The sequence below is a fragment of the Symsagittifera roscoffensis genome, chromosome 2 (genome assembly GCF_963678635.1).
Source record: "Symsagittifera roscoffensis chromosome 2, txSymRosc1.1, whole genome shotgun sequence".
In the NCBI taxonomy this organism is placed as follows: domain Eukaryota; kingdom Metazoa; phylum Xenacoelomorpha; order Acoela; family Convolutidae; genus Symsagittifera; species Symsagittifera roscoffensis.
The window spans coordinates 79,130,220-79,202,308 of record NC_087063.1 but is presented as its reverse complement, the minus strand read 5'-3'; the positions used below and the strand labels follow the sequence as shown (position 1 = coordinate 79,202,308).

Genomic DNA, 72,089 nt, shown 5'->3' with positions numbered 1-72,089 from the left:
TACCTCAATTTGATAGTTTTAGTCTTCATCAAACTTTACGATAGATTAGTCTTATTTGAGATAACGTTTACTAATTTGCGCTAGCAAGATCAGTTGAAATTCTTTGAGATCATGGCATTTGATAGCACGTGCTTTATTCGCTTTAGTACGAACATTCTTGTTTTTCAAACTAAGTCGCTATTGGGGGCACTTTGAATCGGTAGGGCGCTGTAGCAGTATAATAGCATAGGTGATTTGAAATTTGATGACTAAAAATTTAACACAATTGATGCATTTTTAATTCATCAATCAACCGAAAAGAAAGTATTTCGGCTCTTTTTCCTTTTCCCCCCCACCTGCAAATTTTTCAATTTGAACTTACTGTTCGCTTTGTCCGATTGCCATGAAAATTGACAGGCAGACTGATTAGGCCATAACAAACATATTTGGTCTTCATAATTAACCTTGTAAAACTACTCGTTAGACTATAAAATTCATGTTTGTGTGAGGTGGGGGGGGGGGGGGGGGAAGGAAAAAGAGCCAGTATTTCAAACAGCAGTAAAATGATGAAAAGCTCGGTTCAGAAGTTTTCCAACTCAACACATCTTGCAATTTGTTTTTTTGAAATGCATAATTTATACATAACTTGGCGTTATGCTTCCGAATTAATTACATGCAAAATTGTGTCTTTTTGTATAGTTAATGCCAAATTGTTGGTAATATCCGATTCCGTCAACAAATCCGAACTACTTAATTAACCTAAAACTGCTCTTTTCGACGTCAGATTTTTTTTTTCACTGCGTACCTGACGCAAACGCCGTGTTTAAAAAAACTAATTAACTTAAAAGTGCAATAGTTTTTGACCGATTAAATTTTTCAAGGTCACCAATTTTGCCAACAAGTTGGCTTTAACTATATTTGATGCTACTTTTGCTGCAGCGAATTGGCAATTTGTTAGGATATGAAACTTTGTTATTGGTGGCTAGTTTTTGAGAAATTTAACAATTCGTGGCTGAGTGGTTAGTGCTTGAGACTCATAGTCTCTAGTACACAGATTGGAATGCGACACAAGACCGAGTTTTTCGAGGCTTATTTCTGTGTTTTTTTTCTTATTTCACTTGATAGAGCTGCTTTTTGGTCGTTTTCTCGCGCTTCACCTCTGTGTAATTTTAGTAAAATATGCTCTAATAAGTGACAATGAACGAATAAAAGATCTATTTAGGTTATTGTTGTTTATACTTCAAATTCGAGCAAGAGTAAATTTTCTCTGTTTGACTGGGCCTTTTCAGTTCAATTTAATCTAATTTGCTAAAAGGCAGGCAGAGCACGCTCTTCAATGACAAAAAAACGCAAAGAAGTTAAATTATTTATAGTTTTAAAATAGGAATTTAATTTAAGCTTTGGATTGATTCTTGAAATTTAGAGAGCTTCTACGTGCTGTATTTTTTTTGGAATTCAAAAGTTGAAAAATCGTCAAAAATTGATTGTTGTTTTGTTTTCTGAGTTAATTGACCCTTCTCCAGCTGTCGATGGCTTTTTCATAAGATCTTCGGCTGAGTGATCTACTGTCTGCCTATAACTTTCGACCTATGAAGTGGCAGACGGTAGTTTCAATCCTCCGCTGTTGCAAGCTATTTTGCCGATCTAAATTTTTGTACTGATTTTTTCTCTTTTTTTAAAATTATTTCGGAGAGCTGCGGAATTGAGTTGCAATTTTTTTTTCACAGGAGCAAGTTGCATATTTTTGTTTTCAACCTATGAAATGAGTTTTTTTAAGGTTTTTTTTAGATTTTCTCTAACTTCTCGATATTTATATTTGAAATTCTTAAATCTGATGGATAAATCTATTTAAAAGGATATGATCGGCTCAAAAGTAGCAGCATTAAGAAACTTGTTTAAGAGCATTGGTTAGTCATTTGTTCGAAGCTCGTCAAAGAGGTGTTCAACTTTTATGCGCTCAATTTTTGTGTTCACAGGCTGTTAGGACAATTTTACCTGACAAAAAGACGAGTGCGTCATAATTCTGAGTGCCACGGCTCGATTCAAGTAATCGGCTGATTGTTTTTCCTTTCTGAAGTATTTTATGAATATTCTTGCTAATTTTAATTCAATTTTTGTTTTTTTTACTAGGTTTTCGAATTGCAATTTTTTTGTGAAAACTTAAATTTAAAATTTACAAGAATTGATTAACAGTTTTGAAGCGTTTTTTATATCAGTTTGAGCATATTTTGATATCTGAATTTTGTATTAAGCTTTTTGTATGTAGTGGAAATACGTTGGCACTTTCAACCGTGGAAGTGGGTTTTTTGCTTAAATTTGAGAAATTTTTTGCTGCATGTTTTGACGGACTTTTTTCCCTTAAAATTGAAGAATATCGAACCGAAAATTTTTAAAACAGAATTTTAAGAAAAATTTCGCTTTGGTAGTTTCCCGAAGTAATCCTTGTAATACAAAAAAAGTCGGATAAAATTCTGAGATGTTTAATTTGAAAATCATTTGCGATGTTGTTTTAGCTGCAAAAAACTTCCGGAACTAAGTTTGAACAAGGGTGATATAAATTTGAAATTGAAATTCTTCAGTTTTTTTAGTATAACAATTTTTTGCAAGCCACGCTTAATTTTTGGCCCGGAAAAAGTGTTTAAGTGTGACGCCCTCCAAAATCACCAAATTTTTGTCACCAAGAACTTTTTTGTTAACGTGACTAGGTACTACTATGATAGAGTGGTCCCTCGAAAAAAATATTATGATAGACAGATCCCGCATGCATTTCGCATGTAATAATTTGAAACTTCATTTGTGTTTAAATTATTCATTTCAAAAATCTCGCAAAATATGTTGAGTCAGAAACTTTTAAGATTAAAAATTGTAATTACTATAGTGTTTGTATCAATAAATATGCTCGCTTTACCTTATTTTATGATTTAACAACCATAATTGGGCTTACTTATTTGTCATCAAAACTTAATTTTGGAGGTATTTTCAATTTTAAGCTTAAAATGGTGAGGGGGAAGTTGTACGAAAAACGAACAAAAAAAACTTGTTTGATATTATGCTGCGAAATCTATCTGAATGGCTAAACCATAATTATTAAAGAATTTTAGGCCTCTAGATGTCTTATTCGCAAGGAACCTAGTTATTTTCAAGGAACCATTCTATCATAGTAGTACCAGTGACTGTTCCGAGCTATTTGTCTGGCGCATAAGTCTGGCCCCATTTGTGGCTTATACCGTGGTAGAAGGTTTGTGTTTTGAACAAAAATTTCCACTAATATTGTGTCTGCTTTCTTCATATGTCCTAATCCCTTCGTAATTGAATTCTTGAAATTTTTCCTGTAACTTGAGTACGTCCACTTTTTTGAGTTTGTGTGACAATGAAAGCAGAGGTTAATCTTTTTTGGTGTTGTAGTTTTTGTTTTTAAGGAAAAAATTGAAAAGTTTTTTAAGGCTAAATTTTTCGTTGATTGAATTTTAAATTGTGCTTCAAATCTGATTCATTTGTTAAATGAAAGAACTTTGTTGAATGATTCATTTGTTAAATGAATGCAGATTCAACACATGCTTATCGCGCAAAAAACGTGAGAAAAAAGTACTTTCATTAGCAAAAATTGCAGCAAAACGAAGAAAATTACCTTAAGAATCAGTTGTTTGGCTGAGGTAAAATTCTGAAAGAAAATCATGAAAAAATTTTGAAAGTGTAAAGTATTTAAAGTGATTGTTTCTTCCAAATCCGAAATTTGAAGTTCCAAATATTATCTGTTCTCATTTTCCCTGTTCAACGACTGCCTGTTGTTTGCAATAGTCTTCTCCAAAATTTTCCGTTTAATTTGAAAATAGCAAACTGCGTTTAGCAAACGCTTATGTTACATAACGAGTTTAATTTTTTCCAGCCAATGCAGTACATTTTTATGTTCAGTTTCTGTGTTCAGTTTTTTAACAGTACCTAATCCAGCACTAAATAACAGTAGAGGCTAAGGATAACAAGACTGATCATGCAAAAATGGTCGTATGAATATTCCGTTAAGGTATATGAAGCAGTGTTTGCCTTAAAAAAATGATGAGTTTCAAAAACAAATCGGGATTTTTTATCATTATCCCACACGCAAAATTATATATAATTATATTTTGATCATAATATGTATAAAAACTTATAGAAAGTGAAAATCATTCAGTATAAAATAAATGATCGCTGTGCTTTGAAACTAGACCTTGGTCATTCAAGAAAAAAAATTAAAACATCATTTTTCGAAGAAATTTTGGTTGTTATAAAAGCCATAGCATTAAATGCAAGCTCTTATTTCTTTTCAATTATCTGACTGGTAAGTATGAAAATCTTTCTTTCGAATCATTGATAAAATTATTTCTTTGTTTTTTTAAAATTTTTTGTCCGCTGGAAAAAACGATCAAAGAAGAAAAGTCTATAAAAGATAATATAAAAGATGTACTTCAAAACCAGCAGAAAATTTATTGCATTATAAAAAATCGAGTGCCCAAGTTATCCGCCATAGCAGCCAGAGCAAAAGAGGGTACTACGACAAAAATTACATAGCTGTTGTAATTCCAAATCACTGTTCTCTGCTTTTAACGAATTTTGCGGGAAAAGAAAAGCAAAAACTTTTTCAAACGGTTTGAAAAAATTTAACCAGTTTTTTTGCTGATATTGGGGAAGAACTGGCTAACATACAAGATAATTAGAGCAGTAGTTTTTTTTTTAGAAATAATCAGAACGACTTTTCTCTACCCCTTATAACATGATGAAGTACAGAAAGTTATTAAATCTCTTGAAAACAAATAATCTAGGGTCATGATTACAAATAATAAATTATCAAATAATGGGTTGAGGTAACTAGCAATCCAATAGCTTATTTTTTCAATCAAATGTTATTTCACAGAAAACTTCCAGATGCGAGCAGAATAGCCAGTTCTACATTTTCAAAAGAACAGTTATTACGAGGACCCAACTAATTTAAGACCAGAAAGGCTGATCTTATTGATAAAAAACAATCGGGAAACGCTTTTCACAAGTTTTTGAAATTTGATTTAAAGTTTAAACTTTTTGCAGCAGAACAAATTGGATTCAGGAAACACTGTCACTACGCTACGATTACCGCTACGATTATCACGCAAACATTCGAAAAAAAACCTAGAAATTGCTTTTTTAAAGAATTTTCCAAAGGCGTTTGACACCATCGATAAAAGAATTCTGGAGAAAAAGCTAGACGAATATGACTTGCATGCAATATGTTACAATCTAAAACAATCATATTCAATCAATCCTTGTCAATACGTATCTTGAAATGGAAAGAGTTCGAAGTTTCTACAGATAAATCAAGGTGTTCCTCAAGGCTCCGTACTTGGATCGCTGCTTTTTCTACTATATATGAATGATATTTCTATGAAAAAAGGAAAAGAGAAAAAAGTGTGTCTGTTCGCCGATGACAAATTGTATTTTTGTACAAACAAAAATTTAAAAGCAGTGTAAGACTTCAATAAAAAACGATAAGTAGACTAGTGGTATAAAAAAAATAAAACAAGAATTAGCACAAAAATAGTTTTTAGTCGGAAACAAAAAATGCAAATTACCTCTCGGGGGCGAAAAATGGCATAAGTCGGTCATTTCATTTATTTGGGCGTCGTAATAGACAATCACCCGACTTTTGAACAGCATATTGATGTTATTCACAAAAAATTTAGCCCGTTTCAATGGCTTAAATATCAAGCAAGGAAAGTTTTTTTCTCGAAAACTCTTCCTGAGATCTTATAATGCTTATGCCAAGCCAGTGATTTCATATGGTTTATTAGCAAATAGCTGTTTGTCAAAAAATGTTATGAACTATGAGCGGATAATAAAAACTAAATTTTTGAAAAAAAAATCAAAACTGTTAAGCCAATTTCCCAAAAATACAAAAGTTAAACCGTCTTCAATATTTTTCTTTATTCATTACATGAAGAACTTATTAATCAGTTGAGTATGCAATTTGTACTCGTTTTCTAAACGAAGATCTTTTTCACAAAAGAGATGCAGGAGAGCTCGCGAATCAAAAATTGTTAATTTACAACTAGTAAAAACAAGTTCAGCCAGAGTATAAAAAAAGTCATCCTAAAAAAACTGCTACCTGACAATTTAAAAAAAACAACAAGTAAACAAAATCATATCAAATTTAGATATCTAAAAAAAATTGTTTCCAGAGAAATAGTTCCGATTTAGATGCAATCAGTTTTTTATAAAAGTTTTAGTATCTTAATCCTTCTGTATTTTGGTTTCAAGGTTTTGCCTTTGTGAACGTCAGAGCTCGTGTGCGACCCTTGTGAGTTAAATACTGTAAACGTATATTTTTCCACTAAAAAATTCAAAACAAGGTAAAATTGACATTTTTCTTCGGTTGAACTTCGAATAATAAAAACATATAAAAGCCTTACCTCAAGTGGGGGAAAATAATCACTCAAAACGCCTTCAAGGGCTCCAAAAACATCAAAGTGCCGAAAATATCTTAATTTTTGGGAGCATGCAATAATAAAGCAGTTACAACAAAAACTAATTTTGATACACTCTGCTGAAAAATAAACAAGAATTCTGCCGAAAAAAAAACACAAAAACAGAACAAAAGTTCAGAAAACAATGCGATCGAATGGGAAAATGTGGTTCAAATTGATAGCCCCAGATCACTGACAAGAAATTTCTATTCATGACTACGCTTAGTTTCAAAACTTGCATAGTTTGAAAGTTAAAAAATCTGTTTTATATACTCGAAAAAACGTTAACGAAGTAAAAATTTTTAAACGCCACAGAGAAGTTCTTTTTTCGGCCATGCGCTAAAAGACATATTTGTATTTTTTTTGTTATATAGAAAGGTCATTTAAGAATGGTAGAAATAGCAGCGGTATAAGCACAGAGCCCTGTGGAACACCGTATTTTTCTGTAGAACATTGGAATTTTTTCAACTTGAAGATACTTATTGATAACGATTAGTTAAATATGATTGTATTAGATTGTAGAAACTGATAAGGCAGCTGGAATGAATTTTTTTTTCATCTTTTTATCCTCAAACAAAGTGTCACCTGACAATATACAATAAATAAAAGTAAACGAGAGTATTGAATACAGATATATAATTAAGAACTGTTTTCTGATAAATAACTCCAATTTACATGCATTTAACTTTTCATAAATACAAGTACCTTGATCCTTTTTCTTATTTTCCTGGGTCACGCATGAATTAGCCTCAGGGCTCGCGCGCAAAATTTGTGATTTAAATACTATATTTTTTTATTTAATTAATTCAAACCAGGTTGCGTTAAAACTGTTGGATTTTTCTTTTTTTCGAACTTCAACTAAAAAAAAAATCAACATCACCTCAAGTCAGAAAAAAAAATCACTCAAAACGCCTCACAAAAATCTACAATCTAATACGGTTAGATTCAACTAATTGTTATCAAAACGTATGTTCAAATTGAAAGAAAGTTGAAACTTTAGACTTGTGATGCCAAACCGATTAAAAACAATTAACATAAAAAAGTCAGGTAATTAATGCGGATGAGGAAAATGGAATTATGTAGGTCATTTAAAATATTTGGGCGTCGTAAAAGACAATAATTTGACTTACTTTTCATCAGCCAGTTGATACTGTTTGGAGAAAAAATAGCCCGTTTTAATGGTTTTTTATATCAAGGAAAGAAGGTTTTTTTTTCTCGAAAAAGCTCTCTGAGATTTTATCTTTTTTTTTCAAGCCTATAATTTCATATCGCTTACTAGCATAAGGCTGTTGTTCTACAAAGAATTTTATTACGGATAAATCATGAATACAAAATTGAAACCGTCATCGAAATTTTTCTTGCACAATTACATCAAAAAACTTTTGATTTGTTGATTATGATATCTCTGCTAGGTTCCTAAACAAAGAACATTTTTCACTTGTTACAAATAGTAAGAGAAAATTCAGCCAGAGCATAAACATTTTTACCAATTCATCCTCAAAAAAACAGCTACCTGACAATTTACAACACAGAATTAAACGACACTAGTAAACACAGATAAATAATTAAGAACTGTTTTCTAATAAATATTTTCAATTTACATGCAATCCTTTTTTCGTAAGTGTTAGCATCTTGATTCTCGCGTTTTTTGGTTTTCCAAGGTCTCGCCTCTCTGAGTCGCAGGGCTTGTGTGGGATCCTTGTGAATTAATTACTGCATACTTAGTTTTTCTCACTACTAATTAATATCTAGTTGCTTTTTCCATTGTTCGAACTTCAGTTATGAAAAAAAACATGAACATAAATGAGGAAAAAAACAATCACTCAAAACGCCTTGTAAGTCTCCGAAAACACCAAAGTGCCAAAACTATCTTATTTTATTGAAAGCATGCAAAACAAAAGCAGTTTCAACAAAAAACAACATTTGAAATACTCTGCTGAAAAATAAACTAGGAACAGTACAGGAACTCAGAAACAAATGCGGTCGATTAGAAAAATGTGACTCAGTGAGAGATCTCGAGATCACTGGAAAAATTTTTTCATTTAAAACTACGGGTTGTTTCAAAATATGCCTAACTTTAGAGCCAAAAGTGCTGCTTAGAAAAGTTAACGGAGAAACAGTTTTTAAACGTCACAGAGAAGTTCCTTTTAACAGATCAGTAGGAAAAACACGTTTTGTTAAATAAAAAGTTTCAAATTGAAACAAGATTTGGGACAGCTTTTCACTAGTATGTAATGGAACCAGATCTAAACTAGTATTTATCATTGGTTATTATTATGATATTTTATCTCTATAAAATATTAAATGCTAACCAATCAAACTAACAACCCACTTATTTATAAGTGTTGAAACTACTTGTAGTTTCAACACCAGAACAATTTGAATTAAACTTAGAATACAGTTGTTCTCATTGTAGAACTAACTCGCGCAAACCGCTGTACACTAGATCTGTTGAGACTAGGAGATATAAGAGTAAGATTCAGATTGGTATTCACTATTTTCCCATTTTCAGCAACCCTGTTTTTTGCTAAGAAAAGTAAGCTATCCGAGAAACAAACCGCCAACTATTGGCTTCGGGTAGCCCCAGTTACTTTGCTAAGAAAAAAATTGGAGTTCCGAGTATCAATCGCCAAATTTCGGCTTCGGGCACCTCAGTTACTTTGCTATGAAAACAAAAATCGTTCTGCCCGAGTATCGAAACGACGAAATTCGGCTTGCTCAACCAGTTAAATTGCTATGAAAAAAATTGGCCTGTGCGAGAATCGAACTGCCAACATTCGGATAAGGGCTCCCCAGTTACACTGCTATGAAAAAGATAGGTCTGTCCGACGATCGAACTGCCAACATTCGGCTTCGAGCTCCATAGTTACTTTGCTAAGAAAAAATAACATGGTAAGTCCGAGTATGAATCCGGCGACATAATCAGGTTGGGAACCCTAGTTACTTTGCTATGAAAAAACTCGGCCTGTCAAAAATCGAACCACCAACATTCGGATTAGGGCACCTAAGTTAAATTTCTTTGACAAATTTTGGTCTGTCCAAAGCTCGAACCGCCAAGCGTTTGCTTCGCGCAACTTAGTTATTTTGCTATGAAAAAAAAAATGGTCTGTCCGAGGATCGAACCGGCAACATTTAGCTTCGGAGACCCCAATTACTTTGCTAAAAAAATCACTGCCTGTGCGAGTATCGAACTGCCAACATATTCACTTCGGGCAAATCAGTCTGCCCTAGTATCGAAACGGCAACAACCGGCTTGATCAACCAGTTTATTTGCAAATGAAAAAATTTGGCCGGTCCGAGAATCCAATTACAATGCTATGACGGAAATTGGTCTGTCCGACAATGATACCGCCTACGTTCGGCTTCGAGCTCCGTAGTTTCTTTGCTAAGAAACAGTATCACGGTATTTCAGAGTATCAAAAGGGCAACATATTCAAATTGGGCACCATAGTTACTTTGCTATGATAAAACTCGGCTTGTCCGAGAATCGATCCGTTTAAATTCGGGATAGGGCATCTAAATTAAATTTCTATGACAAGAATTGGTCTGTCTGAGGCTCGATCTGCCAAAATTCGGCTTCAGACTACCCAATTACTTTGCTATGAAAAAATTGATCTCTCCAATGATCGAACTGGCATTATATTATTAGGCTTTGGAGACCTCAAGTTTTGTGCATTGAAAAAAATCGGCCTGTCCGCCTGTCTGCCTGAGAATTTAACTGCCAACATTCAGATTAGTGCACCTCAGTTGCATTTCTTTGACAAAAATTAGTCTGCCCGACTTTTTTGCCAAGTTTTTCAATGTTAATTTAATATTATCTTTCAGTTATTTGTGCTTGCCTATTTTTCTCTTCAATTTTGTCTAATGAACTTTTGAAGTGAGCTAAGAAGATCATCATAACAAGCGTGCTGATTCTTAATGAGTTCTCAGCCGATTCAGTACAACGTTTGTGCCAAATTATTCTGCTCAATGAGCGAATCGTTTTTTTCCTCTTGTAACGTCATGTTTCACAGATTGTAAATACAATTATAGGTCTCTTGACCACTACGAACATGGCCACTGCATCAAAATGATCTGGCACAAATTGATAAATTCAGACCAGATGCCCATCGATATGAAATCATCTCGTTGGAGCCCTTGTTCGGTCTGAACCTTTTCCTGCCAGTTTCGAGTAGCACTTCTGAGAATGATTTTATAATGAAAATTTTATTTTCAAGCACAAAACTTATAACGATAAGTTCTTTGAAATTGTAAGTATTCCTTAAAATTGTACGTACAATTTAGTTCGGCTTAGGAGAATACCAAAAGGGCAGAATTCAAAAATTTTATTTTTTGACCGTTTTTTGTTAAAGTTTTTTTACTTTTCTCGAGAAAATGCTCTCAAGTCTGAGAATTCGGGTTTGATCGAAATTACTGTTTGCTTGAATCCCTTTTGCGCTGCCCTATTATTTCACACAAAAAACTATGATTCTCGGAAATGTCAAAATTTTGATTTGTTGACATTTTTTTGGAGTTTTCTTGCTAACTGTCATGCCAAAACCGATATCATAGGTTTAATCGAAGCAACAGGTTGTTGAAATCATTCTTTTAAAATTGGCTATGCCCAGTTTATTTGGGAAAACAGTTATGGCCTTCAAATAAGTCAATGTTTTGAATCTTTGATTTTTTCGGAAAATTGACAACTACCGTGCCAATTCGCCGGTTGTGTTCAATTGAGAAACTGTTCTCTGCTTATGCGGACACAATCTGCTTTTTAAATTTACACAATCAAATCTGAAATGAAAAAGTTCAATTGAAAAAACTGCTTGCGATAATTTTTCCTGCAGAAGCGGCGACTCCTTACTTGCCTGTAAGAGAAATGTTATCTCCTTGCGAAAGTTGAATACTTCAAAGTTTTTTACTCTTCTATCTTATTTTAGTAGAGAAACAGCTGGGGTTTTGGGCTAAGTCCAACTTTTGAAATCTTATTTTTGGTGATGCATTAGTATAGCAAAATCATTTAATATCAAAAACATATACCCGGCTTTAGCTGGGCCCCTACTTGTTTTTTATCGAGACATACAAAAATTTTGGTTCACGTAGTTTTTTTAAACAATTAAATTTTTTTTCAAATTATGTTTTTATGTTTGTGTTGTATCGCAAGTGGTGCGAAGGGGGGAAGGGGGGGTGGGGGGGGGGGGGAAGGGGTGCATGGCGGACCCCATGTGTTAAGATACGTTATAGATTTCCGGTCCGCCATGCTATGTATTAAGATTGGGTATAGAGTCTTCAATGTATTAAGATAGGGAATACCGATGGTAAGGTTTCAGTGTGATTGTAAGAGAAAGAAAAACGATTTTTTTTTTATTTTTGTCTATTTTGTTTGCAAAAATCTCGGCGCGCGTTATCTAATTGGGAACAATTAATTGATAATTACGTGTAGAATTAAGGTTTTGTATTTAGTTTTTTTGGTGCATGGTAAGTCAATGGTAAGAGTTTTTGTGCAAAAACTTGGAATTTTTATCAAAAAAATTGTTTCGAAAAAGTTCAAAACACGATAAGATTAGCTATTATTTAACCTAATTTATTAGATAATATTTTTTCTATCTACTTGAAAAAATGCTGAAAACTAATGAAGTTTCGAAAAAGTTCAATGTTTTTGAGAAAAAAATGCAAAAATTTCAAGTATTTGGAAAAAATTGCAAAAATTTCAAGTTTTTGGAAAAATTTGCAGACATCTCATAATTTTGGCTAATGTATTGTTGCTTTTGATCTAATTTTATACATACTCTAACGTATAGATTTTAAAAATAAGCTAAGACTGTATTTTAATTGGCACTATGTTGAGACAATGATACAAAATTTTGAATAAAAAAATCACTTTTTCCACAGTTTTTTCTCAAAATATTGAAATACAATGAAGTTTACCTTAATTTGAGCTAAGTATTTGGTTATACAATGCTCTAAACACTGAAAAATAGCAGAATCAATATTGAAACTTCCGGAAAACAGTGAAATTAGTCGTAATTTTCGAGAAGGTAAAATGAAAATTAATCAAATTTACATGAAATTTTCCATTTCGAACCACTTATTTTGGTTTTTAACTGTTTTGTTTGTCCAGTTCAGGGATTATTTTTAGGAATCTCAATTCAAATGAACATTAAGGGCAATATTCTATGAAATTTCTAAATCAAACTCCATGATTCAACTCCTCCTCATTTTTTTTCTCATTGAATTACCCAAATTTTTACAAAAATTACAACTTGTGAGAAATTAGAAATTTCAGATTATTGATAAAAATGAACAGTTTATTGCTAAAATTGTTTAAAATAGGATAAATGTTTCTTAAAAATTTTTTCGATTTTGGCTCAAATTCAACAAAAACTTCTTCATAACTGATGATTATCTCTCTGTTGCTTCTGCAACATAACTTTCAAGATTTTCCGTAGAGTTTTTCCATGTTTTAAAGTTATTCTTGCTTTCTGTTTAATACATGTTTTCGCTATTGAACACACTTTACCAGAAAATTTAGTCAAAACTGGAGAATTTAGAAGGACAATAGTATCAATTGAACGAACAATTTGCTGGCAGAGATGAAATTAGAACTGATACCGTATGATTATTACAAAAAAAAATGTTAATATCTTCCTCAAGGTTCCCCTGTTCAGTTGCTATTGTAAACTAATTAAGCAAAAATACACATTTTGGGATCAATAACTATCATTTTTCTTGCAAAATAGTTATTAACTCGCTTTTTTTTATTAATATATGACGGAAATTTTCTCAAAAATATCCAAGTGAGAAAAAATTGGTGCTAGTTAAAGCATTCAAAAAGATATGTGCAAAATGAGAATATAAAGTTGTATTTTTACGATCTAAGAACAAATTAGGAGCAGCTCTATTAGTTATGATCTGAAAATCTCCGGACATGCGCAAGAGAACCTAGTTCCTAACATCTACAATATAAAAACTTCTGAAAGAGCGATAAAAATTGATTTAGCTAAGCAAATCAAGGTGCAAACTGGAATAATTGTGTTATTTTCCTTTTTTTTTAAGAAAAAAAACTCTACGTATTAAAAATGTAGTATTGTATTGTATATAGTGTTGTGTATTCTATGTAGTATTGTGTATGTATGTAGTTTTGTGTATTGTATATAACAAGGAAATGCAGATCTTGAGAGCAAGTTTTTGATTGATGCTTTATATATCTTCTTCCAAAAGATGTCGAATTGGGTTTGCTTCACAAAAACTATCCTCAAAACATTTGATCTTTCATATAAAAAACCTTATATATCAAATGATAACAATTGTTTCTAACGAATTACGCATAAATATAAGACTTTGAAAATTTTTAGATCGGATTTTTTCTCAAGATATACTTTTTAAGCTAAATTTTAGTAAAATTGTCTCAAAACTCCTAAGGAATAAATTGAGTTTCTATCACATTTTAGCAATTTCTCAGTTTCTGTTTCATGTACTATCTACCAAATGAATCCAATTTGGCAAAGTTTTACTTGAAAGTTGAATTTTAGATGGGAAAATGTATCGTTTCAACAAACGTTCAATAATCCGAAGCTGAATTAACACCATAAAGGATTTTCTCAACCTCATAACTGTATAATGATGTTTTAAATCTGAATTTCTCTTTTAGACTAAATTATTAGTTCGAATGATGTAAATCATTATCTTGAAACTTTCAAAGTTTAGCAAAATATACATTTTTTCCAGGTCATTTATCATTTTCTTTTCTGAAATCATCAAAAACAAACAACAGAAAACATAATTCTTAATAATTTAAACCAATTTATCTGCATGATTTTTTCTCCATGAACACTTTTACAAGCACTAAACAAGGAAAACTTTAAAATAGTAACTACAAAAAACCTTTCAATTGGTTGATGTTTTCCAAATATCCAAGTTTTTTAATTTTTAGGCGCATACCTAAATACTCATTAGCAAATGTTATGCACTCTACTACAAATTTATCACAACAAAGTCTCCGCAAGCTTGCAACCAAGGGAGTTTTTACTGTTGATTAAAAGTTTTCGGATCGATTTCCATGGAAACCTTCACGACGATTTGAACTCGACTTTTGCTGTCCTTAACATCAATCAAAACCTTTGAATAGAAAAATAAATGACAAATCAGGTAATTTAATGAAAACACTATAATTTTTGACTAGATTTGTTACAATTGCTGATACCTTTCAAAATCAGTAAAAACTAATAATCATAGTGATTTCTATGTTTTTAAAAAAAATTATTAATTTCACCTTCTCTTGAAGTGATTTTGGAGAATGCTGAGCACATAATTTAACATTATCTTGATAATGCTTCTTCTTGAAATGATTAGCGAGTTCCTCGCTGCTATAAGTATAAAAATTACAGTTAGAACACTTCAAAACACCACATGTTCTGCGATGTCGTGATGCATCTTTGTGAGTTTTTTCCCTGCCACATTCAAGACATGCACCTCTTTCGTTTCTATTGAGTGACGACATCTCAATACTAATGAAAAATTAAATGGGAGATTTGAAATGTACCAAGTTTTTAGATAAGGTGAGTTGAATAGCCTCAAAAAAAGAATAAAAGTAAATAAAAACAGCAAACTTATTAACCAATTGTTTTTAACGAGAAAGAAAATCAGAATGGATATGCTATTTAGCCTAGCCGAAATAAAAATCATCCAATCTAACCAAGGAGTTTTTAAAAGTATCAACCAATCAGAATCGAGCATTAATTACAAGGAAACTTTTATATTTTCTGATATCAACCAATCAGAATCGAGCTTCAATAGTCATTATTTTTTCTAAAAATTCAATATCCACCAATCAGAATTGAGCTTCAAAAGTCATGTAATTTTCTGCAAATTCAATGTCAACCTATCAGAATTGAGCTTTAAAATTCATAAAGATTTCAAGAAATTTAATGTCAACCAATCAGAATGAGCTCTTCTTCTCATGAATTTTTAACAACTTCTTTAAAATTTGTAGATTTTGAGGATACTTTCACAGACATTATTTGTGTTAATAACCAATCATAATGAAGTAATCACAGATTTTTATAAACTTTGTAGATCAGAACCAGACTATGTTTATGAAACTTCTTAATCAATAAATATTATCAAATTTATCCAACATAACCAAGATTTGACGTTTGATACCCTAGTGGGATAAATGAGATTTCTTGTCTAGTTTATATTGTTTTTTTTCGATATTCAATTCAAATTTTAAAATTTTGATCAAAATTTTTTCGATTTTTGCTATTTCTAACCAGTGAAAAAAGAAATTACCAAAATATACGTTTTTATCGTTTTCTTTTTGGTATATTGTAGTATAAACAACCGGAAGTCTATTAAATTTGGATAAACGATCAAAAAATATTCTGACGAATCTGGATTTTGTATTTGTATCAAATTCAAAACAGTAATCGAATTGATGTTCCTTATCTCCAATTTTTGTTTCATAGGCTCTTCCATTGTTTTGTTTTTTACTGATCGACCACTCAATCTGAGTTAACTCTTCTAAATAAAAACATTGTTGATAAATCTGGCAGTACTCTTCTTTTTTGTAATCTTCTCTCCATCTTTTTAACAAAACTAATGAATTTTCTGTGTTTCTATACAAGTTAAATCTAATACAATCTCCATCAACTTCATCTGTCGACCACTCTTGTAGTTTTTTATAGTACTTCAAATTGAAAATCTGATAAATGTTCAATTCAGACATTGAAAACGCTTTTGATGGAAACATTTTTCTTACTGAAATATATGAAGAAACTTAAAAAACTCGAATTGTTTTTATCATTTTTAAAGTATTTTGTAGTAAAAATCACCGTAAATAATTTTTAGTTATTTAGAGTCTAATTAGTTTCAAAGAAATTCATGTAGCCAATAAAAAAGTGACGTCACGCCCTACGCAATTTTCCTTTTATGGTAATGACGTCATTCTATATTTAGAAGTGACGTATCACCAATGCAAATTTTTTTTTGGTAATGACGTCATTCTATGAATAGAAGTGACGTGAACACCCACGCATTTTTCCTTTTATGATAATGACGTCATTCCTTTGAAAGTTCTAGATATTTCCAGAAAAGTTTTCAACCAATCACAACTAAGCAGTTTCATCACTAATGGTGAAGAAGAGTGTGGCTCACTGAAGTTCCAGGTTTTTGTGGCTGAGCATGGAGCACTGAATTGCCCGCAAACTGGAATGGAGGTGACTAATGATCAATTTCATTCAGGATATTTTGTAGAAAATCCCAGGCAAAGCAAGAATTCACTGTGCCTAATACTCCTCAACAGAATGGTTTATTAGAGAGCTAGAACACAGTGATCACCGAGATGACCCGATGTCTGCTAGCTAAAGCAAAGCTACCGAAGATGTTCTGGTTGCAAGCAATGTCAACAGTTGTGAGAAATTGCAACTTGTGACTCACATCCACCAATGAGAAACGCTTTTCATCGACGGAGATGCAATTTGGAAAACTAGCTATTTACGTGTTTTCGGTTGCCTGGATTGAGGCAACAGGGGCAAAATTGGATCCGAAGGGTAAGAAAAGCACGTTCATCGGCTACGATGATGAGAGCAAATTCTACTTGCTGATGGATCTAGAGAAAAGACGACGTACCCAAGCATGAAATGTGACTTTTAATGAGGACGCCATTCCAGATGACTTGATGGTTGATAGTGAGCCCTTGCAAGCCCTGGAACTATCAATTCAGTAATGCATTGATAATGAGCAACCAAGCACCAACGAAGCACCAGGCACACCAATTGAAGGTGATACTGCTGATTCAGTGTGGGCTACTGAAAAATATCAGTTCGAGGAGGAAGCAATAGTTTCACATTCTACTGAACATCCCGTGCAGAGGTCAATTAGGACGAAGAACTCACCCATTTGATACAGACTGGCTTATAACCATGGCTCAGTGACTGGATTCCAAGCGCCCTGGGTCTGATCAGAAGCAATGCCTGAACCCGAAAAGGAGGAGTGGCTGGAAGCCATGACTTTAGAGCTAATTTCTTTAGAAGTAATGGGCACTTTGACACTGGTCGATAGACCACGATTTCACAAGGTTATTTTTGGACAATGGGTCCTTGCTGTTAAGCAAGATGCAATGGGTCAGGTGGAGCGGTTCAAAGCCCGATATGTAGTGAAAAGGTTCATGCAAGTGGAAGGAGTTGGCTTCATTGAGACGTTTGCTGCGACCTGTTAACCCGAAACAAAGAGGATACTACTGGCTTTGGGGGCACAAAAAGATCTTGTACTTCATCAAAATCAAATGGATGTGAAGTCAGCCTTCCGAAAATTTCCTCTAACAAAAACAGTGCGCACGGAGCAGCTGGAGAGGTTCAGCGTCGGTGGCAACCAGGTGTGTCTGCTACAACGAAGTTGATATGGGCTGCGACAGGCAGAAAGAGACTGGTACCAGAGGCTGAGCTTTTTCCTACTGGAGGAAAAGTTTTATAGAAGCAGCAACGACTTGTTTCTTACAATGAGGGGGAAAAACGATACAATGATGCATGTGCTGTTTTGGGTAGACGGCATCATTATTGCGTGCAGACTCTAAAACGAAGTTGACGAGATGAGGGTTCGTTTCTCTGAACAATACAAGATTGATGACACAGGCTCATTGTCCTGGCTACTGGGAATTCAGGTCAAACAGTCATCTGGGTTCGTAACTGTTATTCAATTACGCTACATTAGTGACTGCTTGGAGCGCTTTGTCCCTGATAACTGCGAACCAAAGGGTACACCAGCGGACATCAGCGCAGAACTGTCGAAAAAGCACTGCCCTGAAGCAGGGTCAGCAGAGGCAGTGTTCATGAAGATTGAGGTATGAGGCATTGTGTGATCATTTTTGTCCTAGAGAAACCGACAAGGGTGCTTTGGGTTGGTGCAAAGAGAATTCCTCGTTACCTGAGAGGAACCAGAGATCAGGAGCTGTGCTAAACCAAGGACGCTTATGGTATATAATTCTTTGAATCCACAGATGCTGGGTGTTTTGGAGATGTGGATGATAGAAAGTTAACGACTTGATACAGTTTTCACTTGCAGAGTTCAGGGGCAGCAATCAGTTGGAACACCAGGAAGCAACCAAAGTCAGCCATTTCTACCACTGAATACCACGCAATGGCAGCAGCGGTTCAAGAGACTCTATTCCTGGAATCACTTCTTGATGATATGGACGTGGTGATTGACGGACCAACAGTCATCAAGGAGACAACCAGAGCAAGAATCAAGATGTGCAAGAACCCGGGTTGACGTCCATAGAAGAAAAATGCTTATCATACAATTTCATATATGAAGTCTCTAGAAAAAATGTTTATCATACAATTTTCATGTATGAAAATTATAAAATAATCATTTCGTTATAGAAGAAATAAAATTTCCAAAAATCTCCAAAAAATATGATAGAGGGCATATTGACAATCAAACAAATAATTTAATTTTGGTCACAAAAATGCTTGTCATAAAGTTTTCAAATATGAAAATTGTATAATATGCAATTTTTTCATAAGCAAAATAAAAAATTTGAGGTAAAAAAATTTTAATTCCTTTTTTGGCTGCTAATTTGCATTTTTGCCAAAATAATAATTTCACGAAAAAAAAAAATTGCATGCCAAATTTGCTGTTTTTGTGTTTATAACGTAGTCCAGGATGAGTTTCTCACCCAAAAAAACCCAAAAACTACATGAAAAAGTTTTTTTTTTGTAAACACGATTATTATCTTTTGTTTCATTTGCTAAGATAAAAATAAATTTGTAGAAAAACAGGCCTTTTTTCTCAACCAATATAATTCTCAAGTTAAAAATTATCTAGCCATATTCAAAAAGTTACTTTTTTGGTATATATTTCCATGTGAAAATGTTAAAATGAACTTTTATGGCTAAAACCACCAAATGCAGTGTATCTGCGTGGAAACTACCAGTTACACTCTGGGTTTTCTCATGACAAAAAATCCTTGGTTAGTGTTTGGGTTGAGACACGAAATTTCAAAACACAAATTTTTTGAACTTTCAAGTTTGGAAAAAATGCTCATCATACAATTTCAAAGTATGGAAAAAATTCTTATTACACAATTTCATATATCTGGAGCGGAGAGCGTTTGAAACGGAACGATAACTCAAAGCAGCGTGCGCCAAATCTCGTTCAGAAAATGTCAAATAACTATCTACTTCTAGAGGTATTTTCTCAGGTGTTTGCTTATTTATTGCTTTATTAAATTAGTCCAAGGCATAATTCAGCTGTTGTAAGCCTGCTCTCTCGCTTAATGCAAATGAGCACTTTATTTGTTTTAAGCCACTCGTTTATTAATTTTTTTTGTGGTTGAAAGACTTAACAAAGATAGTTTAAACTTTTTGTAATAAAGTCTTTTGACTCGCCACAAAAGTCCATAAACGTGTGGTTTAATAACAGCAAATAAAGCACTCTATGGAGTTGTACTAAGTTAATAAAGCAACAAGCAAACACTCGAACTTTGAAAAACGTGACGATTTTCATTTGTTTTCTACAACGCACGCTAAATTGATTACATCTGATGTACAAAAAAAACCACAGTATATGAAGCTTTGTTCTGCACTAAAAGAATCATGGCGAATCGATTCAGCATGTTCTCTAGAACACAAATGAAAATCGTCACGGTTGTTCAAAACTTGATCAGTTTTTTCACATTTTTAATAAACTACTGTTGTTATGAGAATGTTGTGTCATATATATACATATTTTAGCACATGCAGTTTGAAAAAGTGATCTGAATTTAGTTGTCTTATATATTTACAGCGTCTATTTATCTTATATTTTTACGTGTATCTATCTACTGAAACCAGAAAATCGACCTGAACCCACAGGTTAGGAATAACTGTTTGCGTGTTTTCTTATTATAGTTGGATTTGTTTTAAAACGTGGAGTACCGGGAACTCACTTGAGAATCATGAGATGCTGATTCTAAGCAAGACCTCCGTACTCCGTTTTTATCAAGCAAGTACACTTTTATCCAAAACTCAGGTACTCGTTTAGAAGTATGGTCCCGTTAAAAACCTCGTTTAGAAGTATGGTCCCATTAAACACCTCGTATAGAAGTATGGTCCCGTTAAAAACCTCGTTTAGAAGTATGGTCCCGTTAAAAACCTCGTTTAGAAGTATGGTCCCGTAAAAACTTCGTTTAGAACTATGGTCCCGTTAAAAACCTCGTTTAGAGGTATGGTCCCTTTGAAAACCTCGTTTAGAAGTATGGTCCCGTTAAAAACCTCGTTTAGAAATATGGTCCCGTTAAAAACCGCGTTTAGAAGTATGGTCCCGTAAAAACCGCGTTTAGAAGTATGGTCCCGTTAAACACCTCGTTTAGAAGTATGGTCCCGTTAAAAACCTCGTTTAGAAGTATGTTCCCTTTAAAAACCTCGTTTAGAAGTATGGTCCCGTTAAAAACCTCGTTTAGAAGTATGGTCCCGTTAAAAACCTCGTTTAGAAGTATGGACCTGTTAAAAACCTCGTTTAGAAGTCTGGTCCCGTTAAAAACCTCGTTTAGAAGTATGGTCCCGTTAAAAACCTCGTTTAGAAGTATGGTCCCGTTAAAAACCTCGTTTAGAAGTATGGTCCCGTTAAAAACCTCGTTTAGAACTATGGTCCTGTTAAACACCTCGTTTAGAAGTATGGTCCCGTTAAAAACCGCGTTTAGAAGTATGGTCCCGTTAAAAAACTCGCTTAGAAGTATGGTCCCGTTAAAAACCTCGTTTAGAAGTATGGTCCCGTTAAAAACCTCGTTTAGAAGTATGTTCCCTTTAAAAACCTCGTTTAGAAGTATGGTCCCGTTAAAAACCTCGTTTAGAAGTATGGTCCCGTTAAAAACCTCGTTTAGAAGTATGGACCTGTTAAAAACCTCGTTTAGAAGTCTGGTCCCGTTAAAAACCTCGTTTAGAAGTATGGTCTCGTTAGAAACCTAGTTTAGAAGTATGGTCCCGTTGAAAACCTCGTTTAGAACTATGGTCCCGTTAAACACCTCGTTTAGAAGTATGGTCCCGTTAAAAACCTCCTTTAGAACTATGGTCCCGTTAAACACCTCGTTTAGTAGTATGGTCGCGTTAAAAACCTCGTTTAGAAGTATGGTCCCGTTAAAAACCGCGTTTAGAAGTATGGTCCCGTAAAAACCGCGTTTAGAAGTATGGTCCCGTTAAACACCTCGTTTAGAAGTATGTTCCCTTTAAAAACCTCGTTTAGAAGTATGGTCCCGTTAAACACCTCGTTTAGAAGTATGGTCCCGTTAAAAACCTCGTTTAGAACTATGGTCCCGTTAAACACCTCGTTTAGAAGTATGGTCCCGTTAAAAACCTCGTTTAGAAGTATGGTCCCGTTAAAAACCTCGTTTAGAAGTATGGTCCCGTTAAAAACCTCGTTTAGAAGTATGGTCCCGTTAAAAACCTCGTTTAGAAGTATGGTCCCGTTAAAAACCTCGTTCAGAAAAATGGTCCCGTTAAAAACCTCGTTTAGAAATATGGTCCCGTTAAAAACCTCGTTTAGAAGTATGGTCCCGTTAAAAACCTCGTTTAGAAGTATGGTCCCGTTAAAAACCTCGTTTAGAAGTATGGTCCCGTTAAACACCTCGTTTAGAAGTATGGTCCCGTAAATCTACCACTGGTCCCATATAAATGTCAGACAAAAAAAAAAGATTTTACAGGTAGTTTCTAAGTTTTGGCAGTGAATTAATACTTTTGATAATTCCATTTTAAAGAAAACGTCAGTGGCAAATCTAACGAAGAATTGATAACAAGTTTTCTTTTATTTTCATCCACTTGAAGTACTTTTAGTATATTTCAAGTGGTCTGGCGGGACCACACTTCTCAACGAGCTTTTAAACGAGACTCATCAAAAACGGCGGGACCATACTTCTAAACGAGAACCAAAACTCCATATTGCGTAAGGTTTAGTAGATATTGCAGCACTTCCAATTCGCCAGCGGGACAATAATCACCTTTTGTTTAAATCAGGCGTGAGAGGGATGACATGACAACTGTCAAGATGGGTGAAAGCAGTTCTGTTAAAATGGTTCTGGAGATTGACATTGATTTGAGTGAATATGGCGAAGCAAATGTCAAGTCAACAGACAAACTAGGTGAATCAATCTTGTCTTGTGCCTCCCAACATTTTTTTAATTCTAATTATTTAAATAATATATTAAATAAAATGTGAAACTGGCTTATCTGGACTTCATTTAGGTCAGGATCGATAGGAAAAAAGGATTTTGTGTATTGCTGACACAGTACCGGCGCTTACATCTGTAGTTTTAGTTGCTTTCAAGTAAAACATATAACAAAGGATCACAACGTCACCTTCATTGCAACATTTTTGTTTAGAACTGGTCAGGCAGTTGGACAAACACAATGGCGAAATTGGAAACAGTTCAATTTTTGACAACATTTTCCCAAAAGTACTTCCAGTCTTTACAAATGACATCCACTACCGAAACAGTTTCTTCCATCCGACACTCAGAAGATTCTGTTCGAGTTCATATGGACAGAAAACCCAGCCACAAGGAAACTCCGCAGCCCCAGAAGAACGATGGGCCATATTCCCGAATTGGGATTTCCGCTCTATCTTGAAACTCTTCGAACCAGCAGGTTAGTGCGTGGTGCATCAAGTAACTGCTGAATAAATTGCTCACGTGCGTTTTAAATACCAACTTTACTGGCCGCCAGTGAGTTGTAATGCTTTCTAAATGTTTCATGGTGAATAAATTCAACTTATTGTTATGCTTCGAACACAAAAAAAACTTAATGGACAATTTCACGCAACATTAGATAGAACAAAGTTGAAAACACTCGAACCACTTGAATAAATAAGTCTTCAACATTTTAAAACATTGATGTAAATTACTTAGCAAGCGTTATCAAACTGGAATATAGACTTTTTTTAGTTAACAACTTGTTTAACAGAATCACTTGAATCACTTATGTCTTGGTTCATAGCGAAAAAGGCGCTAAGGTTTTGGACAATGTCTAATTTTTGAAATTAGCTTACCTAATAATTTTTACCAAATACTTACCTCCAGCTTTAGCTGAGACCTATTTCTCCTTCATCGAGAGATACGAAAATTTTGGTTCACCTACTTTTTCAGCATGTTTCATCTTTTTTTGACTCATTTTTGCTTCTTTTATGATTCAATTGTATCACAAATGGTGCAATGCTCCACTTCGCTTCTGTGTATAAATTGCAGCTACTTAATATTATTCACCCAATAATCTGCAGCTTGTCTTTTGTACACAGCATTCACATCCCGTATCCAAGTCTAAGCGTAAGTAATTAATTATAACGGATTATTATATTCTTATGGTGCTTAGGTGTTTAAAGGATTTTTAATCGATTATAAATGTGATATTTTCCTAGAGATTATAATCTTTTACAATCGATTATAGTTGATTATAATGGATTAAAGCTCATACAAAAAATTCCTCAAATCAATTATAATCGATTATTTATTGAGAATTATCTCTTATTTTGCCAAAATTTTGTCACACCCAAAGTATATTTTAATTTTTTATTTTCCTGATGATAAAAAGTCTCTAAAGGCGAGATGCTTTGTCACACTTTAGTTTATCTGAGCAGTAGGAGTTACCAGAAAACAAAAGTTTCATAGAGGCCCGTTAATATTAGTTCTCGCGGTAGGTTCAAAATAATTATAATAATTTGTAAAGCTAAGTCCAATCAATTCTGATATTATTCATAACGGACGTAACAAATTATCATAAGAACTAATGTAGTTTGAAAAGTAGTATTTTGAAGTGTATTGAGTTTTCACGTTTTTGTAGGGTGTTCAATATTGAATACTGTCACAAAATCCTTGGCCTCCATTGACTAAAGCGTTCATGGGGTTCCATTCTCAAAACAGTCGTTCCAGTCGTTATTATGTAACAGTCCTTATTATGTAGGAATTTTTTTTGCTTCTTCGGTACCCGGACAATGGAAGAGAATATGCAGTATTGCTAGGAATATGTGCAGAATATCAGCCGGTGGAAATCATTTTTTTTCAAAAGGTAAAAACATGGATTTCTAACAAAGGTTTGAAAAAAGGTAACAACAAAGGCTTACAACGTTTTCTTGCAATATTCTGTAAAGTTGGCAATTTAGAATAGTAGATGTTATCTTGAAAATTAATTTTTTTAATTAACGTTTCCGGGGAACTTTGAGTTGATTAGAGTTTCGTATATTCGCCTTAAACATTGCACATTAACACATTAACTTACATGGCTAATGTCACCAAATTCAGTTTATCTGCGTGGTAACTGCCAGCTAGACTCTGGTTTTCTTATGGCAGAAAATCTATGGTTAGTGTGTTTCGGATTTGTGTAGAACAAAATTTAGTGTTTTTTCTTTCATGGAAAAAATGTCTATCCTACAATTTCAATGTATGAAAAAAAATTCAAACAGGGGCTGATTAAAAGGGGGGTGGTGGGTCGGAGCGGATGCCTCTTCTTGAGAGATTTTACCCCCTCGAAAACCAAAGGGTCCCGACCAACCCTAAAGATTTTCTAGAGGCACTTTAGGCGTTAATGTATACTAATTTTGAAAGGGAGCGCGCGCCAAGAAAACGCAATTTTTAGGTCAAATTTTCCAAAAAAAAGCCCAAAAACGGCATTTTTGACCTGTTTTTTTAGATTGTCTGCGGAAACTGGGAGGGCTCAGAAAATTGGTTTGACCAACCTAATAAAAGGTCAACCAATTTTTCAAAGAAAAGTTTGAAAATCCGCCATCCCCTCGAGAAAATCCTGGATTCGCCTCTGATTTCATAGAATGTTTGATAAAAAATATAACAACGAGCTTGTTATTAAATTCTAGAATGTGGCAAAAATTGCTTATTATAAATTTTCGTAAGTATGAAAAAAATGCTTATTTTGCTATTTTCATGCAATTGCTTTTGGTCTATGAAATTGTATGAAATATTATGATTAGCACCTTTTTAATGTATGAATATTGTATGATAAGCATTTTCTGTCAACCCGGGTGGTACTATAATCATAATATAATCGATTATTACGCTTAAAACTGGGTGCGGGATCATACGTCATCTGCGCCAATTGCGCAGTTTCTGAAACAGCATGATTGACTATACTACGTGTAAAAGTATAATTGAGTGAAAGTGTATTTCCAGATATTACCGAAAGATTTCCATCAGGCATTTTTCGATCCAGTTATCAGCTTCTGGTTGACGTTCAGAGTAGTCAAGCGTTTCTGATATTAATAGTCACACAGTCAGACAAGGCAATTAATTTTTCACCCTTCATCGAACTTCACAGACTACTCGGGCAAGTGGCACCGTTCAACATGATTACTCCAGTAGTATTATTGCCAAAGGGAGTAAATCAAGAAAGCATTCAAACCCTGCCTTGCAACCTTCGAATAGTATCTGAGAATGATGGTATATCTAGTTTGGTACCAAGGCCACACCACGAGGCACATGGTGATGATGGATTCAAGTATCTCGTCGCCTTGCTTGTTTTCTTGGCACCAAGATTCAACAGTTTAACCTTGTGCACGAAAGAGTTAAAGCCTCCTAATCCAGCAGATTGCGACAGATCATTCAAGCTAAATGTAAGATCAGCTGTTCGCAGTGTACAAATTTAACGCATATTTGAAGTATCTGTATTTTGAAGTGATGTGTAAGTTTCTTCTCTTCAGGACGTTGAACAAGTTTCACATCTCGCTGACTATTATTTCCAAAATCTAAACGGACCAGTTCAGTCAGTTCCAAGAATCGACGAAATCCCAGGTATTCAACAAACCAATCTGCATAGAAAGAACTTGATTGCATAGACCAGTTGACTGCAAATCGTTGTGTTTTATAGGAGGTGTATTGTACGGCCACTGTGATAAAGAAGGAAACCCTTGTATCCCAGATGGTGATACTTATAAAGAGTCGGCTTATAAAGGTTTGAATCTTCACATTTGAACTTGTTATGTGTGACACACTTTTCTGTTTGGACAATTTTCTTTTCTACATGTTATAGACATTTAACCACATCACCACTTCACAATCACTTTTTAGTTATCAGAAAACTAGACTGTCCCAAGCCCAGCATTCTTTGCGATCTTTGACAAATCTAGAAGATTTTTTGAAAAATCTTCAAGAAAAACCTTTGAAAACTAGGTAAGATTGTGTCAAGAGTCTTGAAGATCGGTATTGATTTTTCAGAAAACTCCAAGAATCTTGAAGACAAAAAACAAAGATATCAAAGAATCTTGAAAAGTTTACAAAGGTTTTTTTGAAATCCAGGGTTGCGAGTGCTTTAAAAACAAATTCTAAGAGATGTAAAAATTGTTTGAATTGATAGTTATGAGCTATAAAATGAAGCATTGCGACCATGAGCTAACATAATCATCAGTGGAAAACTCAATTTTTGACTCGAATTTTTAAAAAAACTTGTTGATATTTTTTTGATGATTTTCAGTTCCAAAGCAAATTCAGGCAAAAAAAATGAAGCAATAGCAAATCAATTGACTCTACTGTCATATACATTGAAGTGAAGCATTGCGTCAAATAATTAACAAAAAAATCATCAGTACAATATCTAGTTTTTGCTAAAAACAAAACCACCAGTATTTAGCACAGAGGAGAAGCAGAGCCTCGGGCCACTTGCGATACAACTTAAAAATAGCAGAGCACGCTAGGAGAAAAGAAAGAGAGCCGCTAAGTCCATAAAAATAAAGAAAAAACACTGCAGAAAATCAACTTTTAAAATTCAAAATTTTGCCTGGAATCTTGTTCTATTTGCAGAAAACGCGTCCAGAAACACGGCAATTAATTGAAACCCAAAAAAATTAACAAGCGGCAACTGAGCCGACGAAATTTGAATACTTTTCCGTAAAAAAAAGAAAACATAATTGTCGTCATGAAAAACTTTTAACTATAAATTTGACTAGAATCTAAAGAATTTTAGTATATTGCGCAATCTGGGATAAAGCTTAACACTCATGCTTGTTTTGAAATGAACCCTAAATAGGTCACTAAACCGACAAAAAATCAGCTGAAATCATTAAAGCCGAATAAAGCTTTCAAGCAAAAAAAGTCCCGTACCCGATTGCAATTACCTTGCGTATTGCAAGGGTTACAACAAACAGACCAGCATTTAATGAACCAAGGAGATTCACCTAAAATTATCCATAGATCGACTAAAATAATTGAAGCAAAAATGCCAAAACTGTCTTTAAAAGTGTCTCTTTCAAAAACGTCGTTTTTTCAAAATTTTTATCAAGATTTTCCATTAAAAAATGAGCACTTTGAAAAACAAATACAAAGAAGCTTAGCCGCTTCGCTTGTGGAAACAGTGGTAAATTATTGTGACAAAAGTTTACTTTCTTCTGCATATTTCAAAGATAATATTTTACATATGAAACTCATAACTGGTTAGAAAGTCTATGTCAATTCGGCAGCCAAAAACAAAAGCCAAAACAATTCAGGCTGAACAAAATTGAAACCAAAAACAAAAGCTGAACACTAATCAGGCCGAATAAAGTTGTAAACCGAAAACAAAAAACAAAAAAATTCAAGGAAAATAAAAAACGTCAGGGCTTTTATTTTTTTAATTACCGGATTAAAATGAAAAAGCTTGCATCTACGATGCACTTTGCTGTCAGCCCATAATTCCCAATTTTGCAATAGAACAGACAAAAAATTAGCAGTCAAACAATAGACCACCGATTCCATTTCCCCCGGAAAAAAGTATTTCATTTTGTTATATGCTGCAATAAATTATATTTCAATTTCGCATATATGGAAAAAAGTGTTGTTCCTGATTACAAGACACTTGCTCACTAGTTGTTAGAGAAACATGCCCCGACAAAAAAATGCAAAATCAGCACCAGGCTAAAAGTTAAAAACGATAACACAGTCGAAAAACCTTAGCAGAAACTCATGCATACCTAATACAATTTTAAAAAATTCTAAATAAAATTTCAAAAATTTAAGTCCTCCTTCCCCTCAGAACACAAAACCTACACTAAAGCTTTTTTTTTTCATGAAAAGACACAATAAGAAGCTACTAAGCCCCTATAAGCAAAGCCAATAAACACTTCAAAAAAATTCCGATCAGTGTCATAAATAAAACTTCTAAACGATTTCTTATTTCAAGTTACATTTTTTGTGTGCGCGGTGTGATGAAAAAAAAAATTAAACGAAAGTGTGGTTTGCTGATATTAATGTAAAACAAGAAACATCAGGCGATAGCTATCTTCAAAAAATGACTCGAAAAATTGTTTTTTTTTTCCTAAAAATTGTTCTATTTTTCTTCTCTTTTAGTTTTTTGAAGTTTTTTATTCGCAAGATGCCGCTTAAACAAATATAGCCAACAGACATTTGAAAAAGAGTCATTAAACGCAAGTAAACAGAAAAGCAAGACTTGTTTTTTGAAAAATTTCAACATTCGAGTTTCTACGAAAAAGTTAGATCGCTTTGCAGCCCTTTGAATTTCTAGAAAAGAATATGGCTTACGATTTTTTGAAAACTCAATTTGAGAAAACTGGTTCAATAAGAAAGATTCATTTTTCGTTGAAAAGTTTGAAAAAATTGGCCTTTCGAAACTAGAAGTCACTCCTGTTTTTGTTACATTTGCAATTTTGCTTTTCGATAGTTGAAATTGTTTTCCTTTTAACAAAGGTATTGAATTGAGAATAAAAATTCAAACCACGAAATACATAAATTGAACTTTTTTTGACAAAGAAAAAAAAAGTCACCAAGACTTGAGCAAGAGTACTCACTCAGTTCATTACTTTTAATAAAAAATTACAATTAAGCCTCGAATGATTAAAACTTTTATTGTAACGAATTCCAAACTGTAGCCTGGAGATTGGGAGTTTAACGACCTCGAAGCTGTCCCACGAGCCATTGAAATTTATATAAAATCAGCCACAAAAAGAGCAGCCTAAAGAAATTGCGCATTAGTTTCCTTTTAATTTGGATTTTTCAAAAAATAGCAGGACCCATCTTTTATACTTTTCCTGGAATTCAACAGTCATACTTGTACCAAAAAAACAGCGCGACCTATGTAAGAGTCTGAACTACGTTCTAAGTCTAAAAAAAATTCTTTCTATCGAGCGTTACTCGATCGCTTTACTCGATCGAAACTAGGGACAAAATTTTGATTGCTTTCTAATGGCTTTCGAAACACGACCGGAAGAGCTTCAATAGAACATAACACTCAACCCATTCCGATGATTATTTGAGGTGCCTAAGTTTGCGTGGGAAAAAAGAAAAAATCTTGAACACACCCGAATACAGAACTCATCATTATCAATCGTCGGAGCAATAAACTAGTTCCAAAGCGCAATCAACGCAATAATCATAATCGGTGAAATTGAAAATAAATCACAAGTCAAACCGCGAAAAAGCAAATTTGAGCTTGCATATCCAAAAAACAAAACAAAAAACGAATCATCACGACCTAAATAAGAGTCGGAACTACGTTCATTGACTCTCAAATTCAAAAAATGTAATTTTGCTCCAAAAATTGAGTGAAGAAACTGCAAATCAAAATTAATCAGCGAAAATTATCAGATAAAATTGAGTCTACAAGTATTTATAGCACAGAGGCTAAACGGAGTTCACATCACTTGCGATTTGAGGAAACCGTAAAATTGCACGCCAGCGAACAGAAAATGAAACCAAAACAATAAAATAGAGATAAAAGTGAACCAATTTTTCGGAATAAATGCAACAACACAATTACCAAAAACTGTAGAAAAACACAAATATCAGCATAAATTAAGCGTTTAGTATTTAGCGAGCGGCCAATAAGCCAAAGATACGGGGGCAGACGCCAATTGAGCCCAAAACCAAAAAAAAATCAATAAAAATTATTGGCATGAAAATTATCAGCGACTGAGTTTCAAAACTTTCTGCGTTGTTCTCTATTTGATTAAGTACCCAACCTTCTGATAACCTTATTATCAGAATTTTTTTTTACAGACATGAAGCTGAGCTAGATCTAAAACACTAGATGTATCCAAACAAACGAGGCTAAATTTTAAACCAAAACATGCCAAGATTATAGAGAGTAAAGTAGGCCTTGATAGAAAACTAATTGAGCTGCAACAAAGCCGAAAATAAGTTTAGGCTGAAAAAAATTTAACAAGACTTTTAAAAGTTTATTAGATCCCCCTCACCCTCAACCACACACATACACAAATTTAGTTTTAGGCATCAAATGAAAGAGTCCACTATGCCGATATAACTTAGGCAACAACTTTTTGCTCCGGAAAAAAATTAATATATGAAAAAGCAGAAAAAAAATCCAAATTTAGGACAAAGAAAAAATTTTTAAGTCGCTCTCACCATCAAAACACTCACGCACATCAAACAAGTTTTCGCTCGTCGAACGATGTAACGCATTCTGAGGCCACTAAAGGTTGTATTATAGGCCGAAACATATCAAATTCAAAATATAGGAAAGAGAAAAAAACTTTAAAAAAAAAGATATTTTAACAAATCGAGTTGGTGAAATTACAACCAACATAGAAAGAAAGTTTTGAAGGACAGATATTTATAACGCTAAGATGCACAGTGATTATCTGTCGCGGTAAACTTTTTGTTAACAGAGGCTCTGAGTCCAGATTCTCGTGAACGAAGTTAATTATGGGAAAAAAACTAGTATCCGATTGCAAAACCCTTGCTTAACGCAAGGGTTAAACAAACAGACCAGCTTTTTCATGAACCAAAAATTTATAGCTAATTTTATCCATAAATCGATTTAAATAAAGGAAGCAGAATTGCAAAAAAATCGTTTAAAAATGTCGTATTTACAAAAAATCTCTGGCGAGTTTCATTGAAAAATTAAACTACGAAAAATATAGACAAAGAAAAATTAAACTATGAAAAACAAATACAATGAAACTTGGCCACTTCGCTTGTAAAAAGATAGAAAAAAAATAAATTTCTCTGGTCACTCATAACATGAATTGAGCAATTGCATGTTAGTATTTTTTAAAATGAGGCTCGGAGAGGATAGACAACGGGGCCATATGGCCCACAAACTCCTACCCTAGCTATTTATGTTTCTTTCACTATCAGAAAAAGATTTTTCAAGAATTGATTTGTCTTACAAATTCGTGAAACCATCCCTATCTCCTAACTATGAGCTTCTGAACAGTCAAATGTTGGCATTCTAATCGAAATTTCAAACGGTACCTTTGTTAGCAGGCAACCGCCTGTAACAAAAAAACTCAAATTAAAATAAATTTAAAATCTTTCAAAAATCGTACAATCATTCGTATTTCCTAAGCTAATCGTAAAATTGTCCGCATCTGCTAAATTAATTCTGGATCATTAAGTTTTGGCGTTAATCCTAAAATAAACCCCCGTTAGCATGCAATCACACGTTCATTATTTTTTCTTCTTCTAATTTGAAAACTGTGATCGGTAAATTCTTCATTTTGCAGTAAAAAAAACAGTTTCAAAAGTATGATAAAATTTTACTAGTTATATTAGCAAAAATTTTTCATTATCCTTGGGATAAATTTTTGCGCTGAAAAAAGGTTGAAAAATTTGGTATCGCGATATCCAAAGGAAAATCGGTCGATATCGCGCTACCAAGTTTTTCTTCGATGAATTTTTTACTGGGTTCTGCTAACAGTTTTTTTTCAACAGTCTTGTCTCACTTTCAAACAAAACTAGATCGTCTCACTTTCAAACAAAACTAGATCGTTGAAAAAAATCGAAAGAAACGTTTGGTGACTGCGTGAAGCACGAGTTTGAGTAGTTCGTGAACATGAATTGATGAGAATTTTTTCTCTGGAAAATTACCACGAAAACCAACGCTACGCTTTTGAAAATAGATGAATTTATTTTTTTTGTTGCAAAAAAATACGTTTAAGTGAACTGTAGCTACAACGACCGTATATGAGAATCACATACCGAATGATTGGAAACACATAACTGCTATAGTGTTCAAGCAGTTAATATCGTGGCGCTTAATGTCTTAGTTTCGAAATAATCCCGCATTGTTTTCCTAGTCTTTTTTTTCAGAGAGTCAATATGGCTTTGCAATGATAATTTAGAGTCAGATTATCAGGCTAGATGCTTACAAACAGGTTCAAAAAAATCACTTCTGAGAAAAGAAAGCAAATTTGAATTGCTTATAATTTTTTTTGTTCAATCGTACAATGTTATATTGGTGTCATTTTTGTTATATTGTTGTCATTTGCAAAAAAAACACTTCTGCTGTTTTATACAAGTCACGGGCAAACCTTTAATTTATATTAAAAACAGCAACGGACCTTAAAATGATCCTCATGGGATGCCGCTTTTTTTCCAATCTGAAGAAAAAACGTTTATTTAAACTCGTTCTTAATAATTGTTGAGGCAGGACTTTAACCTTTTTAAGCAATTGCATCTATCTACCTTTACATCAAATTTCATAAGAATTATTTCATGATTGAGAGTATCAAAAGTTTTCTTAAATCAAAGAAGAAACTATGAGCCTGCTTAAACTAGTTTTCAAGTCTTGTTTTTTGATTTAGTTCAACAACATCTACTATGGTCTTTTGTTTTGATGTGAACCCAAACTGTTTTCTATATAACAAAGCTAATTCTTCCGTGTATGCTTAGATTCGATTATACATTGTTCTTTCGTATAGCTTGCTCCATACAATAAGTTAAGAGATTGTATTTTTTTTCATCAAATCGAGATCTGTTTTTTAAACAGGAAACAATTTTGCTTTCTGGAAATAGTTTTCCGGTAGGAACGGTAGAAATGGGGCCTTAACGTTTTTAGACTTTCACTACTTGATTGGTAATGTAGTCATCTCCGGATGTCGAACAGTCGTCCAACTGACATTTGTATTTGTTGATCCCCAATGGCGTTGGTCTTTCAAGAAACTTTATTTAGGTACCGAAGTGGAGATACACTTGTATCATCTGTTTTCAAGTTTTCATCAATTAATCAAAAATTCATTGAATTTTTTGCAACATCTCTAATAGTGGATTATTAATGAACCTTTGGAATGATTCAGGAATGGGCACTTTCAAACGAGTTGAAGATTTGCCATTTAGCTTATTAAGTAGTTTATATGTTTGTCTTGAGTCAGCAATACAATTCACGAACTCATTCAGATAAAAATTTCGTTTATTCATTGCTTTTGCTTGCTTTTTTTTAAAATTATTTAAGTTATTTTATAATGTACTGTTTTCTATTTTTTCAATATTTTGTGTGCTTTGTTCCTCTTTTTTTGAAAGTTTTAATCGCATCGTTGAACCAAGGAAGATGTGGTTTCTTGCTAGGTTTTTTCTTGATTAGGGCAAATCGGCTCATAAATTTTGTGCAGATAGATTGAAAATTTTTAAAAGCTTGTCCAGGATTTTCTATTAGAAGAACCTCATTTTCTTTCGCTTCGAACGATTATTTCAAGTCTTTGAGAAAAATACTCAGCCTTGATTTGAGTTTTAGAAAAGTAGTATCCCTAAAATATATATAGAATCTGAAAATAGTTGTTTTGTTGGCCATATGATTAGGATCGGCAATGTTTTCGTACTGCTTGACTTTATTTCTAGCATTCGATAAACTCTTATATAGAAAGTGATCGTTACAGGAAGATTATGTTGATACGCGAGTCGGTTCTACAACAAAAATTAGAAATGATGATTATTAGGTAGCTATTAGAAAACTGATTCTCCTCTAGCGTTTTGATATTATAATCTCCGCATATAAGGATCTTTTCAGTGTTGAACTATTCAACTCCGAGAAATCTTTAAAATTGCAATTTATTTGCTTTTGATGTGTTTTCAACAACACCTTTTTTCAACCCAACACTGTTTTTCTTGACCTAAGTGAAGATCGAATCTTCAAATGGACATTACAGTTGCCTGAGCTTCTTCACGTTTTCCTTATGTTAGTTTATGACCCCTCCTCCCCTATATTAGTCCGGTTTTTACTAAAAAAAATCAAACTATCCATTAAAGATAATCTGTATAGCTATCATTATCAGTAAGCCCAACTTCACTTAACCAAATTATATCTGTCGGTTACTTAAGACTTATTATAAATGCTTTCAGTTTTTCGAAAAGTGTTTTTAGTGACATAATGCTTCGAGGCAGAACTGAAAAACTGTTATTACAGTCAGATAAATTGGATAATACAGATTTATGGCAAGGTACCAGTCGACTGTTTAACACGAGGGGCACCTCCTGAAGTTTTGCCTGGTGCTTTTAAACATTATAACGATTTGCTGGTGCAATTGGTTTCAGTATTGTAACGATAAGAGGAACAATTGCGTTACAATTTCACCTGCAATAGACTGAGTTTCTTCCTGCTCATCAAAGTTAGAAAAACTTATTTTTTGCTTTTTTACGGATCGTCACATAGGATTATTCGCTTGTGTCTTGCTTTGGAGGGGACGTTTTGGTGATTCCATAACACCTTCGTTTCAGCTCAGTAATTAGGAACCTTTCGGTTTTCTCGTTTTAGTAGATGTTCCAGTTTTTGCATGCAATTCAGCTTTGGTGTTTTCTTTTACGGTGTTAGGCTACGGATTGTTAGGGTTATTGGCATAAACAACTTGTTTGTGAGTATATTATAGGATACGGTTGGCTATCACTTCTGATCCAATTGTTACGTCGCGAAGAGATAAGCACTGTTCAAAAACAATGGTTGTCTTTTATTGTTCAGGAGTTTTTTCAGCCATCATCTGCGCCTCCAAACAACGTCACGATCCGCATAATACATGACATTCACAATCACAGGTGCAATTGTTTCAAGTTTCAGAGGATAAAAAGCGGCAATATTATGTTGTCTGGGAATGTTAATCGACATGATGTTATTCGTTATTTGCAGGATATCGTCCATTGTCTGCTGTAATATCAATATTGGAGAAATTCAGGCATAAATTACGAGAGTAACTCTCAAGATCTACAATTCTTTCGGATACAGTATAAATTTATTTCTAACTCTATTATCAAATTTCGGTTAAGCCGCGCTCAGTTTTTGATCTCTTTGCTTTGCTTGACTACTATGCTGACCATTTTTGTAAATACTACGAGAAATTTTGGATCTCCCAATAGTCCTTGTAATTTCCCCAAATATTCGTTTGTTTCATCTCATTCGCAAATGTCAACTTGGCCAAAAAAAATGACCATCATTGAATATAGGTTGGCTATCATTCTTCATCTCAAACTATTCAAAAAGATTATCACAACAATTAGGCTATGTGTAAACAGTGACAAACTATAATGACAAAGGTTTAAATTTTTCCGCATAATTCAAAGATAGCTTTTGAAACTTAGAACTGGTTGGAAACTCTAAGTCACCTCGTCAGAGCAACCGGATGCTCGTGGTAACACTAATAAAAACAGATTCCAAGCGGAGACAACAAAAAAACAAGCAGTAAAAAAATTTTGAGAAAAAAAAACTAGGTGAACCAAAATTTTCTTGTCTCTCGATAAAAGACAACTAATGGCCCAAAAAGTAGATCGTGGCCACTATAGCAGAAAAGATTCCTAATAAGGGGTTTCTTGATTTAACACGGTCTCTTTTTCGATAAAATTCAAAAAGTTTTCAATAAACCTCAAACATGTATAACTTTGGCTAGTTTGAAGGCCATAACATTTTTTAAAGAATTTTGTAGTGGCCATTTTTGCTGGTAGGCTTTCAACAATCTGTTGTTTTGGTCAAACCTATGATATCAGATCTGGCACTTTATCGAGAAGAGTCCAAACAAAAGGGTCAACAAAAAATTTGACATCTCCGAGAATCATAGTTCTCTCGTTAAACAGTTTGGGCGTAGCCGCTGACATAGAGGATATTCATGCAACTTGTGATTTCGGTTAAACCCAAAATCTCTGTTAAGCCAAGATATCGCTTAAACCCAGATACGGTAAGTTAGTTTTCGAGAAAAGTCAGAAACAGTCAAAAAACTGAAAAAGTGTCTATTTCGATGGGCATAATTTTATGTGCGCATTCAATTTTCTATTTTCTTCTGTTCATGAAAAACAAAATCTCAGATTTGATAGGATAGTTTTTGAGAAAACATAAAAAGTATGGGTCAAATGTTCCCCTCACAGACTTTATCGGACTTTTTCAGGTAAAAGGAAAAAGATACTGGGAAAGTGTGCAAGCACACAGGCAAAGAGGCGGTCTTTCCGTCGGAAGACTTTTTTTTGAAAACTGTTACAATTGTTTCGAGAAAACTAAACCAGAAAAAATCCAAAGCGTCCGAGCAAAACAATATTGAAAAATTCGATCCAGAAAACTTTCATAATATCTGTTTTTATCAAACGGAAACTATCAATTGGAATAAACATGCTGGTGAAGACAATTAAATTGTGATCATATGGATCAAAACCTATGAATTGGAAAAAAAATCGACAACCTTTGAGCAGAAAGCAGTTGAGCCGAAAAAGATTGAAAATATGATCTACAATGAATAACACTGGTAACTAAAACGATACTTGCTTACATCATAAGACAAATAACTGACATGGCAACTAAGCCAACCAAAGTTGAGCAGATAAACTAAAATTCGATTAATCATTTTGGTTTGGAAATTTTTTTCATTTTGTATGCAAAATTTAAAAAAAAAACAAGATTCAACCAGGAATCGAAACCCGATTCTTAGGGTACAAAAGCGACGGCGTTATCTCTAGGTCAATTGTCAATAAAGCTGCAATTTGCAATGATTCAATAAAAAATTAAGATGCAAATGTGTAAGAAAATTTATTTACGGAAAAAACTAGCTCGCGATCAGAAGACACCTGCTTACGCAAGTTCAACCATAGAAAACATTGGATCACATTTAAAACTTGACTACTTATACGTTTTTTTCTGAACCCTGTTGACTGTTAAAAACCTTCATCTATCTCAACTATGAATACTCAAAATGCCAAAATAAGCAGCTAGAAGCGAAAAACTCTATGATAAAAACGTATAAAAGTACGGGAACTTTTACTTGAAATGGAAAAACATGGACACAGAAACAAGCATCTTGTAGGTCTTAAGTTCCAAGAAATTACAATGCAGCCTGAAGGCAAACTCTGAATTGAAAATTATCTAGGAGATTCAAATCACGATCGATTCAATAAAGTCACTTGCCTTACCACCTAACCTTTATCAAAAACACAAGCAGCAATCAATACGCTTTACTTGAACGGATTTTCCAATTGATGTTTGAGTAAAAAGAAAATTCTTTGTTAGAAAAAACACCTCTCTGTACAGAAGTTTTTTAAATAACACAAAACGGCAAAAAAAAACGCTAGGTCGGCTTCAACCACAAATTTTCTTAAACATCTGCAAGCCTTTCAAATTATTTTTTTTGTTTGACCTCGACGTTCGAGCAGCCCATTTTTGAGCTTTTTCATAGTATTCTTCAACTAAAATACAAGTTTCTTGATAAAAAATGGCAAAAAAATTCTCAAAAACTTTGAGCAGACAGCAGTTGAGCCAAAAAATTTTTAAAAAAGTTTCAAGTCCATCTTAGACTACAATGAACAACACTTGTAACTACTATGATAATTACTTACATTACAAGAAAAATCCCTGATATGGTATATAAGCCGACAAAAGTTGAGCAGTCAAGCGCAAGTCCGGTAAATCAATTCTTACTGGAACAAAACAAGATCCCACCGGATTTCAAATCACAAACCTCAGGGTGACGGCGTTACCTCTAGGCCGAGTGCAAAGTTGCTATGATTCAATAGAACAGCAAGCTGAAAATGTGTAAGATAAAACGTTTAGGGAAAAACATCTAGTTCTCGATTACAAGACATTTGCTTTCGCAAGTGTAATAAAAAAAATCTTTAAGCAAAATAAAAACCTGATTCTTGATACGTTTTTTCTGAAAACTATGCCTTGTTGAAAATCATAATCCATCTCAACTGTGACTCCTCAATTTGCCAAAACACGCAGCTGGAATGGGGAAACTTTATGATAATTAACGTTTAAAAAAGTACGGGATCTAGTATTTGAAAAAATCCTCGGAAAAACATATGGAAGCCTATTCTACGTAGAGGCGTCCAGTACTGCACTGCAGTACTGCACTGTAGAGACAGGCATCACTGCAGGCGAAATGGGAAAAACAAGCGTCATGTAGTTCTTAAGTTGCAAGAAACTACAAAGCAGCCTGAAAAGGAAATCAACATTGCAAATAAAACATCTAGGAAATTCAAACCCCCAATCTTATCATTGAAGACAGACACCTGACTCATCAAATACTCCTTGCCATAAGCACAAGCAGTAATTAATACGCTTTACCCAAGCAGATTTTTGAAAGGATGTTTGAAGAAAAAAAAACTTTTCTCAGTACAGAATTTTTTTTCAATGACACAAAACGACAAAAATGACATATCGAAATGCTAAGACAGCCTCAGCCGTAAAAACTCTAACAACATTTGCAAGACTTTTATATTTTGCTTTTAACCTCGAATTTCGAGTAGTCAATCCATAAATAACTAAGCGTTCTAAGCTTCGTTAAAATAATCGACCGCTCAAATTGACTTTTCTCTATAAAAAACGCCAAAACAATTCTCAAAAACTCTTCAAATCAAGCAAAATGGGGTACTGAGAGCAATTAAAATGCAAAACTGACCGAATGGTATTACTTTTAGAAAACCGTTTCTAATCAACGACATGCATTACGAAGCCAAACTGTAAACTGGATACGAGCAGAATTTTGTTTCTGTATGTTCCTGGATTCCCCAGACAAGTCTTAAAAAATGTTCCAAAATGAAAGTGGATTCCACAAACAAATTTTCAGTGGATTCCGCATACATATACCTGTAACGCAAATTTTGTCGGCGCCTATGTTTTCTCGCGGATTCCGCAACTGTAAGTGGATTCCGGAAAATGTACGCGGAATCAGCAAATGTAAGTGGATTCCGCAAACTTTAAGTGACTCCGAAATTTGTTCAAGACTGAACTTGCATATGAGCAATTAAAAGCTGAGCTGGAGTTCTTATCTCTAACAATGCGGAACTTAAAAGCAATGACTTAACCATTGTCAGCGGAATTCACGAGCAAATTTAAAACATTGATTACCTAAATCGGTGGATATCATCTTTTAGTATTTTGGAAACACAACACCAAACAATTTCAACATTTGAAGTCATAGAGTTGAGAGTGTATGGTACACACACCATATCGACAAATTAGGTCAGTATTTGGGATTGATGAAATCCCAAAAACTGGAATGATGTGAAATAAATATGGAAAATATCCATTATTTGGAGTCATTAGGTTGAGAGTGATTAGAAACTCAACGCATAGCAAATTGTCGAATTAATTTAGTATTTGAGATTTCATCGATCCCAAATACTGGTCAGTAATTGGGATTCCACTAATCCCAAACACTGATCTATTTTAGCAAATTTCTATTCTAGTAAATTTCTATTCTAGTGAAGTCAAATGATGTGTTTAAAAGATATCATTTTAAAGGCTACTACACATATAAATATATGTAAAGGGAATCTGCAAACAAAATGTGGATTCCACTTACAGTTTGCGGATTCCATTTACAGTTGCGGATTCCGCAACAACTCAATTTAACAATACAAATGTTTTATTATTTGCTTTTGGATTCTAGAAACTGTTCTGGATTCCGCAAATACAGTTGCGGATTCCGCAAATTCGCCTATATTTCGAGCGATTTTGAGCGGTACAATGATTTAGGTATTTGTTTGTGGAAACCGAAACAGCATAGAATATCAAAGAAAAGAAGCAATAATGCGGATCCGCGACAAATCTGATTTTGGCCTGTTGCGGATTCCACTTACAATGCAGAGAATGCACGGTTTGGCCTCGTAATGTGTTTTTAACAAAAAAACACAAAAATGTTGATTAAAAATTGCACCATAAAGCGACAAACTAACAGCAGTTGCAAAGATTGAAAGAAACATAATCATCCAGCGACACAATTTCTTCAATTTGATCAAAATGTTGATTTAATACTGACCTTACACAATTTTTGTCAACACTCCCCTTTTGCTAGAGATTTGTTTAAAAATTAAATTGCTTCGAGTTGGAATGCAACAAAAGCCCCTACCCAAAGAGGAAGAAAAACAAAAAAAAAAGAAAATTAAATCGAATTTATTTCATCAGCAGCTCAACTAGAGTTTTTTAAATTGCCCATATTGAATTTTTTTTGGTCTTACACAATGACAAACAAACCAGAAATCTGTTTCAAATATTCAATTACATTCATAAAAATAATTTCGGGTATCAACCACAAAAACAGCAATTCGACCATTGAAAGGTTACAAAATTGATGAACTATAGATTTTTTGACCAATTTCTGTAAACATTACTTCAATTCTTGTTAGTGATACCTCTTTTATGCTACAAATCTTTTTTCTCCTTAAAATTTGAAAAAATGATCGTGAAAATTTTAAAATAATTTTCTTAGATATCGGTAAAGATCTTGAAAAACCTTCAAAAAATCTTGAAGAATTTTGAAGAATCTTGTCTTGAAGATTTTTCCAAGATTTCAAGAAAAATTAAAATTCGCTTAGTGGGCCGAAAATCCAACATGCAAGTTTCTGGAATTGTTTTCATGATTTTTGGCCAGTTAAAAATCTTATAAAACACATAAAAGTTTTCGAAAAGTTTTTGCTATCTTCTCAAGGTGACTAGATCTGGCGTCTCTTTCGCGATTACTATGCAGCCTTCTTCACTATTATAGGCGAATTTCTTGAATTCTGGGATGAGTGTGTTGCAAACATTGATGAAGCAGCGGGATTGTTTCTACACAGTTTTAATGGCTCAAATTCGATCAGAGTGTTTTCAAATGCATCTTACACTGACAAGTGAGTGGTTTTTGTTTTAATTTTTGAAGAAAAAGACAGAATTTTTGTGCTCGGGGTCAGCGCGTTTTTTGTGCTCGGGTTAAAACTTGATTGTTCGACGGTAAAAAGTCTTATAAAACACATAACTTTTTAAAAAATTACTTTGCTATCATCGTCTTTGCAGCTTTGAGATAGATTGGCTCTACGTCAACAACCACCAACTTGTGGCGATAGAAGTTGGTCGCTCTTGTGGCAAGACACCTGCAAAAATCATCAAAGAGAAAATTGAACAGATGCTTACAAGGACTGTTCCGAGAATTCAACACATGCTGATGAGTATCATCAAGACATATACAACTCACCAGGTGAGCAATCTTACTGCGGCGATTGATTAAGTTTGCCTACTCAGTTTGATTCATAGAGTGTTCTTCGGAGAACTGGCTACTAAACTTTGACACATTCCCCTCGCATTTCGCCTTCAAACACTAATAATGATTTTTACCTTGTTGAGAAGAACCTAAATCACAAATGTATATTTAGGAACAAACCCATGAACAACATAATACTGTCAGAGCTTATCTCGGTGAGAACGTTTTCTTCATTATTGCACTCACCAATGTTCAATTGGAAGACATTCGTAAATATATCAGCGGCCGAATCAGTGATAATAAAAGAAAACGAAAGACTGGCGAAGAAGACAGAAAACGAGCGGCTGGCAAAAAAGTTGTTAATGACATTGATTGTTCATCCAGTGACATTCTTAATCAAGTTTGGTTCATTACAAAGGAAACGGTAAAATCACCCCCAGAGAAGAAATTTATTTATCGATTCAGCGGGCTGATGGGACAATCATCATGTTGCGAGCAAACTTTGTGGACAGATATCTTGGCATTTAACAATAATCAAGCGGAATGTCAGAAAACAAGGTTACATCATTACATAGCTGGTATAATTTATCTATCGTACAGTTTTCAACAACCTTTGAGCGTCCATGACCGGTTTCAAGAGCAGCATAATGATTATATCGAATCTCGATATGGAAACAAATCTGCGGCGTCAGATGTCAAATATGATGACAGAAAGGTGTTCCAGTTCCAGTTCCAGTTATCTGACATTATTCTAAGTCCACAGCAGCTCTCAATTCTGAGAAGTGGCATTAGAAACCTTGTTGTTTACGGAGAGGCTGGATCCGGAAAGTCATCTTTGCTACTCGCGCTTGCATTAGAAAAATGCGGGAAACAAGTTTCTTCACCAGAACACGTGTATTACTTCACACCTGACCGGAAAAGTTCTTTCCATGAAGATTTAGAAACGTTTGGGCAGAAATATTGTCAAGAAAGATATTTCCATGTCACTTATCTCAGCAAGTTCAAAGATATCATTAAGAACACCCTGAGCAAAGCCACGTTACTGATTGACGAAGTATACCATAATGACTTTGGAGAAGTCCTTACGTACGCTCACAGCCCTGTTTTTCTTAACACATGGGTAGCTTGTGTTATTGGTGGTCAAGAGAATGTCCCTGACGACCGCCGGTACGTGGGCGGATTCAAAACGCGTTATCTCACGGTACTATACAGAAGTTCCGCGCATATATCTGGACTATCGACATACATTCTGAATAAAAAGATATTAAAAGAACTCGGTGCTTCGTCTGCTGTTCTCTTCAAATGCTTCACATCGGGGAACAAAAAGTCGTTCCAGTTGAAACGAGTTTGGCCATCAAACCTAGACCCGCAACATGTCATGCATGAAATGGTTCGTTTTTTTTTTGTATTTTTTCCATTCATTTGTTGATCAAAATTTCGACAGTTTTAAATGGTCAATATGCATAATTCTTGTTTAATGTTACAGAACTCAAACTCAGTTGTATTCTCAGTGTATACAACACTCAGTCAAAATACGATACAACAAAAAGCGAAGCTAATTAATGTTAACATGGAAAGTGTGTCTAAAATAGAAGATTTGGAATTCACTGGGGCAGAATGGGATCACGTTTGCATTTTTATCGGGAATGGACATCACGATCTTCTTCTCTCAGTTGTTTACAGCATGATAACACGAGCTGTGAAAAGCGTCATCATATACACGGAAAATTCAACAGTGTGTAAAGTGATTGATGATTATCAAAGTCATGTCGGCGACAAACTTGTTCTGCAAATTCGCAGTGGCGATTTTCCCAAGATAACCGATATAAAGCAACATTTGATAGATGATACTAAGCTTGTATCCTCTCTTTTAGAAGTATTGTTCCTGAAAGGAGACTCCGAGAAACCACATGTATTTCATCTCATTAAATACATTATCCAACAACATACAGAACTTGCTTACAGTTCTAGCGAAGTTTGGCTGCCAGCGTTTTTCAAAACTCCCAATTGTGGAAGTTTTCTGAAACAATGCAAGGAGCTACCCACAATTGCTGAAGTCATAAAGCGAACGAATTTGTCGGATCTGGAAAATTTGCTATCGTTTTGTTGTCACAAACCAACATTATTGCATATCATAGTCGACATACTGGACAGTTCTCAACGACAAACGTTTCTGAGAGACAATTGTTACAACTTGTTTTCAAAATCGTGTTTCAACGAGTGCGAAGACACAGTTCAGTGTCTGCTGGAACAGAACGCTTCTCTAGTGGTATATAAAAATGGAATTAGAGAAACGACATTACACACAGCTGCACAAGTCGGAAATTTACGAATTGCCCGAATGATTCTGGAAGTCATTCCCGATGAAGAACGAAAATCCTTTATAGAGCAAGCAGACGATGATGGGTACTCACCATTTTTCTGTGCTGTTGATTCTGGTCATTTGAAGCTGCTGCAATATTTCCGCGATCAGCACAAATCGGAGGGGACCAGTCAGCGAGAACTGCACACTATCGTCAATAAAGATGGATGGACGCCTCTTGCGGCTGCTGTGTGGTATAATCAACTTGACGTTGTTAGATGGCTTGTCAGAATTGATCCGGAAGGTATGAAGACACGAAGCAAAGTCAAGAGAAGTGTGCTCCATTACGCTGCTCTGAACGGCAATATTGAAATAGCTTCTGTTTTCTTGGAATTGTTGGAACCATCGGACAAATGTGCATTAATTATATCACTAGACAAATATGGCGCTATATCTCTGCACAACTCGTGTTGCGATGGTCATCTTGAGTTCAGCCAATGGTTGATTGATGAATACGAGAAATGCAAATCAGAATCCGATCCTCCATTACCCACAATTCAAGATAAAGATGGATGGACGCCTCTTGCGTATGCTGTGGAGAATAATCAACTTGACGTTGTTAGATGGCTTGTCAGAATTGATCCGGAAGGTATGAAGACACGAAACAAAATCAAGAGAAGTGTGCTCCATCACGCTGCTCTGAACGGCAGTATTGTAATTGCTTCTGTTTTCTTGGAATTTTTGGAACCATCGGACAAATGTGCATTAATTATATCACCAGACAAAGATGGCGCTATATCTCTGCACAACTCGTGTTCGAATGGTCATCTTGAGTTCAGTCAATGGTTGATTGACGAATACGAGAAATGCAAATCAGAATCCGATCCTCCATTACCCACAATTCACGACAAAGATGAACACACGCCTCTTGCGGCTGCTGTGCAGATTAATCGACTTGACGTTGTTAGATGGCTTGCCAGCATTGATCCGCAAGGTATGAAGACACGAAACAAAGTCAAGAGAAGTGTGCTCCATCACGCTGCTCTAAACGGCAATATTGAAATAGCTTCTGTTTTCTTGGAATTGTTGGAACCATCGGACAAATGTGCATTATTTATATCACCAGACAAATATGGCGCTATATCTCTGCACGACTCGTGTTGGGATGGTCATCTTGAGTTCAGCCAATGGTTGATTGATGAATACGAGAAATGCAAATCAGAATCCGATCCTCCATTACCCACAATTCAAGATAAAGATGGATGGACGCCTCTTGCGTATGCTGTGCAGAATAATCAACTTGACGTTGTTAGATGGCTTGTCAGAATTGATCCGGAAGGTATGAAGACACGAAACAAAATCAAGAGAAGTGTGCTCCATCACGCTGCTCTAAACGGCAATATTGAAATAGCTTCTGTTTTCTTGGAATTGTTGGAACCATCGGACAAATGTGCATTATTTATATCACCAGACAAATATGGCGCTATATCTCTGCACGACTCGTGTTGGGATGGTCATCTTGAGTTCAGCCAATGGTTGATTGATGAATACGAGAAATGCAAATCAGAATCCGATCCTCCATTACCCACAATTCAAGATAAAGATGGATGGACGCCTCTTGCGTATGCTGTGCAGAATAATCAACTTGACGTTGTTAGATGGCTTGTCAGAATTGATCCGGAAGGTATGAAGACACGAAACAAAATCAAGAGAAGTGTGCTCCATCACGCTGCTCTAAACGGCAATATTGAAATAGCTTCTGTTTTCTTGGAATTGTTGGAACCATCGGACAAATGTGCATTATTTATATCACCAGACAAATATGGCGCTATATCTCTGCACGACTCGTGTTGGGATGGTCATCTTGAGTTCAGCCAATGGTTGATTGATGAATACGAGAAATGCAAATCAGAATCCGATCCTCCATTACCCACAATTCAAGATAAAGATGGATGGACGCCTCTTGCGTATGCTGTGCAGAATAATCAACTTGACGTTGTTAGATGGCTTGCCAGCATTGATCCGCAAGGTATGAAGACACGAAACAAAGTCAAGAGAAGTGTGCTCCATCACACTGCTCTAAACGGCAATATTGAAATTGCTTCTGTTTTGTTGGAATTGTTGGAACCATCGGACAAATGTGCATTAATTATATCACCAGACAAAGATGGCGCTATATCTCTGCACAACTCGTGTTCGAAGGGTCATCTTGAGTTCAGCCAATGGTTGATTGACGAATACGAGAAATGCAAATCAGAATCCGATCCTCCATTAATCACAATTCACGATAAAGACGAAGACACGCCTCTTGCGGCTGCTGTATGGTATAATCAACTTGACGTTGTTAGATGGCTTGCCAGCATTGATCCGGAGGGTATGAAGACACGAAACAAAGCCAAGAGAAGTGTGCTCCATCACGCTGCTGTAGACGGCAATATTGAAATAGCTTCTGTTTTCTTGGAATTGTTGGAACCATCGGACAAATGTGCATTAATTATATCACCAGACAAATATGGCGCTATATCTCTGCACGACTCGTGTTCGAATGGTCATCTTGAGTTCAGCCAATGGTTGATTGACGAATACGAGAAATACAAAACAGAATCCGATCCTCCATTCATCACAATTCACGATAAATATGAAGACACGCCTCTTGCGTATGCTGTGCTGAATAATCAATTTGACGTTGTTAGATGGCTTGCCAGAATTGATCCAGAGGGTATGAAGACACGAAACAAAGCCAAGAGAAGTGTGCTCCATCACGCTGCTGTAGACGGCCATATTGAAATTGCTTCTGTTTTCTTGGAATTGTTGGAACCATCGGACAAATGTGCATTAATTATATCACCAGACAAATATGGCGCTATATCTCTGCACGACTCGTGTTCGAATGGTCATCTTGAGTTCAGCCAATGGTTGATTGACGAATACGAGAAATGCAAATCAGAATCCGATCCTCCATTACCCACAATTCACGACAAAAATGAACACACGCCTCTTGCAGTTGCTGTGCAGATTAATCACTTTGACGTTGTTAGATGGCTTGTCAGAATTGATCCGGAAGGTATGAAGACACGAGACATAGACAAGAGGAGTGTGCTCCATCACGCTGCTCTAAACGGCAATATTGAAATTGCTTCTGTTTTCTTGGAATTGTTGGAACCATCGGACAAATGTGGATTAATTATATCACCAGACAAATATGGCTCTATATCTCTGCTATACTCGTGTTTCAAGGGTCATCTTGAGTTCAGCCAATGGTTGATTGACGAATACGAGAAATGCAAATCAGAATCCGATCCTCCATTACCCACAATTCACGATAAAGATGAAGAAACGCCTCTTGCGGCTGCTGTAAAGAATAATCAAATTGACGTTGTTAGATGGCTCGCCAGCATTGATCCGCAAGGTTTGAAGACATAAAATAAAGGCAGGAGTGGTGTGCTTCATCACGCTGCTGCAAACGGCAATATTGAAATTGCTTCTGTTTTCTTGGAATTGTTGGAACTATCGGACAAATGTTCATTAATTATATCACCAGACAAAGATGGCGCTATATCTCTGCACTTCTCGTGTTCGAAAGGTCATCTTGAGTTCAGCCAATGGTTGATTGACGAATACGAGAAATGCAAATCAGAATCCGATCCTCCATTACCCACAATTCACGACAAAGATGAACACACGCCTCTTGCGGCTGCTGTGCAGATTAATCGACTTGACGTTGTTAGATGGCTTGCCAGCATTGATCCGCAAGGTATGAAGACACGAAACAAAGTCAAGAGAAGTGTGCTCCATCACGCTGCTCTGAACGGCAGTATTGTAATTGCTTCTGTTTTCTTGGAATTTTTGGAACCATCGGACAAATGTGCATTAATTATATCACCAGACAAAGATGGCGCTATATCTCTGCACAACTCGTGTTCGAATGGTCATCTTGAGTTCAGTCAATGGTTGATTGACGAATACGAGAAATGCAAATCAGAATCCGATCCTCCATTACCCACAATTCACGACAAAGATGAACACACGCCTCTTGCGGCTGCTGTGCAGATTAATCGACTTGACGTTGTTAGATGGCTTGCCAGCATTGATCCGCAAGGTATGAAGACACGAAACAAAGTCAAGAGAAGTGTGCTCCATCACGCTGCTCTAAACGGCAATATTGAAATAGCTTCTGTTTTCTTGGAATTGTTGGAACCATCGGACAAATGTGCATTAATTATATCACCAGACAAATATGGCGCTATATCTCTGCACGACTCGTGTTCGAATGGTCATCTTGAGTTCAGCCAATGGTTGATTGACGAATACGAGAAATGCAAATCAGAATCCGATCCTCCATTAATCACAATTCACGATAAATATGAAGACACGCCTCTTGCGGCTGCTGTGCAGATTAATCGACTTGACGTTGTTAGATGGCTTGCCAGCATTGATCCGCAAGGTATGAAGACACGAAACAAAGTCAAGAGAAGTGTGCTCCATCACGCTGCTCTAAACGGCAATATTGAAATAGCTTCTGTTTTCTTGGAATTGTTGGAACCATCGGACAAATGTGCATTAATTATATCACCAGACAAATATGGCGCTATATCTCTGCACGACTCGTGTTCGAATGGTCATCTTGAGTTCAGCCAATGGTTGATTGACGAATACGAGAAATGCAAATCAGAATCCGATCCTCCATTAATCACAATTCACGATAAATATGAAGACACGCCTCTTGCGGCTGCTGTGTGGTATAATCAACTTGACGTTGTTAGATGGCTTGTCAGAATTGATCCGGAAGGTATGAAGACACGAAACAAAGTCAAGAGAAGTGTGCTGCATTACGCTGCTCTAAACGGCAATATTGAAATTGCTTCTGTTTTCTTGGAATTGTTGGAACCATCGGACAAATGTGGATTAATTATATCACCAGACAAATATGGCTCTATATCTCTGCTATACTCGTGTTTTAAGGGTCATCTTGAGTTCAGCCAATGGTTGATTGACGAATACGAGAAATACAAATGAGAATCCGATCCTCCATTACCCACAATTCACGATAAAGATGAAGAAACGCCTCTTGCGGCTGCTGTGCAGAATAATCAACTTGACGTTGTTAGATGGCTTGCCAGCATTGATCCGCAAGGTTTGAAGACACAAAATAAAGGCAGGAGTGGTGTGCTTCATCACGCTGCTGCAAACGGCAATATTGAAATTGCTTCTGTTTTCTTGGAATTGTTGGAACCATCGGACAAATGTTCATTAATTATATCACCAGACAAAGATGGCGCTATATCTCTGCACTACTCGTGTTCGAAAGGTCATCTTGAGTTCAGCCAATGGTTGATCGACGAATACGAGAATTGCAAATCAGAGTCCGATCCTCCATTACCCACAATTCACGATAAAGATGAAGACACGCCTCTTGCGACTGCTGTGGCGAATAATCAACTTGACGTTGTTAGATGGCTTGTCAGAATTGATCCGGAAGGTATGTAGACACGAAACAAATTCAAGAGAAGTGTGCTCCATCACGCTGATGTAGACGGCAATATTGAAATTGCTTCTGTTTTCTTGGAATTGTTGGAACCATCGGACAAATGTGCATTAATTATACCACCAGACAAAAATGGCTTTATATCTCTGCACTACTCGTGTTCGAATGTAATCTTGAGTTCAGCCAATGGTTGATTGATGAATACGAGAAATGCAAATCAGATTCCGATCCTCCCTTACCCACAATTCACGATAAAGATGGATGGACGCCTCTTGCGGCTGCTGTAGCGTATAATCAACTTGACTTTGTTAGATGGCTTGTCAGAATTGATCCGGAAGGTATGAAGACACGAAACAAAGTCAAGAGAGGTGTGCTTCATCACGCTGCTCTAAACCGCAATATTGAAATTGCTTCTGTTTTCTTGGAATTGTTGGAACCATCGGACAAATGTGCATTAATTATATCACCAGACAAAGATGGCGCTATATCTCTGCACAACTCGTGTTCGAAGGGTCATCTTGAGTTCAGCCAATGGTTGATTGACGAATACGAGAAATGCAAATCAGAATCCGATCCTCCATTACCCACAATTCAAAATAAAGATGAATGCACGCCTCTTGCGGCTGCTGTAGCGTATAATCAACTTGACGTTGTTAGATGGCTTGTCAGAATTGATCCGGAAGGTTTGAAGACACAAAATAAAGTCAAGAGAAGTGTGCTCCATTACGCTGCTCTGAACGGCAGTATTGTAATTGCTTCTGTTTTCTTGGAATTTTTGGAACCATCGGACAAATGTGCATTAATTATATCACCAGACAAAGATGGCGCTATATCTCTGCACAACTCGTGTTCGAATGGTCATCTTGAGTTCAGCCAATGGTTGATTGACGAATACGAGAAATGCAAATCAGAATCCGATCCTCCGTTACCCACAATTCACGACAAAGATGAACACACGCCTCTTGCGGCTGCTGTGCAGATTAATCGATTTGATGTTGTTAGATGGCTTGCCAGCATTGATCCGCAAGGTATGAAGACAAGAAACAAAGTCAAGAGAAGTGTGCTCCATTACGCTGCTCTAAACGGCAATATTGAAATTGCTTCTGTTTTCTTGGAATTGTTGGAAACATCGGACAAATGTGCATTAATTATATCACCAGACAAAGATGGCGCTATATCTCTGCACAACTCGTGTTCGAAGGGTCATCTTGAGTTCAGCCAATGGTTGATTGACGAATACGAGAAATGTGAATCAGAATCCGATCCTCCATTACCCACAATTCAAAATAAAGATGAATGCACGCCTCTTGCGGCTGCTGTAGCGTATAACCAACTTGACGTTGTTAGATGGCTTGTCAGAATTGATCCGGTAGGTTGAAGACACGAAACAAAGCCAAGAGAAGTGTGCTTCATCACGCTGCTCTAAACGGCAATATTGAAATTGCTTCTGTTTTCTTGGAATTGTTGGAACCATCGGACAAATGTGCATTAATTATACCACCAGACAAAGATGGCGCTATATCTCTGCACAACTCGTGTTCGAATGGTCATCTTGAGTTCAGCCAATGGTTGATTGACGAATACGAGAAATGCAAATCAGAATCCGATCCTCCGTTAGCACAATTCACGTCAAAGATGAACACACGCCTCTTGCGGCTGCTGTGCAGATTAATCAACTTGAGGTTGTTAGATGGCTCGCCAGAATTGATCCAGAAGGTATGAAGACACGAAACAAAGTTAAGAGTAATGTGCTTCATCACGCTGCTGTAGACGGCAATATTGAAATTGCTTCTGTTTTCTTGGAATTGTTGGAACCATCGGACAAATCTGCAATAATTATATCACCAGACAAAGATGGCGCTATATCTCTGCACTACTCGTGTTCGAAGTGTCATCTTGAGTTCAGCCAATGGTTGATTGACCAATACGAGAAATGCAAATCAGAATCCGATCCTTCATTACCCACAATTCACGACAAAGATGAACACACGCCTCTTGCAGCTGCTGTGCAGATTAATCAACTTGACGTTGTTAGATGGCTCGCCAGAATTGATCCAGAAGGTATGAAGACACGAAACAAAGTCAAGAGTAATGTGCTTCATCACGGTGCTGTAGACGGCAATATTGAAATTGCTTCTGTTTTCTTGGAATTGTTGGAACTATCGGACAAATCTGCAATAATTATATCACCAGACAAAGATGGCGCTATATCTCTGCACTACTCGTGTTCGAAGTGTCATCTTGAGTTCAGCCAATGGTTGATTGACGAATACGAGAAATGCAAATCAGAATCCGATCCTCCATTGCCCACAATTCAAGATAAAGATGAACACACGCCTCTTGCGACTGCAGTGCAGAATAATCAACTTGACGTTGTTAGATGGCTTGCGAGAATTGATCCGGAAGGTATGAAGACACGAAACAAAGTCAAGAGTAGTGTGCTTCATCACGCTGCTGTAGACGGCAATATTTAAATTGCTTCTGTTTTCTTGGAATTGTTGGAACCATCGGACAAATGTGCATTAATTATATCACCAGACAAACATGGCGCTATATCTCTGCAATACTCGTGTTTGAAGGGTCATCTTGAGTTCAGCCAATGGTTGATTGACGAATACGAGAAATGCAAATCAGAATCCGATTCTCCATTACCCACAACTCAAGATGAAGATGAACACACGCCTCTTGCGGCTGCTGCGCAAAATAATCAAATTAACGTTGTTAGTTGGCTTGCCAGCATTGATCCGCAAGGTTTGAAGACACAAAATAAAGACAGGAGTGGTGTGCTTCATCACGCTGCTGCAAACGGCAATATTGAAATTGCTTCTGTTTTCTTGGAATTGTTGAAACCATCGGACAAATGTGCATTAATTATATCACCAGACAAAGATGGCGCTATATCTCTGCACTACTCGTGTTCGAAGGGTCATCTTGAGTTCAGCCAATGATTGATTGACGAATACGAGAAATGCATATCAGAATCCGATCCTCCATTACCCACAATTCAAGATAAAGATGGATGGACGCCTCTTGCGGCTGCTGTGGTAAATAATCAACTTGACGTTGTTAGATGGCTTGCAAATTGATCCGGAAGGTATGAAGACACGAAACAAAGTCAACAATAGTGTGCTTCATTATGCTGCTGTAGACGGAAATATTGAAATTACTTCTGTTTTCTGGAATTATTGGAACCATCGGACAACTGTGCATTAATTATATCACCAGACAAACATGGCGCTATATCTCTGCACTACTCGTGTTCGAAGGGTCATCTTGAGTTCAGCCAATGATTGATTGACGAATACGAGAAATGCAAATTAGAATCCGATCCTCCATTACCCACAATTCACGATGAAGATGAAGACACGCCTCTTGCGTATGCTGTGCTGAATAATCAATTTGACGTTGTTAGATGGCTTGCCAGAATTGATCCGGAGGGTATGAAGACACAAAACAAAGTCAAGAGAAGTGTGCTCCATCACGCTGCTCTAAACGGCAATATTGAAATAGCTTCTGTTTTCTTGGAATTGTTGGAACCATCGGACAAATGTGCATTAATTATATCACCAGACAAAGATGGCGCTATATCTCTGCACTACTCGTGTTCGAAGGGTCATCTTGAGTTCAGCCAATGATTGATTGACGAATACGAGAAATGCAAATTAGAATCCGATCCTCCATTACCCACAATTCACGATGAAGATGAAGACACGCCTCTTGCGTATGCTGTGCTGAATAATCAATTTGACGTTGTTAGATGGCTTGCCAGAATTGATCCGGAGGGTATGAAGACACGAAACAAAGTCAAGAGAAGTGTGCTCCATCACGCTGCTGTAGACGGCAATATTGAAATTGCTTCTGTTTTCTTGGAATTGTTGGAACCATCGGACAAATGTGCATTAATTATATCACCAGACAAAGATGGCGCTATATCTCTGAACTACTCGTGTTCGAAGGGTCATCTTGAGTTCAGCCAATGGTTGGTTGACGAATACGAGAAATGCAAATCAGAATCCGATCCTCCATTACCCACAATTCAAAATAAAGATGAATGCACGCCTCTTGCGGCTGCTGTGGTGAATAATCAACTTGACGTTGTTAGATGGCTTGCAAATTGATCCGGAAGGTATGAAGACACGAAACAAAGTCAACAATAGTGTGCTTCATTACGCTGCTGTAGACGGCAATATTGAAATTACTTCTGTTTTCTGGAATTATTGGAACCATCGGACAACTGTGCATTAATTATATCACCAGACAAACATGGCGCTATATCTCTGCAATACTCGTGTTTGAAGGGTCATCTTGAGTTCAGCCAATGGTTGATTGACGAATACGAGAAATGCAAATCAGAATCCGATCCTCCCTTACCCACAATTCAAGATAAAGATGAACACACGCCTCTTGCGGCTGCTGTGCAGAATAATCAACTTAACGTTGTTAGATGGCTTGCCAGAATTGATCCGGAAGGTATGAAGACACGAAACAAAGTCAAGAGTAGCGTGCTTTATCACGCTGCTGTAGACGGCAATATTGAAATTGCTTCTGTTTTATTGGAATTGCTGGAACCATCGGACAAATGTGCAATAATTATATCACCAGACAAAGATGGCGCTATATCTCTGCACTACTCGTGTTCAAAGGGTCATCTTGAGTTCAGTCAATGGTTGAATCACGAATACAAAAAATGCAGGTCAGCGTCTGATCCTCCATTACACCGTATTGAAAATAAAGATGGCAAAGTTGCTGCGATGAGTGGACATGGTGACATTGTTAATTGGTTAGTCTGCATTAATCAAGATAAATGAAAAGACGAAACAAAAACAAGGAAAGTGTACTTCATTACTCGTGTTTGAACGGTCATCTTGAGTTCAGCCCTTCTTTTTGCTGTGGTGAATGGACCTTGCAGGTGTATCATTTTTGCTTTTGTAAAAATTTAATCTTTTTGAATCAATAATAGAAATACCCTCCTTTCGAGAACCTTTTGTCAAGAATCAATCTCTATACTTTTATAACCCGATACATAGTCTTACATTCTTTTGTTATCTTACTCATTGAAATTCAATACTTTAGCTTGCATGTGGCATAAAATACACTGTGTAGAAATAGATGCTATTTACTCTATTGGTTTTTGTTCCAACTTTTGATACGAAAATAATTGAATATTTGTGCTCGAGTGGTTTTTTCTTCAGACAAACTTCGACATTTTAACTAGCCATTTTTAAACGGAATTTTTTTTATACCATTTAAAAAATATTGTTGCCCTGAGCTTGTGTTTGAAAATATATTTTGGGACAATTAACGCGCGATATATTTCGCGCTAATAACGCGTACGCGGAGATTTAATCCGTCCTAGAAATAGTTTTAAATTGGTAGAAAGAAGCCTATTTGCCATAACTGAATTGTTACAAGGAGCGAAATCTATTCTTTTGTACTCTATAGGGCGTGTGGGGGGATGATTTAAAAAAAAAATCTCAAATTTTCGAAAAAATTTTCCATTTTAATTTATTACATTTAATTTTTAAATTGTTATTACTGCTCAATAAGCTTTAAAATGCAGTCGGAACAATCAAGGCTTCGCCCTGATATGAGCAGTCTTGTTTTATTTTAAAATTTCGTGGTTGCTTAGTGTAAATGTAAAACACAAGCTTTGAGTGCAACTTGATATAAAAACTGAATTTATTTATAGAAAAAGTGCTTGCCATGAAACTCTTGTAATGGAAAAAAGGCTAGTTTTAGTGATTCTATCATTGAAACAAATGATGATCATGTTATTTTCAAACAATTTTTTTCTACCATAAAATAGTCTCGACTGGTATGTTAAGCTTTTTCCAAATATGAAAATCGTATCTGTCAAACCAGGTTGAATTAAGCAAATTGATTGAGAATCAAGTCATGGAAAAAAAATTCCGCCAAGCTTGGTTCATTCTATTTTTTGAATAGAAATTTTTTTTTTTTGCAATGTTTCAACATTTTGCATATCAACGATTTTCATTCACACGTAATAATAGACACGATCTGTTGTGCATCTTCACTGCCAATTAACAGACGTGTATTTTTTCAATTTTCAAAGTAAACCCAGTAGCAATTGACTTGATAGTGCCTGCAGCTCCCTCTCCGCCGACTGGGAGTCTCTCATTTTCTGGTTTACTTCCAATGGAGTCAGTGAGATTGGAGCAATATGAAAAAAAAACACAACAAATGAGTCCAACAAATTGGCGCAATAGTTTAACTTTTTGTGCGTTAGTTGCTACAATTTATTGACTTTTTGCTCGAGAAAATCAAGTCGGTTGTCTTTTTACAGTTTTCACGCATCTGCGACTTAGTGAAACACTTTTGTCAGTATAAACCGAAGTTTTTTTTTCAGTTTTTTGAAAAGTTTAAGCCAGGATATGGAATATTACTAGGATAGCTAGGTGTGAAAGATTAAGAAGTTTTTATGCTAGTTTGATTGTCGACTATAACAAATTTGCTAATTATGACCATAATAATTGCAGTTTCGTGTGTCTAAGGGTTTTGCACTGGATTTTGATGCAAAAACAACAAAGAATAACTGATTAAAAAGTCAAAATGGTTCTATTATAATGGACTAGAAAGATACTCTTGAATCGGACTTTTGATACATTACACTCGTGTTTTCCAAAATCTTTGAATCGATCAAAATTTGGTTTATGATCGAAGTTCAAAAGCGGACCAATTCAAAAGACTTAAATTCGAGTTTTTACTAAAATTCAATAGCAATTTAACCAAATGATATGGTTTAAAAATAGAGGGTGTAAAACAACTTTTGATTGCTTCATTGTTTATACTACGACAGTAAAGTTGAACTCAATTTTGTTCAGGAAAGAAAATATCGCTAAAGGTCAATCATAACTTTGAACAGGTTTTGGTTTTTGCCTGCAGCAAGTAATCTCTGCCAAATTTGTTATACACAATCTCTTTATTGTTCTGCCGCTTTAGTCGCTTTTTTTCTCGTTGGATAACAATCGCAATAAGGCAGTGAATTTTCTATTGGCATCAATTTGTCGAACCCAGCATCGAAAAGCTAATTCATTTGCTGCATCTTAGTATGTGATCAATTTTGTCAGCTGTTTTGAAGGGTTCGAAAGTACAAAAAATTTCTCCTTTCAAACAAACCCTCACATAAAATTGCGCTTTATATTCAAATCATAAGGATGAAAGAATCTTTATAAAAATTAACCAGTTTTTTGCGTTCATTGTATTACAGTATTTTTTAATGTTTTTTATTGTTTTTGAGCAACAAAGTTTATTCAACACTGACTGAACGCATACGTAGCTTGGTCCAAGGTCAATTAAAGCAGTGGTTTTGTCTTTCATTGATTGTCATTGAAATTCTCTTCCTGTGTTGACTTCCTCAACAAATTAACGTTGGTTGGTTTTTTTTCTATAAACAAAATCACCTACATCATCTACTTCACCTACTTCAATTTTTTTGGTCGGAATTATTTTGGCCGCAGATCACCAACGTTATATGAATTTACAAGGAAGGGTCGTGCATTGAGCATTGCTTCTAGGTCGAATTGTAAAGTATGAACTTCCTCTCACTTGAAAACAATTTCTCCATAAGTTTTTTAAGACGAGATTTGGCAAGATTCCCAAATTCCCAAACTTCACCAAAAATAGTAGATACTTGCAGCACTTTTTTCCAAGCGATTTTGATTGCATCTGCAGCATTAAGCATTGATTGTTTTTTTTATGTTTTCCTAAGGCTTAGTTTGATTTGCCGAAGCCCATTTTTGGTTCACAAAAGCTGCAGTCCATTGCCTAAGCGCATCGTCACTGGAGTAAGACACCTAGCATCAAATCGTCTCAGAGCAGCAGTATAACACTGTGGGGAGAAACTAGTTTTTAACCCCAAAAACATGGTTTTTGTTTCGAAAGAAAAAACCAAATCAGTATCCATTTTTTTTTGTCATTTTGTGTTACAAAAGGGCCAGCAAAATTGTCTCCAATGTGAGTGAAAGAAGTTGAAGACTTTTTTGTTCTCTGAGATCGTCTCCCTTCAATGGTGGTTTGCATCGGTGGAACTTCGCATAGTTTTTTGTGGGTGACAAAGGGCTGCTTAGGCGATTACGATCCAAAAATTTGTCAACAATCGGCAGGCACTCTTTTTAAGGGAGTATCTAGGTACTTCAGATGTGTGTAATTTTAGATGAAAACAGTCATTTTTCTGGTATCGTAATTTGTTCCCACTGATCATCTGTGAGATCTAGTTTCTGAGTGATTTTTCCGCCCACTTTAATCATTCCGCCATCAACAAAAAGGGTACAGACGTATAGGTAGAGTCTTCTTCTCAAGTCTTTGAATATCTTGAATTTGTCACTGAAAAGTTTGTTTCCTTGTTCCTAATTAGCATTCAAAATGCGTTGCGTTGGGTCGTCATAGAAAATCAATGACTGTTGTTGTTGTCATTTTTGCAATCTTTTTTTTTTGCATTAGGGAAGAAACGGAACAAATCAAAACACTCATAAGATTTTTCAGGTTGCTAGCTTTTCCAAATCAATCAGTATGTCTGAAAAAAGCATAACCAATTGATAACTATTGACTACAGCTATCTTTCTTTTTCCATCACGTTCGTTTTTCAAAATGACTAATGAACCTATCTTTAAAAAATTCTTGGCAAAAATGCTTGGTGGAACCCTGAAAGTTCTGACTGCCTTTTAAGGTCAATGGAGCAGTTATAATCTAAAAACAATATTCTGATTGTAAGAAAGAAAAAATAATAAATTTTTAAATATTGCATCTCATTGTAAAATATCAAAATTATTGCAGCTCATTGTAAGAACTCATCATGAGGTCAGCATCAAATTTAGGGGTATTATCAAAAGTGTTCATAAGATTACAATTTTTAAAAGAAAAACTATAAAATGAAGAAGACTACTCGTATCAGGGCTGAGCCCTAAATGATCTGACTGCCATTTTAAAATTTATGCAGAAGTGTTCGCTTGATGAAAATTGATGAATTAAAAAAAAATTCAAAATAAATGAGATCTTTTGGAAATTCAAATCCCCACACGCCATATAAAGTACAAAGTGATAGATTTTTCTCCTAGTAACAAATCAACCGAGGCAAATAAGCGTGCTTAAACCAACTTGGATCAATTTCTGAAACTGATTAAATCTCCGCTTACGCATTAATAGTGCGAAATATATTGCGCGTTAATTGTCCTGAATGGCCAAGTTGGCCAAATTGTTGAAACCCTCAAAAATTTACGGAAATAATCACAGTTGAAATTTGTTTTTTAAATTGAGCCCAGGACAACAATTTATTTTGGCTGAGATAAGAAAAAATTTGTCAACAATGGCTAGTTAAAAAGTCGAATTTTGACTGAAAAAAACCACCCTTTCACAAATAAAGGCAGGCGGAACATAGATCTTTAAAGGCAACCCAAAAATGCTATAAATAAAAGTTTGCTTAAGGGTACTTTTTTCGGATAAACAAAATGCGAAACAAAAAGCAATTGTTAGCTCTAAACCTTTCCACAAATTTTTCGTGAAGTTATGGGAATTTAAAAATTGCCAATTTATAATGAACAAAGTGCGATGAATTTCCTGCTAATAACGCATAAGCAGGGATTCAATTCGTTTTAGAAATTGTTCCAAATTGAATTGAGATATTTGAAAAACAAAATGATATACTTTGCATGAAGAAAAGTATTAAATAGTCCAATAGCATGCCTCAACTCAGTTTTGAACAATGTTTTCGGTTAATGAATTGCGCGTTGACTGTCTCAACAATTTAGTTTTTGATCATTTTTCACCAAACAAAAGAGCCTTGATTTTTTTCTTTTACAAAATCCACAATTCAGTTTCAATGTGTACTAAAGGCAGGCTGTTCATTACCCCAGACGACATTGAATTCCAAACTAAAGTTTGACGATCTACTTGATACAAATACTGACTGATTATGCAAAAAAATCATAACCTTGTGTTTGATCTTGCGTATAGGTTTGGTTTGCAAAATAAAACTGACGAATTTTTGGACCTTTATTTTTTTCTTTCAAAAACGCTTTCAAACTCAAAAAACAGACGTCAGAATAATGACGGTCTTACCCTTATAAAAACAATCAATTTCTCAGTTAATTTTTTCAAAAGTAAAAAAACCACGATTGATTGCAATTTAATTGACAGGGCAAAAAACTAATGCAGCTCATCGTAAAACTCATCTTGAGGTCAGCATCAAATTTAGAAGATATTACCAAAAATATCCTGAGATTACAAATCTTGGAAGAATTTTTTAAAAAAGAACAAGACTGCGTGTATCTTGGCGAAGCTCTGACTGTTCCGACTGCCAATTTAAGAACTATGAAGCAGCGTTCGCTCGACAAAAATCGATGAACTTTTCAAAAAAATAGAAAAAAAATCGAAAAAAAATTGTAATTTTTTTGAAAATCATTTCCCCCACACGCCATATAAAAAACAAAGTGATAGAATTTGCTCCTTAAAACAGAGCAAATTTTTAAAAAGCCTGCTTCAACCAACTTTGATCGATTTCTAATAGCGAGAAATAGCGAGAAATATATCGCGCGTTAATTGTCGCAAATTGGCCCAAATGGCAATCTTCACACCCCTATAACTTTACGGGTGATTACAGGTGAAATATATATTTTTGGCTAGATAAAAATGGCTGGATAAAAAGTCAGATGGAGCGGGTTCCAAAATCAGATTCATTGTACAAAAGAATAATTAAAACACAAGGTCAAAAACAGTGTTTTGTCAAAATTGGCATTGATTCATTTAGATTCATTGAATTTTCTTTTTATCTGATTATAACATGCAAGCAGCTAAAACTATTTAGTAGCGTAATACTGAGGTCATTAACTTATAGATTTTGAAAAAGCAATCGGAACATAATAACTGACAAAAATTGGTTTATAGTAACACTTAAGAATCGCCATATGACCAAAACTCGGGAGCATTATAATTCTAAATGCCGTACCGGAGATCCCAGCGTAATATTACCGCTGTTTGGTACAAATATGATAGAGGGAACCAAGAAATCAATTATAGAACGCCCTAACATGGAGTAATGATTAGACTCCAAAATTTTCGTGTTTTTTAAATTCCCTATTGGAACCAGACCCAAACTATAACCCTATCTGGAATTACTCTATGAGTTGACCCTAGAACTTAACTCATCTGGTGCGACCAGTGAGGCAATATCCGTATATCTTCCCCCAATATCTTCCCCCGATATACATATACCGACTCCGACCCTAACACTGAACAACCCAACTGTGTCGATGAGCATGTTTTAATCCCTACACTCCATTGGACCACATATTATCATTTTTCAAACCGCTTGCTTTACCACTCATTAACTCACCACAGAAAATAGAAAGAAATAAAAATGAACTCTTCAGACTAACTACAGCAATAACTATTCGACAATTCACACACGTAGGATACAAAAAGCTATTAAGAACATTCACAGCACATCGAGCTAACGAGTATTTCAGCGAATACTATGATCACAATACCATCAGATCTAACCAAGATCAATTCCTCGACGACGATCAGTTTGCTAATCTGCAATTAACCGAAAAGTTTTTCATCAAAACAGCTTATCTATTCACACTAAATTCACTCGATAACAAACATGATCACATCATTTCAGAAACACTTTGTGACACTCGAGCATATAAATCATTTTATGAAAAAATTTGAATACTTTTCACTAACCTTCCACTTCATCACACCCAAAGTACGTAATTTGCACTGTTCACACGACATCATGTTACGAACTAACCAAACGCATACTTACACTTACTATAGATTCATATAAAATCATTTTGATTTACATACACCATCACGACAACCCCATCATCGATATCAATTCATTAACTCTAAATGCACATCACCATTTTTTCTTAATTTCACATATTGCATTACAAACACTAAGTTCCAAGGCATACACCGTAACTATGATCCCATCACCCAGATGTATATATATTCTGTCCCCTCACCAAAACCTTCAGTGCAGAAGAATCCCGACCACTAATTGTCCCGCACGAATACATTCAACCTATCGAAGTACCAATTTTAGAATCTGTACACAATACTAAATATAATCACAAGCTTTTTAATTTAATCCAAAACACATCTTACGAATTTTCCATTGGCACTGAAGAACTAAAAACCATTAAGGCACTCCAATTGCTTTGGTCACTGCTTCAGACTAAAAATATCATTCGCATGTTAGCAAAGCTACTAACCACATCTGATGTCATCCACGATGTTTTCCCTCACGGATTCTAGGAAATTTTTTTTCTTTTTCTTTAGTCTTCAAATAACGATCATCTACAAAGACGAAAAACCAAAAATAAATTCAAAACTTTTTATAAACTATAAACTTCTATTAACAAACCGCACTGAATGATGCAGTAAAATTTCTTCCCCACAGTAAAAAAAGTATTATAAATTCTCCCATATGCCGTCGCCAATGTAGTAAATCTAAATACAATGAAAATAAAATCATAATTTCAATCCCGACAAAGCAGTAAATTAAAAACTTCAAGTAGTAAATTTATACAAAAGAAAGCAGTACTAACCTTTTGAAAGACGCTTCTTTATGTTCACTTGCACACAAATTCTATCCGAATTCGCACAACTCGCCCACGGCGAATTGTATAAAAAAATGAAATTCAAGTTTTAACTTTCACTAACAACAACTCAAACGAGTAATAACAAGTTTCAAACTTTCTTTTAACCCGGTTGGAAAGGAATTATATAATCATCCATACTAATCAACGCAGCTTACTAAACACAATAAACCACAAACTAACAGCATGACTAAGAAAAGAAAACCCACGGTACTCAAACCGGATTAAATCAGCTTAAGAACTGGATAATTTATTCTTTTGAAGACTATTGACAAGTCTAAATAATAAATAATTAAACGCCAAAAATTCTCAAGACAAACCCAAACCAAGCACTTTGATTTTTGAAAAAAGGACAGAACCAAACAACAAAAGGAATAACCAGTAACAAACACAACATAAAAGGTTAACACAAAACAGGACCCCACAATAAACTAGCATGCATTCATACCCTCACTCCTGGCCTAACCCACCAGTAGAGGACGTCCTGAGCATGCTTAATAGCCGGCCTAACCCACGGTGGTAGAGAACACGCTTTGTGACCCACTCTCTATTTTGACGAGAGCTACTCAAGGGTGAGTAACTCTTTAAAAACAACAGAACTAAATAAAAACGCTTTTGCGATAAGAACTAATCAAAGATCATAACTAAAAAACCAGAATTAACAAAAAATGTATATATGTAAATTATATAATGCAGTATATAGATCACCCACGATCACGAAGACGAGCATCAAAAAACTAGACGACCCCCTCACACTCAATTTACAGAATGGCTAAACACAACCGATATCCATCCACAATCACAATTCAAAGGATTTGAAGTACGACTTGACTTCGCAGTAAAGGACTTCATTGAATTAGACCAATGACCACCTCGATGTTCAAGTATACGTAAAGATCCGAGTTACAATGCATTCCCTCCATTTTCGATCTTCACGCCATTCCCAAACAAGGTCGAAACACAGTCAGTTCTCCGCCGAACAAGAACAAACGATCATAACAAATCATTTGGAAATCAGATTGATTTTGTTGACGATCACAGTCATTGTTGAAGGACAAAACGATATCCACTATTCTTTTTTTCTGGAGCTTCCTTCTCCATGAACGGAATAGAAATGATGCCCGCGAAATACAAACGATCATCATCCATCCTCCATTACAGATAGAAGTCAAAGGATTAAAAAAACTCTGTAAACCCCGGATGGGTGGAACCAGATCCAAACTATAATTTGTTATTGGTTATAATTTAGATATTTTATCCCTATACTATTTTAAAGACTAACCAATCACACTCTATCAAACTAACAACCCACTTATTTGTAAGTGCTGAAATCACTTGTAATTTCAGCACCAGAGAGATTTGAATTTAACTTACAACTTAGTTGCTTTCTCCAAGACACCGACTCGTAACAAAACCAGTATACTCTAGATCTATTGAGACTAAGAGATATAAGAGTAAGATTAAGATCGGTATTAGACTAAGAAGTTGCGCGAATCTATCCGGCCAAAAATAAGATAGCGTGACGAACAGACGGTGTACCTTATCTGAAATTACTCTATGAGTTGATCCTAGAAATTAACTCACTGTTTCTATTAAGCAATTAGCAGCTGAGATGGTGTTTTGTTGTCTACTCGTCGATTGAGTCAAATTTTGGAGAAGTTGACCTTTTCTTTCTAATGAATTACAATCTCCATCAAAAATTTTAGCAGTTTGTCGTTCCTAGCGCATTAAGTTAGGGTTATTTATTAACAAAGCTTCGTTACAAAAAACTGTTTACTCAGATAATACAATGCTCAATATATCCAGCACACGGTCGCATCCCAATATCCTCAACTAATTTTGAAAAAGTTTAAGTGTTACGACTCGGTGAGATGCTGAAAAAAGTATCCGATTAAAAAACAAAATCTTCCGCGGTTATCAAACCACTCTTTCTGTAGCTCTCAATCACCTTCAATCATCTGCACCACTGTTCTCGTGTTTCATGCGATATGCCGGTCCTATTAAACCTCAGTCACAAAAACCGTTGCAATTAGTTTCAAGTCACATAGGAAAAATTAATTAGAAATATTACCATACTGATTGCTCTCGATTAGGAAGATTTTCCAGTGGGGTGAAACCTCAATAAGCAAAGATAAGTTTAGTTATATAAACTGAGCTTCCTTTCTGTTAAACATGTTTTTTTGTCTCGTAACTAAAAAAGGAGATCCATAGTTTCATAAGAATTGAAGCTATTATCGTACGATTTTGCTGTTTTTCAGCAAATTTTCTGTCTAATGAAGTAAAAGAGTTGAACACAAATTATTGTGCCAAAATGTTTCTTAAACAAACTACTGCTTCATTTCCTCATTTTGCGTCTCTTTTCAAGCTTAATTTTCCCAGACAAAAAAGAAATCACTACAGCTGTTCAAAATCATCGAGGTATTTTATAAAACTACAAACATCTACGTTTTTTCATGAACGACTATATTGTTGTCATGAAATTTAAAAGTTAATTTTTTTTATTTTTTTTTTGCGTTTAACAATATTTGTAGTTTATCTTTCAAATATCTAATGTTACCTTTGCCTAATTCGAAAGTTTTTTCAAATTGAGGTTTGCTGTTTTTCTAAATGAAAAAAATGCTTATTATTTGTTCCATATAGCAAAACAAAAAAACACATTTGTGTCAAGTAATAAATTTGACTGAATAGTTTGAAGTATTATTGAAAGATCCTCAGTAGTCGCTTCCGTTTAAAAAATTAAATCTAAAATTTCGGGATTCTATGATGAAATATTGTGTTTTCTAATTGTTTCCTACAAAACATATTGCTGCTACGATGAAATATTGTCTTTTCCAATTGTTTCCTTAAAAATTTAAAATTGTAAAAACCGATTTCCAAGGCGATTTTCAATGCTCATCTGTCAAAATAGCTTTGAATTGGCTTCAGATTGAATTGTTGAAAATGCAGTTTACTGCAAATTCAGTTGTTAAACATCGATCGAACGAATCGGGCAAATCAACATGAAAACCTAGAAAACATGATTTGGTGATTCAGTGTCAGAAAAAACTTTGTTAAAAAACTGTAAGTAAAACCTGATTGAAAACATTGAGACTCAATAATTTGAGAATCGAAATCGATATAGTTCATCAAAAATGAAAAATCAGGATCACCAAAATTTAATAGAAGATCAACCGAGGTATTCTGATTTAGGTTTTTTAATTAAATTTCGGTTCTCAATTATTTATTTTTCATTAAGATTGATCTTATAAGAAATATCCGCACGTTTCTGCTTTCTGCCTAAGACTCCAATATTTTAAACTTTTAATAAATTATTGCAAATTTTTTAAAAGTGTAATAAAAGTTTGGAAAAATCATAAAAAAACAAAATGGTTAGCTTTTGCGTTCTGTACTAACAGAGCTCTGATCGAGATGATAGATTGATCAGTCATCATAATCTTAACACCGTAAGCAGTGCTGCCAAGTTAATCATTCGTCGGTGTGTTTCGTAACAACTTCTGTCGAACAATCAAATCTGAGGTGAGTTCAACCCACTCAAAGGCTCTCAGTAATACCGAAAAGATATTTTACTAATTATTGGACTGTAAAACCACATAATTCAATAATCTTCAACTGCAACACAAAAAACTTAATCAAATTTTGTTAAAATCACGTTTAAATTTTTTCTTGAAATCATATAGAAGTTAATATGTCTTACATTTTTTGAGCTTGCTTCATGGAAGTTCTGTTGCGGCTCAATGCCTTTGTGCTATTGGGGTTTTGCGTTGCAGGTAAGATCTAATAAAATTTCGGATTACAAGAGCTTAAAAGTGTCAAACACAATTATCAAGCATTTTTCGACCTAGCCGCGAGTTAGTCTTCGATTATCTGGCTACTTATTTTGGCCGATTGTGACTACGCCAAAGAAAGAGCTTATGTAAGTAAAGTACAAGTTCGAGAGCAAAAAATTATAATGGCTAGCTGGGCAGGCTTGGACGCCGTAGACCTGAGTTCGCCTCCCCAAAAGTTCAATGGCAACTAACTTGTCGACCATGCCGCGACTTATTTTTCGACCTATTTTCTTTTCGACCTAAAGAGAATAAAGTTCGACCTGAAAATCTTGTATGGCCGATAATTTGTATTTCCTTAACAAGAAAGGGAGGGAGATTTTTAAATGGATAAAGCATGCTGATTTTTCTACCAATCAGAATGCAGCCCTGTGCTAATTTACTGTATTTAATCATAGGGGTGGAGATTCTTAAGTAAATACCATATGGGAAGAGTTGTTTAGTAGATCCAGTAATTTTAGATTACGAAACAGTCCGATTTAAATTAGTCGAAAAATTGGAATTACTTAAGAATTGCCACCCCTATTAATAAAAACAGTAAATTAGCACAGAGCTTTCTATTGAGAATTAGAATTTTGCTGCATTCTGATTGTTCGAAAATGCGTTAATCTACTTAACAATTGCCCCCCTTTCTTAAAAGGGGGGGGGCAATTTTTAAGTAGATCCGAAAAAGAATCATCAATATGAACAAATTATTTAGTACAACACAGTCAATTGAAATAATTTGATTGCTGGTTTGGACAAAACTATTGCTGCGCATTGCTCCGCTGTGTTTGTACACGGAACAGGATATACAGTGATTAGTGTTTCAATAGTAACCATAGGTTGATTTTTTCAAGCCTTTTTGACTTTTTGTTCCGACCACTAAAATTGAGGAGTAACTTTGTATTCGCGTGTTTTATTTCTTTTTATTTTTGTCCTCCGCGCAAAATTAGATGCCCCAAACTATCGTCGGAAGAGGTCGAGTGATAGCATATTAAACAACTTGCAGTCGTGACTCAAACCTCTGTTGAAAAGGCTGATTGTTCAATATGTAAATTCCAAATGATAAGCAACTTGATTTCACAAAGTTAACAATAAGAGTAACACTGGAGGTCAACCAAGGGTGACAGGATATGCCAAGGACAGCACCTGCTAACAGACTCATTAGCACCACGATTGACAGTTGATTGATGGCTGTAAGTTCCCCTTCAATAGATGAAAGGTTAAATGACTGAAAAATGTGACTACTGGATGTTGATTGCAAGTGTTAGCTGACGAAAAATACTGACTGAAACGTTTTGAAGATACTGAACAATTTTATTAACATCGGATTTTTAGCAATTGAAGGATCACTTAGTGGTGATAAGATTTTTGAGGTTTTATTCCAATAATGACCAACCCTCTCCTTGGGCTTTAAAAAGTTTTGTTTTTCAGTTTGAGTTTCTGAGTTACTTTTCCCCCTCTTTATCATTCTTGTTGATGAAATTGATCATCACCCCTCCCATTTTCGTCACGGCTGTTCTTTTTCTTCCGCTCCTTCTTGATGCTGTCTCGTTGCTTGTTCGCTCGTTTGTGCTGATCCTGCTTGTGCCTCCGCGGATGTTTTAACTGTCCGTTTGACCGAGATAATCGGTAGATCTTCACTGTTTTCGAATCCGTGCCCGGTTTGGTTCGCTGCTGTTTTTCGGTAGCTGCAATTTTGTTGCCCGTTCTTTCACTTCGCGCGGAAACGGTGGTGGTAGGATCGCTTGTGGTAGGGCCGCTTTTGGTTTCTTCGATTTTGGCTTCATGGCCACCCCCGATTTTCTAAGAACAACCCCGTCATTTAAACTTAACGAATGAGCACTTTCTGCTTTGACTTTAGAATGGAATTGCTTATACTTTTTCAGATTCTGGTTTCTGATTCGCTGGAATAACAATCCAGAGGGTCCCGGTTGTCCGCTCTTGTCTGCGGATTTCATTATGGACGGTTCCTCGTCCAGAGTTTCCGTTTGCGCATTTGTCAGCTTACGCGCGTGGCTTCTATGTTTGCGATCGTACGCCAGATCTGACCTCACGCCCCAGTTTGGATCAGGAGGGTTTGGCACGTCCCTCACGTTTGGGTGGCGTCATCTAAGCAAGCTTTTTTCGTTTTATTACTCGCGACCAATCCAGATTTTGGAGAGATGGTTTTTTTCGTAAGATTTCTTAGGACAGTGTTTGCTTCGCGACCGTGGTGCGCCTCGGATGGCGAGATTTTTAGTGTCGCATTCTTCAAAAAAGTGAGAGCACCAAGGGCCCTTTCGATAATTTTCTCCAGAGGTTCGGGATGGTTTTCTTGGACGGAAATCAGTATTGAGTTTTTAAGACTACCAATGGTGCGCTCCACGCACACAGTTGCCCGGTGATCTTTTTCTGGTAGTTTTATGATTTCAATACCCTCCCCATTACAGAATGCTCTAATTTCGTTCGACATTAAACTCGTCCCCTGGTTCACGTGAATCTTCCTTGGCACCCCGTGGTTTATTATATAACTTTTCAAAAATTTCATTGTTTTATCATCAGACCGGTTTTTTCCACAGACCATCGCCGGTGGCCAATGAGAGAACCGATCGACCGCCACTAACATGTTTTTCTGGGATTCATTTAAATAGTTATTAGGGCCCCAAAAATCAAGTTGAACTGATTGGTTGGGCTCCCTCGGTTCAGGTATATTTCCAAGCTGCTTCTCACTTTAATTGGGTTTCAAGTTCTTGCCGGCGGCGGTGCATTCTGGGCAGTCCTCGGCTATTGAGGCTACTGATCGGTAAATTTAGGGATATTAGACGTCTTTTGCGGCATCAAACATATTGGTCTTCACGTAGTGAAAGCGTGGATTCTATTGTTAATTGCAGTTTGGAGGTTCATCGGTATCACGAGTTTTTCGTCCGTCAAACAACATTTTCTTTACGTAGATATCATTAATGAATTGGGAGTAATAGCGGTTCATAGCGGTAAGTTTTGTGGATTTCTGGGTCTCTCGTTTTTATTAAATCTTTAATAGGGCTATTTTGGGGATCAGAAAGGTAATTTGACTCTATAAATTCTAAGTTAAACAAATCGGGAAGTGAGATAATCTTGCTTACAATTTTGTAATTGCGGGTTATAATTGACATGCATACCGGATTCGGATCCACTGGTGGGATTGTCTCGCCTTTGAATGCCGATGGTACCGATAGAGTAGTGTTTCTTCGGACTGATTTTGGTTCTTTTGTGATTGCTTCTAAGTTTAAACTCGGTGGTAATTCTTCTATTTCGTCACTGCTACTGTCTAAGCTTGGTGGTTGTTTTAAATGGCAGGGAGTTTCTGCCATTTTTCATACTTTTTGTTCATTTCGATTTGAGTTTTTGAATTGTGAATTTTTGAATTTGATAATTTGAAACAACTTTCCTTCGATTGAGTAATAGCACCGGCTAAATTACTGTGTCAATTATGTAGCCGTTGGTTTAAACCATGTGTTTGATTCTGATTATTCAATTCTCGCTCGCATGACTTCCCGCCCTCTACCGCCTGATCTCGTGACGAAATAGTTAATCTTTTTATAGATTGCTTACTTTCGCTTTGACATGCGGTCCCTTGGATATATTATTGCCTGTTTTGGATCCCCTGGATGCAATACTTTTACCAAACCCAAGAGCGGTATGTTTTAAAAAATTTTTCGCTACGGTACACATATTATCAAACGTACTAATTGGCGCTGCTTCTTTAGTTGGATGTCGTGATAAATAACCCGCCAGACCAATTTTTGTCCCTGTTTTATGTTCTATTTGAAAATCAAATGGGATAAGTCGGTCCAACCAACCTGTTAAACGGCTAAACAATGTCTTGTTTTCCTTATTACTGCCGTTTAAAAGGGACACTAGCGCTTTGTGATCTGTCACTACTATAAAATTTATTCCCAGTATGTAATTATGGAAATATTCAGCACCCCACACTACTGCCAACAATTCTATTTCGTTTGTCGAATTTTTCTCCTCCGCCTCATTTAGATATCATGAAGAAAATGAAATCGGTCTCCACCCTTCCGGTCCTAATTGCTCGATTACGGCATCTAAACCGTTGTGGCTCGTCGCGTCGCACATGATTCGAATATCCTTGTGGATATCGAAATGTCGCAGTTCAACATTGCTGGACATATGTTTCTTTAGGTTTTCAAATGCGTACTGGCTTTCTGGCGTCCAAATGTATTCATTACTTTTACTTAGTAACGATCGTAACGGTTAGGACGATTGAGCTAAAGCTGGCAAATACTTATGAAGCCGGATTGAAGGTGGATTGAGGCCATAAACGACTTTAACTGCGTTCAAGTCCGCGGTGGCATCAGTAACTCTATTGGTTCTGTTTTACGGACCAATGGAGATATTACTGTAGATGTTATTTTGTGGCCCAGCTATTCGCACTCTCGTTGAGCGAACTTGCATTTCGTTAATTTTAGCGACATATTTTCCCTGTCCAGTTTTTTAAGAAGTTTCTTTACCGTTGCTATATGGTCGACCTCGTTTCCATCGGTTACTAGCAAGATGTCATCGATAAACGCATGCGCCTGCGGGTATTCGGTGAAGAAACAATCCATTGCGCGCTGGAATTCAGCTGGCATCGTAGTTAGACCATAGAACCCGGTCTTGAACCGGTACGTACCTGTCAACCGACCTCTGATAAGAGAAAAATTGCATTGTACGCTTGTTTCCCCGCTTAAAGGTAATTGGCCGTAAGCGTAAGTTAGGTCCATAGTTGTAAAAAAGATATATCCCCAGGTTTCTTCTCGCTGGTTGTTTGCCCCACCGTGTCCATTAATTCTTCAACATTCGGCATTTGTACTTATTCCTATTTAGTTCCCTTGACTCGAGCATCAGGCATCAGGTCTCTTCCAATTATAGATGGGCGGTTACCTCCGATGACTTTTATCCTCGCGTTTATCTTCCTGCCATTGGATTCCAAAGTGACAGCCATTGTTTCGATCATTTTTAACGGATTGTTTCCATAATCCCGAAATCCAATGGTTCTTCTCAGTTCCCCAAAGGTGAAAAATGAGATTGGAGACCCACTGTCGATCCACATCCGAGTAGACTTCCCATTTATTCTAATCAGCAGCTGTGCCCCAGCGACTTTTAACTACGTGAATTGTTTGTTTTTTATTGCCATTACCATGTAGTCCCCATCTGAACTGCTTGAATCCCACGAATGTACTACTGAATTCTTAATTACCCATACAATTCAACTTGCGTGATGGGTCGCTTCCTCATCCTCCGAATTCTCCAGATGCGTATGGTCGGCAGTTTCACGAATCATTCCTACTGCTCCCCGTCCTCGCTGATGTCCAGGCTTCCCCCTACAGGTACGTCCGAAATGTCCACTTTTCAGCAAAAATTACACGTGGTTCATTTCGCTGGGCATCTATCCAAATGTTCTCGTGTAAAATCGATTGTAGCATCGATTGTTTTGGTCGCATACTTATTGCCCCGCTCGTACGAGAGGGCGATCCATAGACCTCCTCTGGTGTTTTGGTTGATCTGCACAATTCCTTTTGTGCTTCGCGGTTATTCATATTTACGATGAATACCTCCCTGAGGATACGATCTTCCAATGTTCCTAAACTGCATCGGGCCGCCAGTCCGCTTAGGACAGAGTGGAACTGCTCTAGACTTTCATTGATGAGCTGTTTTCGAGAGAGAAGCAGGAATGTCTCGTAAGTATTGTTTCTTTCCTTTTTAAGTTCGATTTCCAGTGCGTCCAACTTTCTTGGATAGCGAATCGTTGATAGGTCTAGGTGTGGTCTTCTTTTGTGTAGCTCGTCCTGCCCTTTTTCACCCAGGCACAGGTACAATTTGGAAATGAGTGTTTGCTCTGATTCTAGTCGTTCTTCCGTCGTCTTCCCCTGGTAGATCGTTGACCTGAGCTTCCGTTAGAGTTGCTGCGAAGTAGTAGTCTTTCGGGCTAATCGAATGCTTTGCCACTACCCCCCATTGAAATCTGGTCATCCAGAACTCCCATAGCATTGATCGTTCAACGCATTTTGCTGGCCAGAATCCGGTGATACCAAGTGGATTCTTCCCCCCACTTGTGACTGCTGACTGCGCCATGTTGAAAAGATTGATTGTTCAATATGTAAATTCCAAATGATAAGCAACTTGGTTGCTCAAATTTAACAATAAGAGTAACACTAGAGGTCAACCAAGGGTGACAGACTATGCCAAGGACAGCACCTGCTAACAGACTCAATAGCACCACGATTGACAGTTGATTGATGGCTGTAAGTTACACTCTCCTAAACTAAATGAACACTATATGACACCTCATTAAACATTTTTAAA

At 35.7% G+C, this 72,089-nt stretch overlaps 4 protein-coding genes across 4 annotated transcripts; all 4 read left to right on the top strand.

Moving 5' to 3' along the window:
• Positions 1-20,140: 20,140 nt before the first annotated feature.
• LOC134840003 (uncharacterized) lies at positions 20,141-42,571 on the top strand. Its single transcript, XM_063855630.1, has 10 exons — positions 20,141-20,281; positions 22,415-22,539; positions 22,781-23,044; positions 25,573-26,012; positions 26,100-26,190; positions 26,267-26,350; positions 41,073-41,196; positions 41,360-41,540; positions 41,716-42,488; positions 42,562-42,571. The coding sequence occupies exons 2-10, from the start codon at positions 22,431-22,433 to the stop codon at positions 42,569-42,571; spliced, it is 2,076 nt and encodes a 691-aa protein (XP_063711700.1). The 5' UTR covers positions 20,141-20,281; positions 22,415-22,430.
• A 1,313-nt stretch (positions 42,572-43,884) lies between these two features.
• Positions 43,885-49,332, top strand: LOC134840002 (serine/threonine-protein phosphatase 6 regulatory ankyrin repeat subunit B-like). Its single transcript, XM_063855629.1, has 3 exons — positions 43,885-47,254; positions 47,387-48,725; positions 48,954-49,332. Exons 1-3 carry the CDS (start codon positions 43,885-43,887, stop codon positions 49,330-49,332), a joined length of 5,088 nt encoding a protein of 1,695 aa, XP_063711699.1.
• An 85-nt stretch (positions 49,333-49,417) lies between these two features.
• On the top strand, positions 49,418-50,708 carry LOC134840001 (espin-like). The gene has a single exon (XM_063855628.1). It carries the CDS (start codon positions 49,434-49,436, stop codon positions 50,706-50,708), a length of 1,275 nt encoding a protein of 424 aa, XP_063711698.1. The 5' UTR covers positions 49,418-49,433.
• Positions 50,709-50,919: 211 nt separating this feature from the next.
• On the top strand, positions 50,920-54,138 carry LOC134839999 (serine/threonine-protein phosphatase 6 regulatory ankyrin repeat subunit B-like). The gene is made up of 5 exons (XM_063855627.1): positions 50,920-51,736; positions 51,869-52,081; positions 52,652-52,768; positions 52,997-53,427; positions 53,629-54,138. The coding sequence occupies exons 1-5, from the start codon at positions 50,920-50,922 to the stop codon at positions 54,136-54,138; spliced, it is 2,088 nt and encodes a 695-aa protein (XP_063711697.1).
• The last annotated feature ends 17,951 nt before the right edge of the window (positions 54,139-72,089 follow it).

Excerpts from the sequence above, each read along its gene's own strand:
- LOC134840003 (XM_063855630.1), top strand. The coding sequence starts at position 22,431 with ATGACAACTGTCAAGATGGGTGAAAGCAGTTCTGTTAAAATGGTTCTG. Across the intron at positions 23,045-25,572 it reads GAAACTCTTCGAACCAGCAG|ATATTACCGAAAGATTTCCA; the intron begins GTTAGTGCGTGG and ends GTGTATTTCCAG. Across the intron at positions 41,541-41,715 it reads AGACATATACAACTCACCAG|GAACAAACCCATGAACAACA; the intron begins GTGAGCAATCTT and ends ATGTATATTTAG.
- LOC134840002 (XM_063855629.1), top strand. The coding sequence starts at position 43,885 with ATGATTCTGGAAGTCATTCCCGATGAAGAACGAAAATCCTTTATAGAG. Across the intron at positions 47,255-47,386 it reads CGCCAGCATTGATCCGCAAG|ACAAAGATGGCGCTATATCT; the intron begins GTTTGAAGACAT and ends TTATATCACCAG. Across the intron at positions 48,726-48,953 it reads GCTTCTGTTTTCTTGGAATT|ATGGCTTGCCAGCATTGATC; the intron begins GTTGGAACCATC and ends TGACGTTGTTAG.
- LOC134840001 (XM_063855628.1), top strand. The coding sequence starts at position 49,434 with ATGTGCATTAATTATACCACCAGACAAAAATGGCTTTATATCTCTGCA.
- LOC134839999 (XM_063855627.1), top strand. The coding sequence starts at position 50,920 with ATGCAAATCAGAATCCGATCCTCCGTTAGCACAATTCACGTCAAAGAT. Across the intron at positions 51,737-51,868 it reads TGCGAGAATTGATCCGGAAG|ACAAACATGGCGCTATATCT; the intron begins GTATGAAGACAC and ends TTATATCACCAG. Across the intron at positions 53,428-53,628 it reads TGAATAATCAACTTGACGTT|GGTCATCTTGAGTTCAGCCA; the intron begins GTTAGATGGCTT and ends TCGTGTTTGAAG.